General features: G+C 50.2%; 2 protein-coding genes across 7 annotated transcripts in view; both read right to left on the minus strand.

The window, feature by feature from the left end:
- Vps13d (vacuolar protein sorting 13 homolog D) overlaps positions 1 to 7,540 on the minus strand; it is a 256,944-nt gene extending 249,404 nt beyond the window's left edge. For all 6 annotated transcript variants that reach the window (XR_012907550.1, XM_075946687.1, XM_075946686.1 and 3 more), the window contains exons 1-2: positions 7,455 to 7,540; positions 2,661 to 2,830 (exon numbers count right to left, since the gene is read on the minus strand). Coding sequence is in view for 5 of the 6 variants with exons in the window: in XM_075946687.1 (XP_075802802.1) it covers positions 2,661 to 2,757 (97 nt within the window). In the remaining variant the exon portion in view is untranslated. The remainder of the gene's footprint in view (positions 1 to 2,660; positions 2,831 to 7,454) is intronic.
- Positions 7,541 to 23,896: 16,356 nt separating this feature from the next.
- Tnfrsf1b (TNF receptor superfamily member 1B) lies at positions 23,897 to 55,753 on the minus strand. The gene is made up of 10 exons (XM_075945377.1): positions 55,598 to 55,753; positions 38,659 to 38,761; positions 37,206 to 37,334; positions 35,905 to 36,057; positions 35,103 to 35,196; positions 34,562 to 34,803; positions 33,797 to 33,874; positions 33,169 to 33,203; positions 29,490 to 29,697; positions 23,897 to 25,589 (listed from the first exon to the last, which is right to left on the minus strand). Exons 1-10 carry the CDS (start codon positions 55,673 to 55,675, stop codon positions 25,276 to 25,278), a joined length of 1,434 nt encoding a protein of 477 aa, XP_075801492.1. The 5' UTR covers positions 55,676 to 55,753; the 3' UTR covers positions 23,897 to 25,275.
- Between the last annotated feature and the right edge of the window lie 6,912 nt (positions 55,754 to 62,665).

Genomic DNA, 62,665 nt, shown 5'->3' on the forward strand with positions numbered 1-62,665 from the left:
ATAACTAATGCCAGTTAAGAAAAAAAAAAACATTCCTCAAGGTTTCATCCCACAATTTTTTTTGTTTGTTTCTGTTTTTCGAGACAGGGTTTCTCTGTGTAACAGTCCTGGCTGTCCTGGTACTGGCTTTGTTGACCAGGCTGCCCTCAAACTCAGAGATCCGCCTGCCTCTGGCTCCCAAGTGATAGGATTAAAGGCATGTTTTGGGACTGAAAGCATGCCTCGCTACACCCAGCTTCTTTCCATAGATCTAAAAGCCAGAAAGAATAGTCCTTAAAGAGGATGTAAAAAAAATTACCCTAATGATGCATGCGGTTGTTACAAGATATATCCTGCTGAATGGCGACAGAGGAGGAGTGAATGGGGGTTGGTGGTAGAAGAGAGACAGAGGGAGGGAACGGAAAGAGAGGAGGAAAAGGAAACTGCAAACAGGATGTAAAATAAAAAGAAAAAATTTAATTAAAAAAAAGATATATTACATCTAAGCTGTATGTGGTGGTGCATGCCTATAATCCCAGCACTTGGGAGGCAGAGGCAGGAGGATCATCACCAGTTTGAAGCTGGCAGAGACTTCACAGTGTCAGAATGAGCCAGGGCTAGAGAGTGAAAATCATCAGGAAGCCCAGGGAGATGACTCAAAGGGTAAAGGTTCTTCCTGCCTAGTCTGAATATGATTCTCAGAACATACAGGGTGGGAAGAGAGGATCAACTCCCAAAGTCGCCCTCTAATCTACACACATGTTAAGGCATGTGTGTGCACAATGCACAAAAGATATATATGCAACTACGATTGCTTTTTTATTCATTTAAAACACATTTTATGTGTGGTGGTATTTGGACTGTGTGTATGTCTGTGAGAGAGTCAGACCCTGAACTGGAATTACAGACAATGGATGCTGGGAACTGAACTCAGGTCCTTTGGAAGAGCAGCCAGATCTCTTAACCACTGAGCCATTTCTTCAGTCCCTCTACCCCTCTACATACTCCATATGTAGAACAGGCTGTCCTGAAACTCACTATGTAGACCAGGCTGGCTTCAAACTCATAGAAATCCACCTGCCTGTATCACTCACGTACTGGGATTAAAGGTGTATACCACGTCTAGCTCAAACTATATTCTTTCTCTACATGCATTAAATAGTTCCACTTTGAGCTGAGCAAGGAGAATTTAAATTTTTAAAAAAGAAAAGGGAGAAAGATACCCTTTTCCAATTCCCACATCAAATCATAGAACTGAGTGTACCACATGCAGGCCAGCAAAGGCTACCATGCCCCGAACCTTGAGTACTTTTACTTCTAAGCACGACAATACGCTGGGGAAATAGCTCAGTGGTAGAGCACTAGTCTAGTATCCCCAGGGCTCTGTGTTCAATTCCCAGAACCGAAGCAAACCTAAAAAGGAAAAGAAAGAAAGAAAGAAAGAAAGAAAGAAAGAAAGAAAGAAAGAAAGAAAGAAAGAAAACTACTAAGTAAAAAGTTCTCAAAAAATTCCATCAAACCAGGTGGTGGTGGCACACGCCTTTAATCCCAGCACTCGAGAGGCAGAGACAGGTGGATCTCTGTCAGTTCAAGACCAGCCTGGTCTACAAGCGCTAGCTCCAGGACAGCCAGGGCTATTATAGAGAAACCCTGTCTTGAAAACAAAACAAAAAAAGATTTCATCAAAGACCTCGAGGTAAAATACTTTAAAATTTCTAGTGGATGCCTATGTTGTGTCTATGTGAAACAGTCTAGGGGTGTTCCCACGTGATCCTTACAGCAACCGTAGGAGGAATATTGCCCTCTTTTGCTAAAGAAGTTGTGACTGAGAATTTCAATATTATCAGCTAATAAGTTTGAAGCCAAAGTCAACACCACTGTCGTGACATAGCAGCTGCATCCAGAAAGCTAAAACCTAACTGGGGTAAAGCAGTCACCAGCAATATGTCTTACTGTTTTGCTTTAAAAAAAAAAAAAATTAGCTGAGCATAAACCCAGCACCCAGGAGGCAGAGGCAGGCAGATCTCTGAGTTCAAAACCAGCCTGTCTTCATGGTCAGTTCCTAGCTAGCCAGTCAGGATTATATTGTGAGACTCTGTCTCAAAAACTTAGATGGAAAGTGTCAGAGAAAGACACCCCAAGTTGACTTCTGGCCTCTGAAAATACCCATGAACTCTCTCACTTGTGCCCAAGCATGCATCATATTAGCGCACACAAACCCACAGGTAAACTAGGGTAGGTGAGGTGACTCAGTGGGTAAGGGCAGGTGCCAGGAAGGCTGCTAACCTGAGTCTGATACCTTTACCTGCCCCAGAACCTACATGGTAGGAGGAAAGAACCAGCTTGCACAAGCTGTCCTCTGACCTCCACACGGGAACCATGACACATGCATTATCTTCCCACACACAAACAAAGAAATGCAAATTCTTCATTTAATTAATTAGTTAAGGAAAGGAAGAAAGGCAGGAAGGCAGGAAGGAAGGAAGGCAGGCAGGCAGGCAGGCAGGCAGGAAGGAAGGAAGGAAGGAAGGAAGGAAGGAAGGAAGGAAGGAAGGAAGGAAAGAAGACAGGCAGGAAGACAGGCAGGAAGGAAGGAAGACAGGCAGGCAGGAAGGAAGACAGGCAGGAAGGAAGGAAGACAGGCAGGCAGGCCATACTTTACTGCAGAGACGTGTGCTTACCTTTGAGAAGCGCAACTGAAAGCTGGTCAGTGTTCAGGTTATTGACATATTTCCCCAAATAGGTATTAAGAACCCAGGCCACAAGACCTTCCAACATGACTATTTCCTCAGAAAAAGGTGATTAGAAATCATGGATCAGTCTTTATTTCTCTCTCTCATGGTCACAGAATCTAGAAAAGAGGAAAAGAGGAAATTAACAACAACAGCTTGGCTGGGTGTGGTAAGACAACGCCTTTAATTCCAGCACTTGGAAGGTGGAGGCAGGCGGATCCCTGTGAGTTCCAGACCAGCCTGGTCTAGACTTCTAAACCAGCCATGGATAAATAATGAGTTCCTGTCTCAAAAACAACAAAACAGAACTTGAATTGTATTCCTGTGTTGGCATCCTGTTTACCTGACTGCAGGTGGAAAAAGGTAAGAGGCAGGCTTACAGAGGCGCAGGAGGAATGGAAGACCAGTGTCCACACTGTTCTTCAGTCACAGGGAAGGTCACCAAGAAACCAGAAAATCACCTGCAATCGGAAGCTGGGCCTTTTAAACTAACTATTCTCTGAAATACTTCCTTTGGGGATGAGACTTGGGATCAGATTGCTCTAGTAAGGGCTTTTCACAGGGCCAATCTGGCAACATCTGAACATGCTCCTTTTAGGTGTATGTGTGTCATAGTCATGCAGAAGCCTGTAGGAGCCAAAGGAGGGATGGTCCCCGGAACTGGAGTGCAGAAGTTTGTGAGCCTCCATGTGGGTACTAGAAACCAAACCCAAATCCTCTGCAAGAGCTAGTGTTCTTAATCCCCCAACCATCTCTCCGGCTCTTTGATTACTGCTATTTCAGATGCTGCTGTGGCTATCTTGTGAGGAGGGACTGTGGAAGCTGCCAAACATCTTACAGTGCTCATGACAACCCCACAGAGTAGACTCATTCAGCCCAAATGCTAAGAAGTGGGAACCTAGATCAAAGCAAACATGTTCAGAGGCTGTGTGAATGAAATTCACACTCTACAACACTAGTTAAGGTGTCCTATTTAAGACGTGCAAATTTATGCAGTAGGCTCATTCATAAAACCATGTAAATGAGAGGGAGAGACAGTGTTTAGTCACTCATCTTGTTTGTTTTCCCCAGACCAGGGTCTCATATATCCAAGGCTGGCCTTGAGCTCACTATACAGCTGAAGATATAGGCTTGAACTTCTGATTGGAGGTGAAGAGGTGCTGAGATCACAAGTGTGCACCACCACATCTGGTTTGTGTGGTGCTGAGAACTGATCCAAGAGCTTCAAGCATGCTAGGCAAGCACCCCAGCACCTGAACTCATCCCCAGCCCTATCACTAAACATCCCGAAGATGCTGAGCTAATGAAGAGTTTTAGCCATACACCAGAAATCCTCTGGCTATGGGTTCGGTATTTAGATTCAGTACTGAACCACAATTGCTCATTACAATAAGTGGTGTGATATTGTGCTTACCAGTATTACAAAAAATATATCTATATATATAGACTATTCTTTTAAACACTTAATAAACACGCTAAAGCCTATCAAAATATTGGCAATTAAAATCAGTTTTCATTTCATCTGGTTTAGGTATAACTATGATACTTTAGCAAATATTTGTAAAAGGTTTTGCCTGGGGGGCTGGCATGATGGCTCATTGGTTCTCTTCTTCCAGAGACTAGGTTCAATTCCCAGCACCCACATTATGGCTCAAATGTGTAGCTCCAGTTCCAGGGGATTTGATGTCTTCTTTGGTTCTCCATGGGCACCAGGCACCACGTGGTACACAGACATTCATACAGACAAAACATCATAATATAAACTAAAATTTAAAAAGAAATGTTTTGCCTAAAGTTATATAAATGATTTTTACTATTATAAAAGGTTAACATGAGGGTCATCCAAATAGCTCAGAGGATAAAGGCACTTGCTGCCAACCTCAGGGCTTGCATTCCATCCCCAGGACCTACAGGAAGGAAAGAACTGGCTCTAGAAAGTTGTCCCCTGACCTCCATATGCAAGCTGTGGTATGGGCACACCCACACACAGACGCAAATGCATATACACACAATGAATAAACATGATTTTTAAAAAGGTTAACATGAGAGAGATTGAAACAGATAAACAAACAAAAAGTTTGAAGTTGGAGCCAAGAATATTAGTCCATGTCTTTAATCCGGGCATCTCAGCACTGGGAGGAGGAGGCAGAGGGATCTATGAGTTTGAGGCCAGCCTGGTCTATATAGAGAGTTCCAGGACAGCTCAAAACAAACAAACAGAAACTACAGTTCAGGCGGGTTCTCGGATCACTGGGCTAGTGGATTCCAATTAGAACTCTGAGCTGTAAATCTTGCTCTAGGCCATTTGTGTTGAACATCAGCCACCACACCAGACATTCCAGATTTCCTGTGGCGTGTGTCCCACTTGGAACCAGGCTACTTTCAGGATCCTTTCCAAGGACTTTGCCCAATGACTAGTGAGTTATCTTAGTGCCAGAAGATACACTCACCCCAAGGGAAAAGCTATCAACACAAGGAAGACCCAAAGCAAAAGCCCCCTGAAAGTCAACCCAGTCTCCAGGGAAGACTGATAGTTACTTCTCCTTCTCCGTAATATCTAACACTTCCATGCAAGATTGATTTATTATCAGAGACAGTTAAAAACCAATTAACTAGGCTGGGCTGCGGTGGCACATGCCTTTAATCCCAGCACTCAGGAGACAGAGGTAGGTGGATCTCTGTGAGTTTGAGGCCAGCCTGGTCTACAAGAGCTAGTTCCAGAACAGCTAGGGCTGTTACACAGAGAACTCCTGTCTCAAAAAATAAATAAATAGATAGAGAGAGAGGTAAATGAACAATTAACTACTCAGGGTGGTGGCACACAATTTTAATACTAGCGCAAGGGAGGCAGAAGAGCTTTGAGTTTTAAGGTCATTCTGGTCTACCTCTACATAAGCAGGTGTTCCAAGCCGGCAGGGCACATACTGAGACCCTATCTAAATAATAATATCATTTTAAAAACTTGCAGAATACTTGCCTTATTTCCTCCAAAAGGTTTTTTTGGGGTTTTTTTGTTTTTTGGTTTTGTGTTTTTTTTGTAATTGCTCCAGATATAAAACTAAGAATCTGGAAGAGACTCTTCAGTATTTGTTTAAAGAGATCACAAGAACAAATTTTTCTTGTTAATCAAAAATGCTAACCGGGTGATGGTGGCGCACACCTTTAATCCCATCCCAGCACTTGGAAGGCAAAGGCAGGCAGATCTGTGAGTTTGAGGCCAGCCTGGTCTATAGAGTGAGTTCCAGGACAGTCAGGAATACATAGAGAAACCCTGTCTGGAAAAACCAAAAACATTTCTCTATTCTCATTTTAAAAAGGTAAATCTATCAAAGCGTAGTGTCAAACTGACTAGCCTGTTTTACTATGTGAGCCTCAAATAGTCCTGGGCACCCAGCCAACGCTGGAGTACTCTTTATTTTTGTTATTGCCATTAATTTCAGCCCTAAATACCAACTCTCCCTGAAGTGCCAACTGCAGGTGTTTTCCCAATACAGAGAAACCAGTGTCAGGCCAGCAAGATGTCTCTGAGTGTAGGTAGCTGCTACCAAGACTCAAGACCTGAGTTTAATCCCCAGAACCTACACGGTGAAAAGAGAGAACACTCCTACAGGTTGTCCCCTGGCTACACACACAACCGTAAAATAATTTTACATTTTCAGGAAACTACTGTCATTTTGTACCCAAGTTCAGACCCTACTGTACTCTCTGCGTGGAAGAACACAAAGTAGACATTTACAAAGGCATGGGCGGCTAGCGCCCTAACATGTTCCTCAGTTCAGTAAATTGGGGCCCAAGCCAGAAAGCATCCATTAGCTCTGCTAAGCATGTAGACCAGGCTTGAGGCCACCTCAAGGATTCCCTGAAGGAATCCGGTTTCAGGAAGGGCCGCCAGACTGGCCAGAATCCCAGTGTTTATATGTTCGGGTCCATCAGGACTTCTAGGCAGCTGCCCGGCAATAACCCCCACCTGGCTTCCCCTATCCGCTGTGGCAGGTGACACTGAGGATCTGGACTCAGACCACAGCCTGGGCAGACAGCCGGACATGACCTTGAGCCAGGCCCCTCCCGAGGCGAGGCCAGACCCGGGAAGGGGAAGAAGCACTGGCAACTGAACCCGGGGAGTCCCTCTATGAGGCAGCTAGGACTCAGAACTGAGGGATCCCCGGAGCTCAGCCTCCAGGGGACAACTCGGAGTGGGTGTCAGGCCAGGGCTCCACAGGAATGCAAAGCTTCCCTTGCCTTCCCACGTCTCTGTCGGCTGTCAGAACCCCAAGCCTGGCAGCAGCAGGGGACAGAGCCACCAAGCCTAGGGAAGATGGCTCTCTAAGTTACTAAGGAAGCCGAAGGGTGCCCTACCTGGAGGTGGAGAGGGTAAGGGAAAACCCCAGGGACCAGGCCTGATGTCCCCACCCAGAGGTGACCCCAGAGGGGATGGAGGCACTGAGGGATGGAATGACGCCCCGCTGGGGGGTGTGCTGAAGGGACACTGGCACGTTGGGTTCAGACCTCGGGAGAAGTGACACCCACAATCCCGGGGTGTCGCCAGGCTGCAGGGACCGGTGCCCCGAGCCCGGGCCTGAGGTGCCGCCGGCGACACTCGGGCTCCGGGGTCCCCGCGAGGGCGCCCGGGCTCCGGGAGAGGCCGGCTGCCACGGACCCCGAGCCGAGCCGTCTGAGCACAGCCGGGACGACTGCGGTGGGAGCTGCTCGTCAGACCCTCAGGTCTGCCCGCCGCCTCCCTACCTGTCACTGTAGCTGTAGCTATCGCTAGCGCTGCCGCTCTAGCCCGGTTCTGCCAGGCGCTTCCTCTCCGCCACTCCTCAATGGCGCTGGCTGGGACGCTAGACCCAACCAATCGAAAGGCTATGTGCCTGCGGCTGGCCAGCCGAGCACCGAGCCGTCGATGAAACGCCCCCTAGCGTCAGCAGCCGCTCCCGCAGAGCTGCGGGCGCCTCCCGGGATGCTGGGTGGCTTAATGTGCGCCAACCCAACCAGCCCCATTTTAAAGGTGGATTAAACTGAGTCTCAGGTGAGCATAGAGATATAAATGAACCTAGTTCAAATAGTATTATGCCTTCAAAAACGTCCTGTTTAGCCGGGCGATGGTGGCGCACGCCTTTAATCCCAGCACTTGGGAGGCAGAGGCAGGCGGATCTCTGTGAGTTCGAGACCAGCCTGGTCTACAGAGCTAGTTCCAGGACAGGCTCCAAAGCCACAGAGAAACCCTGTCTCGAAAAACAAAAAAAAAAAAACAAAAACAAAAACGTCCTGTTTCCCATCCACCTTCCGTCTCATCCCACCCACACTGACCCCTTGACTATCACCTTTCCTGCTTAAACCACCCTCCCACTATTATTAAAACTCAACTCCTGGGCGGGCAAGGTGACTCTACCAGTACAGGAGCTTTCAGCCAGAACAGATCACCTGAGTCCAATTCGAAGCATCCACACGGTGGAAGGGGAGGGCACTGATTCCCACAGTCGTCTGCCTCTCTGTGACTGCCCATACACACACACGAAATAAATAAATGCAAACTTTTTAACCAAACAATATTTTTCTCCTTCTGATCTCTGGAGGATTGATAGTTGTACAAGTTGACAACTTGTACTACTTAGTGGTCGTGTGGGTGCGGGAATCCAAACTCCTCTGCAAGAGCAGCCAAGGGTTCCTAAGCACTGAACCACGTTTCCAGCTGCTTTATGTCTTCATAGACCTTGTCTGTCTGTTTGTTTGCCCAGGCTGGACTGAAACTCATCTTGAACTCCTGGCCTTCCTCCACCTCGGGAGAGCTGGAATTGCAGATGTGACCCGCCATGCTCAGCCCTGTACAGAACTTAATGCTACTCGGGATGACCTGTGTGTTTGTCTATTCCTTGGCTACCTTTCAGTTACCCTGACAGTTATTCTAAAACAGGTTCGTTATCTTTTCACAAAAATCTCCTCTACAAACACTGACAACACAGGCTTGCTATCGCAGCACACACTCGGGAGGTGGAGGCAGAGGAGGTAGGAGGAGACAGGAGTTCAAGGCCCTCCTCCACTACACAGCCAGTTTGAGACCAACCTGTACTACAGGAAACCCCATCAGGAAGGGAGGAAGAGGGAGAGATGGGGGAAAGAGGGGGGGAGGAGAAAGGGAAGAAAGGAATTCTCAAGGGTCAACCTCAATGGACTAAAGAATACCTAGGGCATTAAGGAAACAGGCCTCTGAGTGCGTCCATTCATGAGAGCTTTCCAGAGAGCACAAACTGAGGAACAAGATGAACCGGAAAGATAAGTCCATATCTCAGACTGAACAAAAAGAGAAAAGCAGCCATCGAAGATGGGCTCACTGCTACTCCTGCAGAGGATCAGGGTTGAGTTCACAGCGCCCACACCAGGTGGCGTGGCTCACAACTGCCTGTAACTCCAGTACCAGAGGATCCGTCACCTGTTCTGGTCTCTCGAGGTGCTGTTTTCACATAGTACACATACAGACAAGCCGGCACACCTACGTGCATGTAAATAAAAACTAATTTTAAAAACTTCTAAATAAAAAAGGTAAAAGAGAGATGAGCACCAATACTCCCGTTTCTCTGCTTCCTTGTTACTGCCATAGGCCAAGCTACCCCTATCATCATGCTTTCTCTACTAAGAAGGGCTGTACCCCAAAATGTGAGCCAAAATTAACCCTTCCCCCTTATGATGCTGCTTGTAGGCTATCGGGCTACAGTGATGAAAAAAGGTAACCAACACTGGATGGATGGATGGATGGATGGATGGATGGATGGATGGATGGATGGATGGATGGATGGTTGGTTATTAGAAATGGGTTAATCCAGATGTGAGAGTTAGCCAGTAAGAGGCTGAAACTAATGGGCCAGACAGTGCTTAAAAGAATACAGTTTGCTCCAAAACCACAGAGAAACCCTGTCTCGAAAAACCAAAAAATAAAATAAAATAAAATAAAAAAAAATAAAAAATAAAAAAAGAATACAGTTTCCGTGTAATTATTTTGGGTAAAGCTAGCCGGGTGACGGGACGCAGCTCCTATTACAACAGATGGGCAGATGGATAGATGGATGGATGGATGGATGGATGGATGGATGGATGGATGGGTGGATGAATGGATGTATGGGTGGATGTATGGGCGGATGGGTAAATGAATACTTCACTCTTCCATTATCCAAAAATTAGAGCAAGAGCAAGATCTAAGGCTCACACAGAAGATGCAGGATGCTGACTGGCAAGGCTGTGGCAATGTGTTCACCATATTAATTATGGAGCCTCATAACGCTGCTCATTGATGTGGATGGCTGTGAGCTGACTCACTCCTAAGGGAGGCTTGGATTCCCAGGGAAGTGAGATCAACCAATCTCAAAGCCGGGTCCCCCTCAGCAGCCAAGATGTGGTGGGGCAAACCCTGGAACTCTCCAGAAGGAATGCGGAAAGGAGGCTGTCCTCTCCTTCTGCCTCAAAGGTTAGGTGGGTCAGCACAGGTGTGGCTCTATCTGAGGAGCATTTTAAATGTGGCTGTGGGCTGGGGTGGGGCTCATTGGGCGTGCTCTCGGTTAGCAGGTGCTAATAAAAAATAAGTAAGTAAATAAATAAATAAATAAAGTGGCTGGTAGGTGGTGGAACACGCCTTTAATCCCAGGACCTCTGTGAGTCCTTGGCCAGCCTGGTCTACCAGAGCTAGTTCCAGGTCAGGTTTCAAAGCTACCTGGAAACCCTGTCTAGAGGGGTGGGAAGCAAGTAGTTTCAGCTAGTACTGTAGCTGTGTCTGTAGTCCCACCTCAGGCTGAGGCAAGAGGATACTGAAGCCCAGGAGTTTGAGGCTAGTTGGACAACATTGCAAGAGCCCATCTCAAAACAAAAGCCAGGAGCTAGAGCCAAGGTTCATCAGTTAAGAACACTTGCTGCACTTGGCAAGGAACCCTGGGTTTGGTTCTCAGTGCCTCACAACCCTTTGTAACTCCAGTCCCAGGGGACTTGATGCCCTCTTCTGACTCCCAAGGACACCAGGAATGCACGTGATGCACTTACATCCACGTAGGCAAAACACTCTACACGTAAAACATAAAAAAAAAAAAAACCTTCGCAGGGCAGTGGTGGTGCACACCTTTAATCCCAGGAAGAGGCAGGCTGGTCTCTGAATTCAAGGCCAGCCTGGTCTGCAAAGTTCCAGGACAGAGAAACTCTGTCTTTAACAAACAAACAACAAAAGTTTTTGTGTCCTCAGTTCCCAGTCCCCACCGCGGTAAGTCTGTGTGTGTGCGCGCACACACACACACTAAACAGGGTCTCTGTTATGTAGCTGTCTCTCCTCTGTAGATCAGGCTGGCCTTGAACTCACAGACCCACCTGCCTCTGCACACCAAGCTTCATGAGTGTTTTTAACCTTCTGGAACAGTGCTGTCGAAGAGACAGGAGCTCAAACAGCAGCCAAATCAGAATGAGAGAAAAGAAAAAGATGAAATTCATGTTAAAATTTATATTGAGCCCAATGTGTCCAAAACAAAATTTTAACGTGTAATCAGCACTTTAAAAAAATGACACAGGGGGCTGGAGAGATGGCTCAGTGGTTCAGAGCACTGGCTGTTCTTCCAATAGTCCTGAGTTCAATTCCCAGTCACCACGTGGTGGCTCACAACCATCTGTAATGAAATCTGGCACCCTCTTCTGGCATGCGGGCATACGTGGAGGCAGAATGTTATATACATAATAAATAAATAAATCTTTTTTTTTAAATGACACAGGCTGTAGATGTGACTGTGTAACATGTCGAAGTGCTCAGAACCGTGTCCTCCACATCCAGCATGTAGTACTGAGACTTATTTTGCAGTCTGAGGATGGACCTGCTTCTGATGCTCAGGTACATCCTGTGCCTGGCAGCTATGGTGCATAGAAACGCAGGGTCAGAGTCTGTAGTGAAAATGAAGAGAGCCCAGGGAGGGGTGTCGCTGTCACCCCAGGGACATGGAAAAAGACAAAGGGCAGCGTGTCGCCCTTGGCTCAGAGAGGAGATTCTGAGCTCTGGGAAGCAGAGGCCATCCCACGTTCTCAGGACAATTCATGGTGGCACTGGGACACAGCCACCTTTGGCTTAGAGTCCAGTGGTTCTCAACCTTTCTAATTCTACAACCCTTTAATCAGTTCCTCATGTTGTGACCCACGACCATAAAATCATTTTTGTTGCTACTTCATAACTCATTTTGCTACTGTTATGAATCACAATGTAAATATCTGATATGCGATCCTGTGGGGGTCGCGACCCACAGGTTGAGAAACTCTGGCTTTCTTATGCATGTCTAATGGTTATCAGGAGCCTCTCACAGTCAACAGCTTGCAACAAACACCCAGCCCACTCTTTAGATAAGCTCCATGCCTGACCAGCCCCACCAGTTGGGCCTCCTGGTCCTCCTCCACAAGGCAGACAATGGCTGGCTTCCTTTCTCCCAGATGAAGTTACGCAAGCCTGGTTTCCCAACTCTAAGATCAGGCCATGCTAGAACGGTTCGTTCCCACACTCCTAAGTCATCTGAAAATAAAATTCACTTCCTATACTGGGCTTCTAAGGTCACCCTCCCCAACCCTAGCTCTGTCTCCTCTATCACACCTCCTGGCTCCACTAAAGCCAATACTTCAGCCATTCCACCCACCCCCACCCAGTCCCCTAGACCCTTTGCCTCACTTCACAAGGCCTCTCACCCACCCCTACCCACCTCCACCTCTCTGTGCGCAGTTCTGACCACAGCTCTTGGGGAGACTAATCTGTCCTGTCCTCAGGTACTTTTCCAGAACCTTCACAGAAGACAGGCACAAACTGAGCTCTTGTTGTGGGCCAGACATTGTTTAAAGCATTTTACAGGTAGGCGCTCAAGACAGCCCTTCCTCTGAGGGGCCTAGCTTCTTAACCTCATTTTCCAGATAGCTGCAATAGGCCTCACTTGCCTGAGATCAATCACACAGACAGGAAGTGAGTGGAACAGCCAAGATTCACTCCATGGCAATTCAGCTTCGAGGCAGAAGGGCACGGGGTTCTGACCACTATTACTGCATCAGCATGTCCCGTAGCAAGGGTTGAGCTACCAACCACTGTTACTGCATCGGTACATCCAGTAGCAAGGGATGAGCTACAAAAACTAAGGAGCAGGCAGACACTTCCTCCCTGCCTCAGTCAGACTACTCTGTCCTGAAGAAATCAGCAGGGGCACACCTGGCCTGCTAAATGGTGACTTCAGTCAGATGGCTGCCTCAGTTGCTCCAAATTCGTACCTTCTTGTATTTAATTACCCAGTACTTCCTCTGTCTCTTCAACAGCGTGCGAGTCAGAGCTAGGTCCCTGAGGCCCATCCTTAGTAAGTGTTCAATGCCCAGTGGTGAAAGTAGCCAGAGACTGAAGAGGCAACTCCCCTCCCCTGCAGCCCTTTATCAGCCCCTGACCTAATGGATTTGCTTAGTTCACCCTCCTCCCTCTCAAGCTCGCTCTCTCTCTCTCTCTCTCTCTAAATCTGTCTCTGTCTTAGATAGCCCATGCTAGCCTCAGACTCACTGTGCAGGATCCATGCACCACCTAAGTAGAGGCCCTGCGGGTGACTTTTATGGCTTAATGACAGGTAGAAGCTACCAGAGGGTACATAAGGAGGAGCGAAAACAGGCCTGGCTTCTCTCTCCTCCTGCTAAAGTCTTTTGTGCCACCGCAAAAGGTGCAGAGGGCAGATTCCAGGACACCAGCAAGCAGAAGGAAGAACCAGATGGGGAGGGTTTAGAAGAACTGACACATCACTGGCATCTTGTTTCCACCTGTAGAGTGGGGGGGGGAGGGAGGATGCTCTTTGACACGCCCACCTTAGCGTATATTCGCGTCTCATCTGTCGTCTGAGCTGAGCAGGAGGCCTGGTCCTTCCTTCCTCCCTTTGGGCTGTGTTCCAGTTCCTTTCTGACCACTCATCCATGATGGTATCCCCATTTCTCTGTCCCTCATATCCAACACATCTTCGTCTGTCTGATCGTCTGTTTCATTTCTACCTGCTTTCCTGGGCAGGCTCCATTTTATTAGCTATCGTATCCCCGAGCCTGGAAAGCAAGATCAATGGCAAATACTCCTTCACGTGGTCCTCAGGATTTGGCAAGGACTGCTTGTAATGTTTTATTTTGTTTTGATTTCTTGAGACAGGGCATCATAAATCCAAGCTGTCCCCTGACTTTCTATGCTACCAAGGACAACCTGGAACTGCTGATGCCTGCCTCTGTTTCCTGAAGGCTGGGATTGCAGGCATGCACCGCAACTCCGGGGGAGAGGGGGGGAACTCAGGGCTTGGTGCTTTCTAGGCAAGTGATTTACTGAGAGAGCTACACCCCCGCTCCATCAACCATTTCACTGTTTACATGCAACCTCACTACTGACCATCTCCAGAACCCTTTCTACCTCATAAAACTGAAACCCTACCCCCAGGAGTGACCTGCTGCCTGCTTCCCAGCCCCCAGCAGCCAGCATCCTGCTTTCTACCTACAAATTCGACTCTGCTCCATCTTTCCTGGAGGAGCCACATGAGATTATACGACTATCTTCATTCACTTAACGCTGCCCTGAGGTTCATTCATGTTATAGCACATACCATCATTCCTTCCATTTGTTCATTTACACACACACACACACACACACATTTATGTGTATGGAACATTTTCATGTGGGTCCTTCTTTTTCACAGTTTTATTTAATGTGCATGAATGTTTTGCCTACATGTATGTCTGTGCACCACATACATGCAGTGTCTGAAGAGGGTGTTGGGTCCCTGGAACTGGAGTTACAGTTGATTGCAAGTGCTGGAAATCGAACCCAGGTCCTAACCACAGAGCCATCTTTCCAGCCCGTTTTTTGCTTAGTTTTTTTTTTTTACCTCGGGTACTGGGTATGTATGGACTTGGGTTTTCATATTTACTTAGTAAGCATTTTGCTGATTGAGCCATCTCTTCAGCTTCCATTTTTCTTTTTTTTTTAACTTTGAATTACTTTTTATTTTTATTTAAGTTGTGTGTGCATGTGCATAACGCGTGGGTGGATGGCTGTGCATCACGTGTAGACAGATGTGTGTGCATGCATGTGTGCATGTGGAAGCCAGAGTTTGACGTCAAGTGTCTTCCTTTCTCTCTCTTTCAGATTTTATTCTAACATAGACACAAGCATACATTTCTTAAAGATAAGCTCTAACTATGCTTTTGTTTGTAACCGTTTTCTGAGACAGAGCCCACCATGTAACTCTGGCTGGCCTTGAACTCACTACATAGACCAAGCTGGCCTCACACTCTCCTTACCTCTGACTCTCAAGTGCTGAGATCAAAGGCATATGTGACACCATGCCTGGCTCTGGTTTTTATTTAAGGTATGTGTATGGCATGTGCACATGAATGCAGGTACCCATGAAAATTAAAGGTGTTGGATCCCCCGGAGCTGAGATAGATAGCGGTAATAGATGGTGGTGATCCATCTGTGCAATCATAAGTGCTGGGAATTGAACTTGGGGTCTCTGTAAGAGCAGTATGTACTCTTAACTGCTGGACCATCTCTCCAGCCCTGTCCTTTTTCTTCTTAAGGAAGAATACCTCATTGCATGTGTCCTTGTCTGTCAAGGTGCTCCTCTTTTCTTTCCCCCCCCCCTTTTTTTTTTGGTGCTCCTCTTGCTTCCATCTTCTACTTCTTATGGACAATGCTGCAGTCAGGGGTGATGTTCAATCAAAGACTCATTCAGGAGTGCGTTTGCAATGCTTCTGAATAGATATCCGGTGATGTGGGATTCCCTCTGTATGTTGTGAATATGTTTTATTTCCATTTGTTAATAAAGAAGCTGTTTTGGCCTATATAGCAGGGCAGACTAGAGCTAAGCGGGAAAACTAAATGCTGGGAGAAAGAAGGTGAGTCAGGGAGATGCCATGTAGCTGCCAAAGGAGAAAGATGCTGGAACCTTACCAGTCGGCCATAGCCTCGTGGTGATATATATAGTTTAGTAGAAGTGGGTTAATTTAAGATATAAGAGCTAAGCCGGGCGGTGGTGGCACACGCCTTTAATCCAGCACTTGGGAGGCAGAGGCAGGCGGATCTCTGTGAGTTCGAGACCAGCCTGGTCTACAAGAGCTAGTTCCAGGACAGGCTCCAAAACCACAGAGAAACCCTGTCTCGAAAAACCAAAAAAAAAAAAAAAAAAAAGATATAAGAGCTAGATAGAAATAAACCTGAGCCATCAGCCAAACAGTGTTGAAATTAATACAGTTTCTGTGTCATCATTTGGGTCTGGGTGGCCGGAAAAATGAAAGAACAATCTCCATTTATAATCCAGAAGTGAAATTTCTGGATCATCTGATAGTTCTATGTTTGGTTTGTTTTCGGTACCTGAAATGGAATGTGGGGCTCATTTCATATGTTTAGCTTTCCGAGGGACTCCTACACCATCGCCAGGGTGGCTGCTCTGTTTTGCAGCCCACCCACAGAGCACAGGGTTTCACTCCCGCCTCAAGTCACCAACAACTGTTATTTTCAGCTTTTCTGGTGAGAGGTGGGACCTTGTTTTGCAAAAGGGACAAAAAGATTATTGTGTCTGTAAGCAGACAGGGAAAACCCGGAGACAGGGAGGCTGATGCTGTAGGAAAGAAGGCAAGGCAGAGTCACCGAAGTGATACATTTGGTTGAAGAGAGATGCCACAGCCTGGAGAGATAGCTCAGCAGTTAAGAGCAGTGGCTGCTCTTGCAGAGGACCCAGGTTCAATTCTCAGCCCCCTTATGGTGACTCACAACCACTTGTAACTCCAGTTTCAGGGGATACACCACCCTCTTCTGGTCTCTGAGGGCACTGTATGAACATGGTTCACATATATGCAGGCAAAGATTCATACACGTAAAATAAAAATAGATATCTGAGGGAGAAAGTAGGGTAGACCGAAAGTGTGTGGGAAAAAGACACTACTCTGGCCATGACCACAGACAAGCCAAGGACAAGGGCCTAGGTGCAGGCGCGGGGGAGAGGGACTTAGGGGCTCCAGGCATTCCCTTTTGTGTCTGTTATTTTGCCAGTGGAACAGGCAGCCTGGTAACCTACCTAAAGATGAGGGAGGGGCAAAGCCAGGGCCCAGATTGCGAGGAGATGGAGTGAAAAACTCCATCTGGACAGTGAGTGGGTGGTGGAGGACAGGACAGGACAGGCTAATGAGTGGTCCCCTCAGAAGAATCTGGGGCACCCTACGTCCGTGTTACTTTTCAGGATCCTAAAATGGGGACACTCCCTAAGACTATCAGGGTTGGTCCAGCGTAATCATAGGTGTCCCTGTGGTTGAGATATAGAGAGAAGGTGACTGTAAAAAACATTGCACCGCTGTCTACTTTAATGTTGGTTTTGGCTTGTTTGTTTTGAAACAGGTTCTGATGGAAGTGAATCTGGTCTGGGCTTTCTCGGTAGCCAAGGATGACCCTGAACTCCTGATCCTCCTTGCCTCCACCACTCAAATGCTGTGAGGACAGGTGTGCACCACCCTGCCCATCTTAAACTGCAGTCTTTGCACATGAGGGCAACCATGGGAGTCAGTTCTCTCCATCATGTGGGTCTTGGGGGCGGCACTAGGGTCATCGGGCTTAGCAACAAGCGCTCTTACCTTTGCTCGACAGCAGGACACACAGGCACAAAGGACACACAAGCACACAGGACACACAAGCACAAAGGACACACAAGCACACAGGACACACAAGCACACAGGACACACAGGCACAAAAGGACACACAAGCACACAGGACACACAGGCACAAAGGACACACAAGCACACAGGACACACAGGCACACAGGACACACAAGCACACAGGACACACAGGCACAAAAGGACACACGAGCACACAGGACACATAAGCACACAGGACACACAAGCACACAGGACACACAGGCACAAAAGGACACACGAGCACACAGGACACACAAGCACACAGGACACACAGGCACACAGGACACACGAGCACACAGGACACACAAGCACACAGGACACACAGGCACAAAAGGACACACGAGCACACAGGACACACAAGCACACAGGACACACAGGCACACAGGACACACAAGCACACAGGACACACAGGCACACAGGACACACAAGCACACAGGACACACAGGCACAAAAGGACACACGAGCACACAGGACACATAAGCACACAGGACACACAAGCACACAGGACACACAGGCACACAGGACACACAAGCACACAGGACACACAAGCACAAAGGACACACAAGCACACAGGACACACAGGCACAAAGGACACACAAGCACACAGGACACATAAGCACACAGGACACACAAGCACACAGGACACACAAGCACACAGGACACACAGGCACAAAAGGACACACGAGCACACAGGACACATAAGCACACAGGACACACAAGCACACAGGACACACAAGCACACAGGACACACAGGCACAAAAGGACACACGAGCACACAGGACACATAAGCACACAGGACACACAAGCACACAGGACACACAGGCACAAAAGGACACACGAGCACACAGGACACATAAGCACACAGGACACACAAGCACACAGGACACACAAGCACACAGGACACACAAGCACACAGGACACACAAGCACTCAGGACACACAGGCACAAAGGACACACAAGCACAAAGGACATACAAGTACACAGGACACACAAGTACACAGGACACACAAGCACACAGGACACACAGGCACAAAAGGACACACGAGCACACAGGACACACAAGCACACAGGACACACAAGCACACAGGACACACAAGCACTCAGGACACACAGGCACAAAGGACACACAAGCACACAGGACACACAAGCACACAGGACACACAGGCACAAAGGACACACAGGCACAAAGGACACACAAGCACACAGGACACACAAGCACACAGGACACACAAGCACACAGGACACACAAGCACACAGGACACACAAGCACACAGGACACACAGGCAAAAGGACACACAGGCACAAAGGACACACAAGCACACAGGACACACAAGCACACCCACACCTAGCTTCTGCTCTGAGTACACGTTCACGACAGTGGAGCATTTTATCAATAAGAGGTGACGTTAGCTCCTGGCAGTGGGCATGTCTGGTGGCAGGCATGCCTCTGGCAGGAATAGGGCATCTTTTAGGAGAAAGTCAGCCCGGGATGCTTCCAGCACTTCCACCATTGGTCTTAATTTCTTTTCTGTTGCTATGACAAAATGCCCTGACAAAATCAATTTAAGAAAGGGTCCAGCACAATGACATCACATCCTCCAGAGCTGGAGTTGCAGAAGGTTCTGAGCTACCACGCGGGTGCTCAGTGAACGCCAGTCCTCTGCAAGAACAGTCAGTGCGCCCAGTGGATGAGATACCTCCTGAGCCTCCCCCATACCACACCACCAAGTGCTGGCTTTTAAGTGGCAGCTCCCCTGTTGAGTAGGTAGCTTGCTGGGAAAGCATCAAGCATACTTTCAAGTGCCATGGGCAGGGCTCCGATGCATACTTGCGGCAGGCTATGGGCTCATGCTCCTGACTAGCTGTGTGCCCCCATGTGCTTTGACCTACTTGGGATGTGGTTCCAGAGCTAACCTGTCTAGCTTCTCTGTGATCATGAGGACGAAACTGTGTGTCTCAAAAATAACATCAATGATTGACTCATAATTTCTTTTTCCTCTCTTTCCTTTTCTGTGCTTGGGCTTGAAGGCAGAGCCTCACAGAATGTAGACAAGTGCTCTGTATTGCTACGCCCACAGCCTTGGTATTTCAATTTTCAGTGCCAGATTTTTCAACAAAGATTTTGTGAAGTTCTGGGCATGGTGATGCATGGCTTTTATCCCTGTATTTTGGAGGCTGAGACAGGTAGCTCTCTACGAGTTCAAGGTCAGTCTTAGTCTATTTAGTGAGTTCCAGACCAGCCAAGATTACATAGTGAGACCCTGTCTTAACCACACCCTTTTCCTCCACCCTCTCATTCCCTCCCAAAAAAGTTTATGAGCTTTTTTTAAAAAATGCTGAGATGCTTTAATATAGTTCTTCATGTTGTGGTGACCCCAACCATAAAATTATTTCCTTGCTACTTCATAACTGTAATTTTGCTACTGTTATGAATCATAAGAAAAAAAAACCCAAAAACCTCTTTTTTCCTTAGGGTACTTTTGTGAGGTGTTTACTCATTGTAAAGAGAAGAGTAACATATGCGATACTTAATATATTTGTGTTTCTGGCTTTGATAGTGTTATAGTTTATAAACTAAGGTTTAAGCTCTAACTAGGTCTAGTCAGAAGAATAATGCTAGATTTATCTTTTCATTTTCTCTTGGTTTAGTTTAGTTTTTCAAGACAGGTTTTCCTTCTGTCGCCCTGGCTGTCCTGGAATTTGCTCTGTAGACCAGGCTGGCCTTAAACTCACAGAGAGCTGTAGGTAGAGGCTACTTGTTTGTTTCCTGGTTGCCCAGACCTGAAATAATCACCCAGAAACTATATTAATTAAATCACTACTTGGCCAATCACTTAAGTGTATTGCTAGCTAACTCTTATATCTTAAATTAACCCATTTCTATTAATCTGTGTATTGCCACGTGGCTGGGGTTTACCGGGCAAAGATCCGGTGTCTGTCTCCTTCGGTGGCTTCATGGCCTTCTTTCCTCCTCTATCTGCTTGGAATTCCTGCCTTGCTCTATTCTGCTAAGCCACTGGCCAAAACAGCTTTATTCATTAACCAATAAAAGGCAACACACATACAAAAGGACTTCCCACACCAGCGATCCTCCTGCCTCTGCCTCCCGAGTGCTGGGACTAAAGGCGTGCACCACCACCACAGCAGCTTCTTCTTCTTTGATTCTCTTTCCTCCTCCTCTATTCTTCCTTCTCCTTTTTGAGATAAGTTCTCATGTAGCCTAGGCTGTCTTTGAACTACTTATGTAGCCACGGATGACTGAACTTCTGATTCTTCTACCTCTGCCTCCTAGTGCTGGAATTACAGGCCACCCAGTATATGCAGAGCTGGGGATTGAACCCAGGGCTTAATGAATGCAAGGCTAACACTCTATCAATGGACCTCCAGTCCTAGCCAAGGATGAAATTATGTGTATTTTATTTATTGTGTATGAGTGTGGGTGTGTCAGAGGTCAGTCAGTTCTCTCCTTCTGTTGTGTAGGTCTTGGGCCCTTTACCTAGCAAGCCAGCTCTCTGGCCTCAAGAATGGTAGAAATTTTTTTTGAGACAGAGGCTCATTATGTAGTCTTGACTGACTTGGAACTCACTGTGTAGACCAGGTTGGCCTCTAAATCATAGAGATCCACCTGCCTCTTCCTCACAAGTTCTGGGATTAAAAACGTGCACCATATCTGGCAGAATGCTAAATTTTTAAACTTAAAAAAGAAAAAAAATTCTGAGCTAGGCGGTGGTGGCGCACGCCTTTAATCCAGCACTTGGGAGGCAGAGGCAGGTGGATCTCTGTGAATTCGAGGCCAGCCTGGTCTACAAGAGCTAGTTCCAGGACAGGCTCCAAAGCCACAGAGAAACCCTGTCTCGAAAAACCAAAAAGAAAAAGAAAAAAAAATCTGTTGGGAACTGGAGAGATGACTCAGAGGTTAAGAGCACTGGTTGCTCTTCCAGAGGTCCTGAGTTTTGTTCCCAGCAACTACATGGTGCCTTACAACTGCCTATAAGGAGATCTGGAGCCCTCTTCTGGTGTGCATAAATACACACAAACAAAATACTGTATACATAATAAATAAATAAATCTTTTCTTAAAATTGACTTTAAAAAATTCTGTTGGGCCAGGCAGTGGTGATGCACACCTTTAATCCTAGTTCCTGGACAGCTAGGGCTGTTATACAGAGAAACCCTGTCTTTAAAAACAAACAAACAAAAAAAGAAAACAAAAAAATTCTTTTGGGTCTAAAGGGATGATTCATTCAATAGTTAAGGGTGCTCAATGTTCCTGCAGAAGACCCAAGTTCAGTTTCCCCTCACAACTGGTCTGTAACCCCAGTTCCAGGGGACTCAATACCCTCTTCTTACCTCCTTGAGCTACACACATGCATACATACATACACATACAGAGAGAGAGAGAGAGAGAGAGAGAGAGAGAGAGAGAGAGGCACATACATGGGCACACACACACACAAAGCAAAAATTTTTATATCTTTTTTTTTAAATGTTATTACCAACCTCCACTATCTTTGGGGACAGTGGTTCTCAACTTTCCTAACGCTGTGACCCTTTAATACAGTTCCTCATGTAGTGGTGACCTGACCCCTAATCATAAAATTATTTCATTGCTACTTCATAACTGTCATTTTGCTACTGTTATGAATCACAATGTGAATCTCTTCTAGGCAGGATATCTGACAGGTGACCCCCAAAGAGGTCACGATGCACAGGTTGAGAACCATTGTTTTGGGGGATCTTGAACTCCATCAGTATTCGTTAGTAAACAGAGCTGTGGCAAAGCCAAGGGCAGAGTTCCTAATTCTAGGCAGCAGAATGATGCTCAGGTGCCTTTGGGGACTCAACTCCATCCAGTACTGCTGTCAGCTTGGTAACAATGTTCATGATGACTCACAAGTTAAAAGTAAGGTTTGGGAAGCCAGGCGGTGGTGGCACATGCCTTTCACCCTCGCACTCCGGAGGCAGAGGCAGGTGGATCTCTGAGTTCGAGGCCAGCCTGGTCTACAGAGTAAGTTCCAGGACAGGGAGAGCTATTTAGCGAGATCCTATCTCAACAAACAAACAAAAAGTAAAGTTTGGGGCTGGGTGTGTACTCAGTTGGCTGTGTTTGCCTAGCATGCTCAAGGCCTCTGGGTTCCCTCCAGCACAACACATGCCAGGCACAGTATGAAAGCACCTGTAATACAAACACTTGGGAATAGAGGCAAGAGGATACCAAGTTCAAGGTCATCCTTAGACGAAGTTGATGCCAGGCTGGAATACACAAGACCTATATATTTAAAAAAAAAGATTAAATAAATAAATAAAATTTGATGCCAAAAAAATCCTGGCATGGTTACACATGTCTATAATCTCAGCACTCTGAGAGCTAAGGCAGGAGCATTTGCAAGTTCAAGGTTCCTGGAATGTGCAGTCAGCTTGGGAACTTAGAAAGATCCCCGTCTATAAACAGATAATAATAAAAAATGATAAAATAATAAGATCAACTTATTTAAAAAAATTTATTACATTTATTGTGTGTATGTGCATGTACACATGTGCAGAAGCACGCGTGTGGAGGGGTCAGAGGACAACTAGCAGGTGTCCCGGGGATCCAATCAAGCGTCAGGCTTGCCAGCAATCGCCCTTACCCACTGAGCCATCTTGCCAGTCCAGCATGAACTTATTAAAAAGGGAGCACCTGGAGAGACGTCTTAGTGGGCAAAGTGCTTGCTACTCAAGCATGAGGATCAGAATTCAGATCTCTCGTATCCAAGGAAACGCCGGGCAGGCAGGTACAGCAGCCTGTCCTTAATCCCTGCACTCCACAGGCAGACTCGGGGGATCCCTGAAGCAAGCTAGAGTAGCCAAATCTGCAAGCTCTGGCTTTAGATGAGAGCCCCTGCCTTAATATATTAGATGGAGAGTGAGCAAGAACACCCCAAATCAACCTCTGGCCTCCACACACAGAAACACACATACATGCAAAAATGCATACACACATCCACACTACACACACATATACGAGCCCCCCCCCACCCTACCCCACCTCTCCATCACCCCTCCCTTCAACAAACACACAAAAGAGAGAGAGGCTCTGGAAAGCTGTTCATCCCTCAGGAATGTGACAGAGGTCCCCGGACCCCGGCCTCTGCTCACAGTGCCCTGAGCTGGTCTAAGCACCCAGGGATGGGCTTGTACTACAGCCCTTGCTCAGACCTGTGGTGTGGACTTCCCAGAACACAGTGAGGAGGCCAGACTTAGGTGAGAGAGTAGGAGTCGGGGGACATACCTGAAGACCAGCTGGCTGGAAGTTCCCTCAGCAGCCGCATGCTACAAGTGGGAAACGCCCAGGTTCTGAACGAGAGCAGCTGTAAAGGTGGGGTGAGGCGGGGGCTCCAGAACCATTCGCTACATGGACCTCCTGGGCCTCACTAACATGACCCCCATCTCTCCTCACACATTGGAGGAGGGCCAGAGGGACCATAGACAAAGCCCAAACCAGCCCCCAGACATAGCCAGGGGTCCGTGTGAAAAACAACCAAAAGCATTTATAAGCAGGAATTCTGCCCAGCATACAATGCAAACGCTCCTTAGCGCATCGTGTTGGGATCCACATAAGCACTGGTGGGCGCTGAGGCAACACCCAGAAATAGTCCTTCCATCCATGCTTTTGTGGCCAGGGAAGCCCGAGGTCATTCCAGGACTGGCCACCAGGGGACAGACATGTTCCACAGCCTCTTCAGTCTGACGCCGTGCAGAGAACTAACCAGAAGGTCTTAGGAGTATGTCTTGATTCCAGAGTGCTGAGTTTTTTGAGTATCCATGGTAACGAATCTCCAATCATTTAACTACCAACTTCATATCCAGTGGAATCTGTGACCATGGAATCCAAGCACCTGAGACTGAACTTGCCTCTTAAGGAGTCTCCTGACCCCTTTCCTTCCTTGATCTGGGCAAATGGGTTAAGAGTCCTTTGGCAAAATCACTGGCTTCAGCTGCTTCCGGATGGGCTGTTCACCTGATGCCACGAGCTGTTCCACAACACAGACACGCACTCAGGGTCACAGTGGGTACAGTACCAAGCATTGGGGAGTTAGAGGGAGTGGTCCAGGCTGAGGTAGGAGGAGGCAGGTGGCTGCAGGGGCCTGGGACCTCTACAGTCCCTGAGAGTCCCTGAAAGGAAGGCATAGCCTTGGAAGGGCTCATTAGAAGGCGGCGGGGGGGGGGGGAGCTGGAGCCCTCTGTGTGCCCACTGAAGTGAAGGTCAGAGGCAGAGGATGCAAACCAGCTGCTTGCTGCACATACTTACTTTCTACCTGTAGAACTGGAGATCGAACCCAGGGCATGCCAAGAGCCCACTCTGCCACTGAGTTACAACCCCAGCACCTTGAAGCAGAGGAACCCTGTCGGGGCCTCTGTGCATCTGATTCTTGCATCAGAAGGATTGTGGTGGGTTTGGAGGAGGTACTTCCCAAGCAAGAGTCTAGCACTAACCTCAAGGGCCCCTGTGCCCTATGAGGCCACCACTTCCTCCTTCCTGCTGGGACCGCCCTGCGGTGCCAGGGTTCAGGCTGAAGAGCTGTGCTCTCCTTTCTCCAAGCCTATGGATGAGGATGTTAGCTCCTTGGGAGGGAAAGACACTGGAGCCTCTCAGAATCCAGAATCAGGCCACAGCCCAGGAGAGTCAGAGGTCACAGAAGAGCTAGGACTTGCTGGGACTGCCCCATGGAACACCAAAGCAGGAGTTTCCCACCACTCTGGCTGCCTCAATCCTCACTTGACCGGCAAGAGAGGCTGTAGAGGCTGCTAAAGGAAATGGTCCCAGAGAGAGTCATGAAGTTCTGTGGGTTGAGGGTCTAAAGGATTGGGAGTCCATTTACAGGGCGTTGCCCCTGCAGGGGTCAGGCCACTTTGTCTGTGACCTGGTCACACCATCCTTGTTGATTCGGCTTCATGCCCACATCGGGCACACCAAGGGGCCAGGGCTTCTCATGGCTCAGCGGTGTCTCTGGGGTCTCCCACTGGGACTGAGAAGGACACTCCTCCTGGGAGAAGGGAACCTGCTCATCCTTCGGGGATCCTGAGGGGTCGGCATCTGGGTCCCCCACTGTGGTGCTGGTTTGGGAAGAACACTGTGAGCTGTGGTCAGAGCTACTACAGACGTTCACGATGCAGGTGACATTGACATGGGTCCCGTGGCTGCCGTGGGAAGAATCTGTGAAGCACAAGATGGGGAGGTAATGAGTCTGAGGGTCCTGGAGTGGGGATGTCTTTGCAGTCTGCTTCTTGTCCCAGAGGTAGGTTAAGATTATGGGAGAGAGCCGGGCCGTGGTGGCACATGCCCTCAATCCCAGCACTCAGCACTCAGGAGGCAGAGGCAGGCAGATCTCTATAAGGCCAGCCTGGTCTACAAGAGCTAGTTCCAGGACAGGCTCCAAAGCTACAGAGAAACCCTGTCTTGAAAAACCTAAAAAACAAAAACAAAACAAAAACAAACAAACCTATGCTATCCGCAGGGCCATTTGTAGAATGGGCAAGTCAGATGATTCTATTCTCCAATTGGCTAAATCGGATGGAATTGTCTCAAAGAACTTTTGTTGTTGTTGTTGTTTTGGTTTTTCAAGACAAGGTTTCTCTATAGCTTTTGGATCCTGTCCTGGAAGTAATTCTTGTAGCCCAGGCTGGCCTTGAATTTACAGAGATCTGCCTGCCTCTGCCTCCCAAGTGCTGGGATTAAAGGTGTGCGCCACCACTACTTGGCTCTCAAAGAACTTTTGACCAGAAGAGATTGGGAAATATTTGTCATAAATAAAAGGAAGAAGGAGGAGGAGGTGAAGGAGAAGAGGAGGAGGGGGGAGGAGGAGGAAGAAAAGGAATAAGAAGAAGGAGAAGGAGAAGGAGAAGGAGAAGGAGAAGGAGAAGGAGAAGAAGAAGAAGAAGAAGAAGAAGAAGAAGAAGAAGAAGAAGAAGAAGAAGAAGAAGAAGAAGAAGAAGAAGAAGAAGAAATTTTATATGTATTTTTAAAGGCTGCAATAAGTAAGTGTTGGCCACTGATTTATCTCGAGGCACCATAGCTCTTGGAGACACTGAGTAAGAATAACCAGGACTCCATCCATGCATCCACCTAAGAAATCTGCATTTAGGTTGAAAACACCTTGCACTTTTTCTCCATCTCCAATCACCCTTCTGCTCAGTCAGTCCACAGTGCCACAATCCACCCTGCTCAGACCTGGAGCCTTGGGCAATGTCTATGTTGTGTTCCACAACCAGTCTACCAACTAAGTAAGCCGAGCTTCCTTGCCTGCCCTGTGCCAGCCACGCAGGCTTTCATCCACTCTTCTGAACTGCGTGACTAGCCTGTGTCCAGATCCTGGCTCCTGCCCCGTCCTCTCCAGTTTTCCAAAGCCGGCCCTTTGAAGCTGGGAGTCACCTCCTTTGTTGGTCTCTGACAGAGCCCCTGAAGCCTTACATAAATGGCACCCAGTCTCTCTACCCTCCTGACGTTCCAGCATCTCACACGGGTCTTCCAACCGCATTTAGCTCCCTGCTACTCCTTGCGTACATTAGACCTCAGGGCTTTGGCATGTGCTGTTCCCTCAGTCTGGACAGCTCCTGTTGATCACAGGCCCTCCCTCCTGCCACTCAGGTGTAGTTCAAAGTCCAGTTTCTCCGATAAGCCTATCTGTCCTCCCCGCTCTGGACACAGTTGATTCCTTCCCTGTCCATCACCCTGTGTCCCTCTCCACATCCCAGACCTGGAATCAAGGGGCATGGGGACTTTCTAACAGTTCATGTTGTGTTCCTAGTAACTTAACAGGAACAAGTACTAAACGGACCAAAATCAGTCTAAGTACATTTTGATTTTGGTGATAGTGGTTTTTTTTTGGGGGGGGGGGTTATTTTTGTTTTGTTGTTTTGATTTCCAAGACAGGGTTTCTCTGTGTATCCCTGGCTGTCCTCTAGTTCTATAGACCAGGCTGGCCTCAAACTCACAGAGACCCGTCTGCCTCTGCCTCCCAAGTGCTGGGATTAAAGGTGTGTGCCACCACCACCCGGCAATGATAATGTTTTAAGCGAACTGACCATTGACATTTAAACTTCAGGGGTTAGTATTTTGAAGCTCTAGGCTTGGAGGCAGAGTTCAGTGGGAAAGGCTTACCTACCATACACAAGGAGTTTGATCCCTGCACTGGGATAGACAGACGCAGACGCCACTGACAGAACAGATGTCAGGGTCAGTGCCCCCATTTTCCTGCCTGGCCCCTCTGAGCATCTAAGTTTCCTAAGTTGGTGAGGAATAGATGCCAGACTAGCAGGGGGTCACAAGAGGGGCTTGCCACACAACAGTTCCCCCAAATGTATGTCAGTTGCTGCTGCTACTGCTGCTGAGTCCCCACAACCTGCCAGGGCCAATAGCAGCGGCAGCTGGCTATTCAGCCTGGCTCCTGACTCCTAGAAGCTGGAGCGCAGGGAAGCTTAGGTGAGAATGGAGCCAGCCAACCACTCTGCTCAGAGAAACCTTAAATATACCAGAGAGAGAGGAAGAGCTAAAATCAAGGGACCACCAAGAAATCTCTATCCTGGGCCTCCACAGCACCCAAATGTCATGTAATGTCACCATGGCCTTTGCGTGTTATGACAAGATATTGTGGTGGTCATGTAAAGTTACCACGGCCTTTGCGGGTTATGACTTGTGGTGGTCATGTAAAGTTACCACGGCCTTTGCGGGTTATGACTTGTGGTGGTGGGTGGGCACAGCTCTGGGGTTGACGGGCTCCCATAGTAGAGAGAGGTGTCAGAGGGAGGGAGGGAGGGAGGGAGGGAGGGAAGAAGGGAGGGAGGGAGGGAGGGAGGGAGGGAGGGAGGGAGGGAGGGAGAAAGGGAGGGAGGAAGGGAGAGAGGAGAGAGCAAAGCAATGGAGAGGTCAGGGAGTCAGAGTACAGGACGTCCAGGATAAGAAAGAGGAGGGGGCAGAGATCAGAGGAGAAAGGATGGGTAGACATCCTCAGGGGCCAAGGAAGAAGCCACAGTGGCACACAATGGGAGAAGGGGAAGCCAAGAAAGATGATTTCACGTTTCTATGTAAGTACATGTATTCACTGAGCAAACATTGAGAGCCATCTGCTCCGTCCAGGGCAGGCCCAGAGAATCCTCAGATTGTACCGAGAGACCCTGACAACCTCACATGCTGCTGATGTTGCGGACTCCAGTGGTGAAAAAAAAAAGGCATGAGTGCTTCTGTGGGTAGGCAAGGGGCAGGGGTGCTGCAGGCCAGGAAGGTTACAGGGCCACAACATTTGGTGGAGCAGCAGAATGTGGGTGTCAGAGGAGGCCATGTGTGGGAGGCAGCTGTGGCCACGGGCTGTCAGTTCCCTGTCAGGTGCCAACGTGGCCACAATGCTACAGTCGCTCATCAACATGCCGAGGAGGTTCATGGCTCATCACCAGATAAGGAAACAGGATCAAGGGATTAAGGAGCCTGCTTGGATTCTCATGGTCCCAGGAAAGTTGGGCAGCTCTGGTGAACAACCAAATCCTCGTTCATGTTTACTTCTGTTGTTCTACCGGCCAGTGTTGCTGCGGGTGGGGGTAGGGGAACAAAGACCAGTAGACCTGACCTTTCCACTGCAAAACAAAGGAAGTCCCAGGGTTCTGGGGAACCCCACCAGGGACTCGCTCCAGTCACTAGAGATAGCGATGGTGTCGTGTCCTAGATTATAGGGTATGATGCAGACCATGTAAATGCAACAGGTCCCCACACTGTGCCTCTGGCCCAAAGTGACCCGCCCTCAGTGAGCTATAGTGAGTAGAACCTCCGAAGAATAGGGCTGGAGAGATGGCCCAGCAGTTAAGAGCATTTGGTCTTGCAGAGGAGTTGGGTTAGATTCCTAGCACCCAACAGGTTCACAGTCATCTGTATCTCCAGTTCCAGGGGAATGCAGTAGGATCTCCCTCCGCCCAGGGCAGGTGGCGGCTCAGAACCACAGCTACCAACCGTCACGGTTGCCAGGTGTGTTAAAGACATTTTCCTCTCGGGTTATCTTCAACGGGTAGGTGGGGGGGGGTCACTTGTCTGCACAGAGCGGAAGGGGGCCAATTGGTTCCTGCCTCTTACCTGAACTCCTGGAGCCCGCACAGGCCTCCTGAGTCCCTTGGGCCTCCTCTGTGGCCGTTGCCTGAGGCTGGCTCCTAGGTGTCGCCCTCCTGTCCCCAGCGCTGGCTGAGCTCTCCAGGGAGCTTCTGCTGGAACTTGGTGCTGTGGTTAAGAGGTGTTGCTGCTCTAGGCCAGTCGTACCCCGGGAATTCTCATCAGGCAGGTGAAGCTAGGAGGAAGAGGGAGACTATTAATCCCCCTGCTGGGGTCTAGCCCGCCTGTCACCCCCCATCACCCAGCCTGTCACCCCCAACACCCACACTCCACAGTTTACACATTTCTACCCACACTACATGTTGTCTTCACACAATCAGTCCACACGAGGAAACAGAAAAATTGACTTTCCGAAGGCTGTCCATCACGGTGGGGAGATGTCCCCAGCCTGGTAGTTAAGAGTTGAATTCTGGATCCAGACCACATGAATCTAAGTTCATAACGCTATCACTCACTGGCTGTGTGATCTTGAAAGAGTTACCTAACCTCTCTGGGCCTCCATGGTTTTTCTGTGTAAAGGAACAATTGTAGCTCATGTCCTTGGGTCGTTGTGAAAACTAAACAGTTGAGGATTTCAAGGACAGTTGTGCTGTAAACCCCCGCACAGGACAGAACTGGACAGAAACACCGGCAGTGGTGGTGCACGCCTTTAATCCCAGCACTCGGGAGGCAGAGGCAGGTGACTCTGTGAGTTCGAGACCAGCCTGGTCTACAGAGCTAGTTCCAAACAGGCTCCAAAGCTACTCAGAGAAACCCCGTTTCAATAAACCAAGAAATAAAGAAGAAAGAATTTGGCAGAAGTACCACTCACTGGGTGGCAAAGCCTGCCAGCCAGGAATGACCTTCATGCTTTTACATATTTTTAAATAGTTTCAATTAAAAAAGAAAAAAAGGATAGCAATATTTCTCTTTTTAAAAAAGTTTTAGTTGTATACATTTCTGAGTGTGAGTAGGCACACATGCGTGCATAAGTCTTTGGAGGATAGAAAGGGGCATTGGATCCCCTGGAGCTGGAGCTACCGGTGGTTGTGAGCCACCGATGTGGGTGTTGGGAACTGACCCCATGTTCTCTGCAGGAACAGAAGGGACTAGAGACTATGCACAGGGCTCCTATTCAGTCTCCAGCACCACACATGCAGGGTGGGGTGGGGTATGTCTGTAATCCCAGCACTGATGGGGAGACTGAGGCAGGGGCATCAGAAAGTCAAAGTCATCCTCAGTTAGTGTTCAAGGCCAATAGGGGCTACATGAGTCCCTGTCTAAAATAACAAAATCCCCCAAACCTAAAGTATGAGTTTTAGTGCTCATAAATAAACAAGTTTGGTGCAACCGAGCCACCTCACTGTTTCATTAGAACAGGTGGGACTAAGTAGCTGTCCCAGGGGTCGGGCTTGGCCCTCAAAGCGTAACACCTTTACCCTCTGTTCCTTCCGTCTGATGAATCAGCACAGATCAGGGAGCCCTTTCCCCCAGGCCACTCACAGGGCTCCTCACTGGCCTGTCTCAGCTCCCCCTTTCCACGGTTCACCCAGAGGATGTTCTGTGGCTTCCCTGTGGCTTCTTACAGAATGATAACGGCAAGACTGTACGTGACCTGAGTACCGAGTGCCGAGTACCTGGGTCACAGCTACCTCAGTTCCTTCAGAAGCTCAGTCTAGCCTAGCGCCACCCTGGCTCTGCAGATGCGGAAACTGGATTTCTTGCCCGAGGTCATGATTAGGATACAGTGCAGTCAGCTAAAACTCACCGTGCCTTTTCTGGGTGACTGGGTTTCAGCTCTAGAGGCTTAAGACAAAATCCCTTTTCACAGCAACCTGTGTGGAGGTCCTGGAAATACCATTCCAAGGGCACTGTCTGTCCACACCAGCTGGAAAAGCAGCCAGGCCAGGGCTGGGACCTCCCCCCGACCTTCCTTCAGAGGGAGGCACAGTGCCAGGTGTAGTCTGTACAAAAGCAATAGTTTGGCTATCCTTCCTGAGGCTGGTGCTCTCTAGTCACTGACTGACATGGTCTGGGGGCCCTGTCCACTTCTGCTATGGCTTCCTAGATGCCCATGTGTGTCCTGTAGCCTTGATTCCTGCCCAGTCCACAGCTTCTGACTCGGGACTGGAAGGATGCCGTACAAGCTGTCTCCACGAGGCCAAAAATGTCCATAGACGGTGAATCCTTCTCGGAATGGCATTGGCTGATGGGCACAGCAAGAGAACCCAGGCCAGCACGTGGGAATAATACATGCTTGCATCCTCCTGCCTCCCCTCGAGTCCTGCCAGCCAGGTACCCCGATCTGGAAGGGATGGAAGGCCTTTTGGATTCACAGTCTGACCCTGGGCCCAGCCTTACCCTGTAGCCCTGCAGAGGCATTCATAAATGTCAGTCACCAGCTCTTGAGAAGGAACTTTTCTAGCTGGCCCTCCCCATCTCTGCCTGTGGCTAGAGTCAAGCAGAAAAAAAAAAACCCAAAGGTCACAGTCACCTCCCTGCTCAGAGCCACAAGCTGCAAGCACAGACACCATCACAGTCCTGTGACTCAGGCTGGGAACCCACTGAGTGAGCAGCAAGGACCTCAGTTTACTTGACACTCCCTACATTTCTGAGCCTGAGCCTGTTATGCAGAGCTGGTACTGGCAGAGGCATGGCTGGTTCCTGTAGACTTCGGAGCTAAGGGTGTCTCTACGTGTAAGGCCATGTGGGCATGCCTGAGAGAGGCCCCGTAACTGCGTGCTAGTAATTGAGATCCATTCCTAGGTTTGTGTTCCAAGCCACGCCCATTAGCTGTGCCACCTCAGGACAGTTACTTAAGAGTGTCTGGGCCATCTGTCCCGAGACTGTAGAGTTGGGGCCAGTACTCACGCAGGCTGGGAGAGTCTGTAAGACTTCAGCACACTGCTGGCATGAGCTCAGTATGGACAATGCTAAACACGAGGCCATGGGCACAACTCGGGGCAGCGGGAATCAAGTCACACTCTGCTGTTCTAAAGAACCCTCTTTTCCCAGCCCTCGGAAGAGGGGCCGAGTCACTCACTGCTGCTCCTGCCTGATGGTCTCACACTAGCACAGATGACACCGCCACTGGGCTCCCAAGAGGGAAGGAGGCTGGGAGGGCACAGGGCTGGACAAAGGATAGCATCTAGTCTCTCCAACTCCTAGTGACCAACCTTGGAGAGCAGGCCCTGCTGGGATAGGCCTGTGTGAGACCGCTTTGGAGGTGTCTGCCAAACCCACCTGCTCAAGGGTTTGAGCCCCAGGACATACCACAGACCTAACTCTTAGCCCTTCAAGAGTGACAGCATCTCTTACATCACGTTTCCTCTGCTATAGAATGAGGAGTGGGGGTGCCCTACTCATGGGGACCAGTGAGGAGCTGGGCACAGTTCAGGGAAAGAGCCTGGCTATGACTAGCCAGGGAAGAGCTGGCCTGTTTCTTCTCAGTGGGAATGTAGCTAGACATTGGCTGGCTCTCATGGAGCATTTAAAACTCCCGATCTTCCAGCCTCTACCTGTGCCAGCTTTCGAGATTACAGGCATGCACCACCATACCCATCCATCCAATGCTGCTTGTATCATGGCCCAGCATCCTAGAAAAGGAACTGGAGGAGGAGGAGGCGGATGATGACAACAACGACAACAACCACAGAGGGATACTCACCACCTTGGCTTCTCTTTGCAGGCAGGAGGGTTTCTCTACAAAGAAGAGAGGGGGACAAGTCAGGAGTAGGGCTTCTTCAGGACGTCAATCCTAACAGACACAGCGTGGCTGGGGTGGAGCTGGTGGAGCCGGCACAGCCCAGGGAGTAGCTGCCTGCACAGCCCAGGGAGTAGCTGCCTGCACAGCCCAGGGAGTAGCTGCCTGCACAGCCCAGGGAGTAACTGCCTGCCAGGTAACGCCCACAGAGGAGCTCATCCTGTTCTTAACAACCCCCGCCCCCGCAAATGCCCCTCCTGTCCTCGGGCCCAGCCTGTGCTGTAGCCTTGCTTCAAACACACTCCACCCACAGAGATCCAGGCCAGATCACAGAATTCTAGAGACCCCAGGTTTCCTGTAAAGAAATCCTGAACTTCAATTCCCTGAGATATCCTCGACATTACCTTCTAGTGGCCAGTTAGAGGATGTACCTTCTTCCCCTGACTCTACGCTCCTAGGGAACTGCAGTCTCCTGATCCATTTGAGTCTGTGATAGTATAGAGCTCTGTAGCAGCCCCTCCCCCGTCTGGGCACCCAGGAAAGCAGTGAGGGGAGCAGGGAGTCTGGAAGCAGGAAGGAAGCAGAGCCTTACTTTTCTTCTGCACCAGGATGAAGCAGTTCACCAGCCCTAACACCAGCAGGCCCAGAGCTGTCACCCCAACGATCAGACCTAGGAAGAAGGCAGGGTACTCAGAAACAAGGGTTCTAGGTGACTGGGGCTGAGGCTGAGATCCACAAGTCCAGCCTGAGGTCTTCAAATTCAGGGGCGAACCAAAGATAAACATCCGTGAAGCACATGCAGCCAGAGGGCCATAGTCGGGGGCTTCCCTCCGGCTTGGTGCCATGCTAATCCCAGGAGGGCAGCCAGAAACACTGCCAGTCCATAGTCTTGTAAGCCAAATGGGTTCATCAGAACCAGCAACCAGAACTTAGGTTCACATTCATCCCACCCAGGGATTCCCTATGACAACATCAGGTTTTTGGAGGCCCAACTCCTCCACACCTGGATCTGCTCTGAAGGACAGAGCCCAGGCTCCCAGGTTCACCCACAGGGAACCTTCGAGAAGCAAGAAAGGAGGAGAGAAGGCAGGAGAGAAAGTGCCTCTTTTATACTTTATTTTATTTTTTGCTGGGGACCTAACCCCAAGCTAGTCAAGCACTCCCCACTGGGCCGCATCCTTGGCTCTTTATTAAAAGTATGTTTATTTTGAGACAGGGTCTGACTAAGTCATCCAGGTTGGCCCTGAACTCCTTCTGTAGCCCAGGTTGGCCTTGGACTTACAGTTCTTCTATCTCAGCCTCCCCAGTAGCTCAGACTTGCAAGCCTGGATGGGTCACTCTGGAGACAGGGACTTACCAATTGGAAGAGAGATGCCACCTGTGGTACTAGATTCACTTTTAAGGGGGGTCTCTTTTGTCTCAAAGAGAGAGACAGTGGGTGGAGTTTGGCTGTGCTCTGACTCTGGCTCCTGGGGTTGGGATCTTGTCGGCGCTGGCTGAGATATACTGATTGCCCGTGGGACGGTGCTCAGAGCTGGGGACTCAGGTGCACAGACTGCATCTGCACTTGCATTTCCAGGAATGGCAAGGATGTTACATCTGAGGAAGTAAGTATTTGGTCAGGAACTCACAGAGGACAGTGAGCCAGGTTGGAGGACAAGGATGTCAACAATCAAGTACTGAGTATGCGTCATGCCTTCTTAGCAGTACCCCCTCCCACGCCCACACACTTCCACCCAGTCACCCTATCCCGCCTTGCTTCCTCCACATCAGGCTCCTGCTCAAATCATCCATTGTTTGACCCAGAATCTAGTCCCGGAGACAACGGGTGACCAGCTGTCCTCTATCCGGGGCCCCAGCCATCCAGGGGTCACCCTCCCTGCTCTTTGAGCACTCACCTGCGGTGAGGCTTGCACACGTCTGTGGATGAAGTGGTGTCAGAGAATGTCCCCGGGGCACAGGCCCTGCACACCACGTTTTCATTTGCAGCTCCTTGGAGAGAAAATCCAGACCTTGTCACCAACATGAATACTTCATGCAACCAGGTGGGGAGTGTCCTAGCACTGGGGCCACAGCTGTGTCTGCACACACACACACATATATACATCCATGTACACACATGCCCATCCATGTACACAGACCTGTTACAGGGTTACCTTCCTACCCTGTCTGATTTCCTACCAACTTAGGGCTTAGTGTGACTCATGCCTGGATCTGTCAGACCCTAATGTCAGAAGGTGCTTAAACAGGGTGCTGGTTAGACCCTAATGTCAGCAGGTGCTTAACCAGCCAGGGTGCTGGTTAAACCCTAATGTCAGCAGGTGCTTAACCAGCGTGCTGGTTAGACCCTAATGTTAGCAGGTGCTTAACCAGGGTGCTGGTTAGACCCTAATGTCAGCAGGTGCTTAACCAGCCAGGGTGCTGGTTAAACCCTAATGTCAGCAGGTGCTTAACCAGGGTGCTGGTTAGACCCTAATGTCAGCAGGTGCTTAACCAGCGTGCTGGTTAGACCCTAATGTCAGCAGGTGCTTAACCAGGGTGCTGGTTAGACCCTAATGTCAGCAGGTGCCTAACCAGGGTGCTTAACCAGCACCTAACAGATGACCTGGCAGCCACTGGGCCGGTTCCTAGGTGAGGCTGAGGGGTTGATGCCTGTGACATCTCAGGAATGTTCATGTGAAAAAAGAAGGGGGTCCTTACTCGCACTGGCCACGCCGAAGCCGGGACCACACTTGCTCAGCCTCATGCACTGTCGACAGCTGTCAGCTTTCCCTGGCAAGGCGCAATACATGTCGGTTTTGCAGGTGCACACTAGGTTCTGCTGTTTCGTGCAGTTGCGGGTCACCACCTGGTCTGGAGGAGGGAAGGACAGCCAGGGTCATTTCTCCCTCCACTCACCTGCTCTGCCTTCCCTGACAGAGCTGGTAGGTCCCTCAGCATCGGCCCACAATGTCCCTGGGGCTATTGTCTGGACTCCCAGCTCCACCAGTATGAACACACGCCCCTGCTCTCCTCGGTTCTATACCCTCAACCTGACATAGAGATGACCCCTCCGCTCCCCCCACCACAGAGATCAAAGGAAGATTTGGTGGGCTCTCGAAGGAAAATGCCAGAACAATCAAGACTACATAGAGAAACTCTGCCTCGAAAAAAACAAAAACAAACAAAAAAATCTAAATTGAAAGCTGTGTCTGGGGACTCAGGCCTGTAAGCCCAGGAAGCCGAGGCAGGCAGTTCACAAGTTCAAAGCCAGCCTGAGCCACTGAGCAAGATCCTGTCTCAAAAGTAAAGGGCTGGGCTGGAGAGATGGCTCAGCGGTTAAGAGCATTGCCTGCTCTTCCAGAGGTCCTGAGTTCAATTCCCAGCAACCACATGGTGGCTCACAACCATCTGTAATGAGGTCTGGTGCCCTCTTCTGGCCTTCAGGCATACACACAGAAAGAATATTGTATACATAATAAATAAATATTTAAAAAAAAAAGTAAAGGGCTCTGGGAGGATGTAGCCTAGTGATGGAACACCACAGGCCCTATGCTCAATTCCCAAAACTGCAAAGAAAATGAATGTTAGGGGCTGGAAAGATGGCTCATCGACTAAGAACACTGGCTGTTCTTGGGTTCAGTTCCCGGCACCCACATGGTGTCTAACAAAGGTCTTTAACTCATTCCAGAAGATCTGATGCCCTGTTTTGGCCTTCATGGGCATTACATGCCAGCAAAAATACCCATACACATGCAGTAAAAACAAATAAATCTTTTTAAATTAAAGAAAAAAGGTCTGGGGATCGGCGTAGCTCAGTTAAAAAGTGATTGTATTACCTGCATGAAGCCCCAGGTTCCAACCCCATGAATACATACATGTGGTAAAGAGCTGTCCCCAGTCACTCAGGTCCCGGAAGATGAAAACAACTGGCCCATCCACCAGGTAACTCCATCCACCTTCCTAGGCTGGAGGGCTAGTGACCGGGGAAGATGCTGGGACCACCCGCTCAGGTCACTCACCACGGTCACAGCGAGAACCACAGCTCAGGCACTTGGGAAGACGGTTCCAGAGTTTGGTGTACGTGCCTGTCTCACAGTCGGCACACACGGTGTCTGTGGTTTGGGTGCATAAGTATTTCACATGCTGGCCTGAGAAGACAAGGATTCTAGGGTTCAGAACCCTCGCCAGGAAGTTCCTTTGTTAAAGCATCAGTGCCTCCAGGGACTCATAACTCATCTGTCTGTTGGGCCCTCACCATCTCCACCTCTGAACTCACCTTCCTCTCTGCTCTCTCTGGGGAGCTGAAACACCACCACTAGGAAAAGCTACTGCCAGTCAATAACACTCTGGGAGGAATTGCTTTGTCAACGCCTGTCTTCTTGGTAGCTGCTTAAAACTCTCTACCCTGCTGTAGGGAGTGTAGGGAAGAGGTGGCAATAACAATGTAGATGTAGTACCCGGTAGCCTGTCAGAGCCAAGGGCACGGGATCCCTGAAGGTCAGACAGACCTACCTGGACCACTCAGCTTCACCTGGAGCAAGTAACCTTGCCTGTCTCTATCAGCCTTGTGGAGCCTTCTCTCCATCAGAGCGCCCTCTGGCAGACAGCACGGCTGTCTCTTTAGGCAATGTGTCTGTCCTCCATTAGAGAGCAACACGGACTGGAGAGATGGCTCGGCAGTGAAGACCCCTGGCTGCTCTTCCGGAGGACTGGCTAGAGCCTCAGCACCCCCCTGGTGACTAAGAACCATCCGTGCTGCCAGTTCCAAGGATCTGACGCCCTCTTTTGACCTCCAAGGGCACTGTATGAATGTGGTGCACAGACATACATGCAGGCAAAACACCCATACGTGTAAAATGGAAATAAATAAATCTTACTTTAAAAAAAAAAGAAATAAAGTAGACTCCACGAGGATGAGGAGCAGGAATATCTGCCGGCATCCTGCTATAATCCCAGCAGATTGAACACACAGCAGGTGCATTACGAATACTATTCAAGTGAGGGCATAGACTTGATTGGCTACTCAGCACTGAGGGCCAGCTACTCACTGGGGCTAGGACTCAGATACACCATCTATAAAATGGGCACACATTCATTCACTTGATAATTATGTACAGACACCTCTATGGGCCAGTCATGTGCTGGGAATTCCACAGGGACCAAGCTACAGTCTGTACCCCAGAGGAGCACACAGTGGGGCTAGGAGAAGTACCAGGCCACGATGGCAGTAAGGGGCAGGCAGTAAGGGGCAAGGAGACAGGATCTAAAATGTAGGTATGTATTATCCAAGAGGAGACATGGAGAAGCGTGCTGAGCAGAAGGGACATCATATGTAAAAGCCCAGGGCGAGATGATTAACGTATGCCCCTAGAAGCAGCCCAGTGAGACCTGAAGGCCCTCTTCCCCATGCCTGGACAAGCACTCCGTCCACGGCACCACCGTCCAAACACCCGGCCTCTATCTGCCTCTCACCAGGCGGACACGCAGCACAGCACAACTGGGCGTTCTTGTTGTAGTATTCCTTTGGCTTCTGGCACAGGTCCCCAGATTCTGACGCGTAGGGTGTCAAGGTGATCTGGAAGAGAGCAAGAGAGGCGGTCGTCAGCACAGTGACTCTGGGCTCCAGGACACCTGTCACCAGGCCTCACAGATGGGTTCTTGCTTTGGGGGAGGAGGAAGGCTTGCGAGAGTAGAGCCCTGGCCTCTTCCCTTGCTGGCCTCCCTCTTCAGCAGGACACCCTGCCGTCTGCAGGTGGAGGGGCTGGGCCTTCCCTCTTGCCGGGCCAGTCCCAGTAGGGTTCGGAGACGGTGCAGTATCTGAAGACAGTGGCTTTGGTCACAGTGACAAGGTTCTCCACTCAAAGCTGTTCTCCTTCTAGGATGCCTGTCTGTCTGTCCCTCTGTCCTTCTGGTTGAGGTCTAGCTTTTCCCAGACACACCCCCTGACTACCTTGTAGGCTCTTCCTCCTCTGGACTACATAGACGTGCCCCTTCCGACATTCCTGTCACTGCTCTGACACGGCACCGTGTTGCCTTTTACTCACATCCGTGCATATGCACGCAGGTGTACCTACACATGCTCACATGCTGGCACCTATGACGCAGAGGGAAGAGACAGTGACCTTGTCACCTCTAGACCCAAGCTTCTGACACAGGCCATGGCAGAGCTGCCTCAGGAAGTTAATACAAGATGGAAAGCAACCTGTGTGCTTCCTCACACAGGTGCCGCAGTCCTGTGGGCTGGGGCGGTCTGGACCAGTGAGAGGTCCTGGCCCTCCTCAGACTCCCCCTGCCAGGCCAATGGCCTCAGCATTGACTGACAAGCTTCCAGCTAAAAGGCAATACCTTGTCCTCAAACCAGGACCAACGCCCATACCTCTTGGCTGGCAACCATGTGGCCCTGTGGCCACATCCTGCCGCCCCACCCTCTTGCCTGAGAACCTTCTCCCGTCACAAGAAGCCACACCTCAGGTTGTTTCCTGAAGAACTGAGCCCGAGATGAGTGTATCATTGCAATTCTCCAACAGCCAGCCAACACGGACTATGACCGCCGTATGGAAAGGAAATGGGATTATAAAGAGGGCTTATCACCTGCCTACGGTCCCAGAGCCAGTGACAGAGATTTGAGCCTGGCTCCTGTCTGCCTCTCTTGCCCGTGTTTTCAATGGCTGTGCCAAGTACCTCCACTGAGAAACCAGCAAAGTCAGGAATGATGGGGAGGAGGAGCTCAAGAGATGGCTCCATGGTTAAGAGCACTTGCGACTGTTGGAGAGGACCTGGATTCTGTTGCCAGCACCCATGTGGCTGCTCACAACTGCCTACAGCTCCAGTTCCGGGGGATCCGACTCTACCTCTGAGTGCTGCAGGCTCCTGTATGCGTGAGGTGCGCGCGCGCGCGCGCGCACACACACACACACACACACACACGGACATTTATATTTTTTGCTATTTTTTTAAATAAAAAATTATGAAAGGCAGACAGGTGGGGAGCAGAGGAAAGGAAAACAGCACCCATGTGGCACAGAACCAGCAGTGAGAAACACAAGGCCCTCTCTCACATCCCCAAGGGGGCTGGGAAGCATGCAGCAGCAGCAGCAGCAGCAGCAGCAGCAGCAGCAGCAGCAGTCACCACTGTGCCTGTCCCAGTACCCTGGACGCCTGCCTGAGCTCCAGTCTTCCTTCCAAAAGATGGGATGGCAATCTGAGCCTTCAGGGACAAGCATGAGCTAGCCACTTCTGCAAGCACGTGACCTCATGAGGAAACACAGGAGTGGATCTCCAAGTGCAAAGAGAGTGTGCACACACACACCCATCATCCCTGAAGCTCCTGCTGACGTCACCTGAAAATGATTAGGGAATGGTTCTAGGTCAAAGTTGAGGGCTGGTTTATACTTTTTATTGTACCAACAGGCTTCCATCACACGGTCAATAGGAGCTCAATGAACATTCATTGGACCAGTAACCGTAGCAAGTCCCCCTGCCTCCTCAGATAAAGGTGGAGTTAGAGGGGCAAGGTTTCACTTTCTTTTCTTTTTTTTATTTTCCTTTTCCCCCAACCACTGAATTGTTTTTATCTGCATGCATTGCATTCTATTTCATTTTTCACTCAGAGTGTATTTGGGAAATGTAACTTCACAACTGAACAATGCAATTGTTTAAATATCGCCTCCATTAGAAATTGCTCTTATGCAAATGGACTTGGAGCTGCACAGACGGCTCAGTGGTTAACAGTACTTGCTGCTTCTGTAGAGGACCCAGGCGCATACCCAATGCCAAGCGGCGGCTCGCAGCTATCTGTAACTCCAGCTACAGGGGTTCTGATGAATTCTTCTGCCTCCACAGGTACTTGCACCACACGTGCACATATATACACTCAAGCACACATAAAAATTAATTAAAATAAGCTGCAGATCACAGGCAAGTGTCTCCACCTCTCTGAACTTCAGTTCCTGACTCCATGGGAGCAAGGTAGATCCACAAAATGTCCACCAACTAGCCCAGCAATGGCAGCAAACAAGTCAGAGAAGGCTATAACACTGGGCTCACCGGGTCTGGATAGACTGGTCAAACGCCCAGGATCAGTGGGCTGTGGCTCTGCCCTCTGCCTTCCCTCCCCATCCCCATCCCCAGCACTGTCTGGGGAACATCACCAAGCTGCCCTGTGGCCAGTGGCATGGTCTCAGCAGCAAGTGACACGTGTGTTGTCCCCTCAGTGTTCTTCCCTGTTCATCACCAAGCTAGAAGCCACCAGGGGCCATGACTCAAGGGACTGGGGTTCCCTGATGTGGACAGTCTTCGGCTCTTCTGGTCCTGCCCCTGTGCTCTCCATGTCTCATGAGACCTCTGGCCAAAGTCCACACATCAGAGTGTGTCCCCTCTGCAGGCTACCACCCACAACCTGCCCTGGATGAACAACCCAATGCAGGCCCCTACCTTGCTTCCATGATCACCCAGTATCCCTAGATGGGGCGGGGGCTCTGAGGCTGCAGCCTGAGCTATGCTACCCAGAGCCAGACAGAAAAGAGAGATCAGAAGATGTTACCCTGAGCAGGGGAGCAATTCCAATATCATTTTCTGAAGGAGAGATCCTCACCCTGGGCACCAGGGCCAAGAAGCCTGAATGGAAATGTACCTGCCGTCTGGCCTGTCTTTGTCCCCCAATAGAGCCATCCTTTCCAGGGAGGTCATGGAGGCAGCTGGGTGGAAAAAGTCTCAGAATCAGCCATGCCGGATACCCAGTCTGAAAAAGTCACTGCAACTCCTTCTGGACAGGGGCGCACACAACCAAGTACATGCACACGTGTGCACGCACACTATCCTGACACTTCCCCTTTCCATTTCACAACAAAAGGATCCACTGGGGCTGAGTACCACTACAAGGGCGTTCCACACTGCCCGGGGCCTCACTGCCTGTGTCCAAAGCAAAGTGGTGCTGGTTAACCCCTCTACGCCTATGGGGGAGTCTCTGGGCTAGGGAGTCATACTGCTCAAAAAGAGAAAAGGAAAGATAAGAAAGAACTCTCCCCAGGCATCGAGAGTCCTCTGCTGGACTCCGTCCAGTCTGGTCATTCCATCCATGGACAAAGCAAGATAAACTAGGAGAAGGGAATGAGGAAGGCATACAGAGTGAAACTCGGGGAACCCTGAACCCCAGAAATTACAGTGCCATAGCTCTTCTTGCACCTACCATTCCACAGAATGCTGAGTTTCCCCCCACAAAACTCCCAGGCTAGCCTTCCTGGAGGAACTGTCATTAACTAAGTACCTTCTCCCTTCACCCCACCCTCTCCACTTCCTCAAACAGCAGCCTCCCTCCCCACAAACGGGCTGTCGGTGGCCTGGATCCTATCCCTGCCAGTCCTGGAGTTTATCCCCTCAAGTGTCCTGAGTGGTGGTAACCAGGGGAGCCCCTAATTCATCTGGAGCCTGAGCAGTTTCTAGTGGCCCAGAGAAAAGTTGATTGGCTAGGGGACAACTTCCTGCCAGACCTAGAGGGCCTGATGGGAAAGGGCCTTGCCTCAGCCAAATTGGACTGTGTTACTGACCCGCCCATGGCCTTCAGCTCCTGCCTTCCAGGGCCCTCCTAGTCCCCAGCTTCACTATGAATAAGATCTCTGGTGCTTTCTCCTCGGCCATGTGCGACCCCAGCCCCAGCAGCTGGCATGGGACTCAGCCCTTCCTCAATAACAACCTTGAGGCCTGTTTATTCTTTTGGACCGAGAAAAACAAAACAAAACAAAAAAACAAAAAAACAAACCACAACCTCGTCAGGGCTAAACAATGAGGAACAGAAAGCCCCTACACAACCGAGAACGAAAGGTCACGCCTGAATGGGGAGCTCCCCAGAGCTCCAAAACATAGCCCTGGGAGCTGGGCCTCAGGGCCGCTACAGCGACCATGCAAACTGGGATGGGGTGGGGGAGGTGGGCAGACAAGTCCTGAGATTCATGGGGCTGGGGAGGACTCCAATCTTCTGCTTTGAATTGGAGAAATGCAGATCTACCCCCACCCGCAGTCCGTGGGGTATCTGACACCCAGGAATGAGGAAGTGAACCCAACCGCTCTCATGCTGTCAGCATGTTTACTTGAGCCAGTTGTTCAAAAGACAAAACCCCAAACAGGGGGTGGAGAGGTGGCCTGTATCTTTAATCCCAGAACTCAAGAGGCAGAGGCAGGAAGATCTCTGTGAGTTCAAGGCTAGCCTGGTCTACATAGAAAGTTCCAGGACAGTCAGGGCTCCATAGAGAGACTCTGCCAAAAAGAAGGACGAGGAGGAGGAGGCACTCCCCCCCCAGGTCAGAACTAGGGTAAGAATTAAGCACCCACTAACAAATATGAACAGGTCTAGTGAGCCTGGTAGACAGAGACTTAAAAGAGGATAAATGGGTGGAGGTGGAGACAGAAATGGAAAAACGGATGAATTAAAAATAGAGGGAGAAGGAAATGGAGATGGAAGGAAGGAAGGAAGGAAGGAAGGACAAATGGATGGATAGAGGATGGATGGATGGATGGATGGATGGGTGGATGGATGATGGGTGGATGGATGGGTGGATGGGGGATAGATAGAAGATGGATGGATGGAAGGATGGACAGATGGGTGATACGCGATGAATGGAAGAACAGATAGATGGGTAGTGAACAGATGGATAGATACAGAGATGGGCAAATGGAGAGATAAATGGATGATAGATGGCAAGACCCCGGGCATGAATCTACCACTGAGGCAGAAAGGAAACAAGATGGAGAAGGTGACATGAAGCTACCAGCTTGTGGTAAAGAGTATGTGTCCACCAACACACCCTTTGTATAAGCTGGAAGGGCTGGGAAGGCTTAGATCCAAAAAAAAAAGGACCTACTGTAGGAGGTGCCATTCTGAGCATGCTCACATGAACTTCTCCATTTTTCTCTCTGAACCAAACGTTGAGATCAGTGCAAGCCTTTGATGGCTTGAATGAGAACTGCTCCCTATGTTCATATGTTTGAGGTTTTGTTCCTAGTTGGTAGAACTGTTTCGGGGAGGATTTGGAGGTGTGGCCTTGTTGAAGGAAGTGTGACATGGGAGGGGGCTTCAAAAGTCCATGTCAGGCAGGAAGTTCCCCCCCCCTCTCTTTCCCTACCCTGCTTGTGAATCGGATAGAAGCTCTCAACTACTGCTCTGGTGCCTGCCTGCCTGCCTGCCTGTCACACTCCCCTCTGTGATGGTCATGGACTCACCCTCTGAAATTGTAAGCCAGCCCCCAACTAAATGCCTTCGTTTATAAATTGTCTTAGTCATGGTCTCCTCACAGCAATCGAAAAGTAACTAAGACATAGCCGTTTCACAGTGCAGAAATGGAGGGTGCAGGAGACTGGGCACTCATTATAGCTACATCCACCTCCGTGGCTGTGACAACTTTATATCATTGTGATCTGTGTGTGTCTGTGTGTCTGAGGCTGCATGTCTGTTTGGGTATGTGCAGGTGCACATGCGTGTATGGGTAGACAGGGAGGGTGAACATGAATCTGCACCTCTCCATGTGTGTGCAGGTGCACATGTGTGTGGGGGTGTACATGGAGCTGTCCTATGTGTGCATATGGGAGTGCATACACAGGGGTACATGTGTGTGAGCGTGTGTGCCAGAGGGCAACCCAGGTGGTCTCTTCTCAGCGCACACTCCATCTTCATTTCAAGATAAGGTCTCCCTTTGGTCTGAGGCACACAGATCTGGCTAGGCTGGCCACTCAGTGAACCCGAGATCTGCGCATCTCCACTTCTCCAGCACTGGGGTTCCGAGCATTTGCTACCCCTGGTATTTCTTCATGGGTTCTAGAGATCAAACTCAAGACCTCCTGCTTGTGCAGCAAGTACGTCACACCCCATGGTCTTGTCTTGCTTCACAGGATAGAGAACAGTTCAACGATGCTTCCAGACAAAAGGGCCACCACATTCCAGGGTAAATGAGACAGCTGTTGGGGACAAGCAGAGACATCTGCCCTGGGACCCCCCTCCCCCCCCACACAGCTGGAAGCTGTCTTCAAGCACTAAAGAGACCACATCATTTGCATGGTAAGTGTTGGGGGGCAAGACCTCGGAGGTTTACAGGAGCCCTGCGGACTGTGAGGGTACAGTCACATCAAGCCAGGCTGTCACAGCGACACAAGGCCTAGGCAGCCAGGCCTGTCAACCATCATGGAAACAAAGAGCATTGGCGTCAGAAAGGACCAACCACATCACAGGTGGGTGGCCCAGGGGTGACACATCCCTCCTCTGTGATAAGCTTCAGAAGTGAGCTGCAGCAGACAGGAAACCCACGCTGGGATCCGGTTCTTAGGGTGCTGCATGCCAAGGTCTCTGCCCCGGGTAATAGTGGGTTGGGTGATGGAGAATGCCCCACCCTCTCCATTATCTCCTCCTTGAGGCCCTTGGGCACAGCTTTCTCCACCTCCCGCAGCTCACCAGTCTCCTCACTGTTGGTCCCCAGCAAACATCCCTTTGCCCTTTGCCGGCAGACCTACGCCACCTTCCTACTTCCAAGACTGGCCCTCCTTAAAAGTATTCAGCAATGCTGCTGCCCTCAGGCTGGAACAAAACCTCTCCGGTATCTGTTGCTGCCCTCGGCTCACCTGCCACCTGATACAGAAACAGAGCATCAGCTCCCACACTCCTCTTCCGCACCCTGACCCCTGCTGCTACCTCTGAGCACACATTCTGCAGAGGAGACCCCTTAGCTTCTTCAGAGTCACCCCCCACCGTCATCTCACTCTCATGGAAACCTCTGAACCCTAGACGGGAGCCACAGATCCCTCCAGGAGGCTCCTGTGACAACCCAGGGCTATTTCTATGTTTCCCAGGTTAGACCAGATTTAGGTGAATTCTTTCTTTTCCCTGTGTTGGCCCTGACACCCTACTGTGATCTCTCCTTGAGGCACAGCCTGGTTAAACTCCCTTTCTCTTCTCCTCCCACCTTGGTTTTGGCATCTACAAAATGAGAACAGTGCCGTGACCGCTGTACCAAGTGTTGTGATTCACCGAGCCACTGCATGTGAAGAGCCGGGTGCCGCACACGGCTGGGGCAGGTATCTAATAGAAGCAGCTCTAATCAACAAAAGCAGAAGACTTCATTTCCCATTCATTGAGCTGAGTTTGGCTCCCATGAGAACTGGACAAGAAATGGACAAGAGGGCGTCCCCAGAAACTGCAGGGTGGCATTCAGATCCAGGCCTATGGAGTGGGCCAACCAACCGCCATTACATCTGGGTGGTAGCCAAAGCATGACCCTGCATCCTGAATTATGGAAGCTCGGCTCTGGCTGGGGAGAGCAGTATGCAGGCCCATGAGCAGGCCTAGCCCTCTTACCCGCTGGCTGAGGATGGAAGGGCTCCATGCATCTGCATCCAAAGCATCAGACCCGCGCCTGGCTCTCAGCAGGCACCGCAGACACCAGCTTTAAATCCACCCCAGTCAGAGTAGGCAGCCTGGGTGACTGTGGGCATGGCCATTCCTGTGGCTGACAGTGAAAGACCCAGAAAAGGCTGGGGTGCAGCTCAGTCAGGAGAGTTTGCCTAGCACACATGAGGCCTGTTCCATGCTCAACACTGCTCTAAAAAGCCATGAACGCACATCTGTAACCCTGAAACTGGGGCCGGGAGTCAGGAGGATCAGACAGAAGTTCATCCTCCCACACACAGTGATTTCAAGGCCAGCCAATGACAATGACCAAAACGGTCATCTGGCTCAGGCTGGGCAGTAATCTTCTATGCAAGATGGAGATAATACAGGTCGGGGGGGATGCCCTGATCCCCAGCCTCCTCTCTCTCAGCCCCCCCCCCGCCCTCCCTGCTCTGCAGTTCTCTCCACCTCACCTGAGTCACCACTGCAGCCTCCCAGCCTCCAGCCTTTCCACCCTGTCTGTCCTTCACACTGTGGCCGGAATGCCAGCTCATCTACTCCCTGCCTCAGGCCACCCCTCCCTCCAAACTGTCGGTGGCTCCCACTGCCTGTCTCCTGATGCGGGGAGTGTGTGGTAGTTGGCAGCAGGCACTGGGGTAAGGAAGCTTGGCTTTGAGCTCAGACTGCGTCCCTAATTAGCAGGTGTCTTGAAGGAACTATTTTTCTGTGGGGTTTATTCTTTAATTATTAATTATTAATTTATTGTACATATGACTTCTTTCTTGCACAGTTGTTTGTATCTTTGTATATTTGTTACATCTTTAAAGGATGAGTTTATTTTTATTTTATGTAGGCTTTGCTTTGCCTACATGCTTGTCTATGTACCATGTGTGTGCCTGGTGCCTGCAGAGGTCAGAGCGAGCCTTGGATCCCCTGGAACTGGAGTTAGAGACAGCTGACTGCCATCTGGGTGCCGGAAGTAGAACCCATGTCCTCTACAAGAGCAGCAAGTAGAGGAAGACCAAATCACCTTCCCAGCCCGCTTTTTTAGTTTTTTTGTTTTTGTTTTTCAAGATAGGGTTACTCTGCATAACAGCGTTGGCTATCCTGGAACTTGCTCTTTAGACCAGGCTGGCCTCAAACTCAGAGAGATTCTCCTGCCTCTGCCTCCCAAGTGCTGGGATCAAAGGCATGAGCCACCAACATCCCACATGTTGTTTTTAATTTTATGTGTATGAGAGTTTTTCCTGCATGTATGTGTGTCTGATGCCCCAGGAAATCAGTTCTCCTGCAGCTAGAATTACAGATGGTTGTGAGCCACTATGTGGTTGCTGGGAATCAAATCCTGGTCCTTGGAAAAGCAGCCAGTGCCCTCAACTGCAGAGCCATCTCCCCAGCCCCAGACCCAACCTGTTCGTTGTATTTCCAAACAAACAAAGGTCTTTCTCTCTGTAGAATGAACCTGACAACATATTTCCTGGGTTTGATATAAAGACATTAAATAATATACAATATAACTTTTGCAAAGTTATGGTTTTTTTGGGGGGGTTGGGTGTGGGTTTTCGAGACAGGGTTTCTCTGCAGCTTTGGTGCCTGTCCTGGAACTCGCTCTGTAGACCAGGCTGGCCTCAAACTCACAGAGATCTGCTTGCCTCTGCCTCCTGCACGGTGCTGGGATTAAAAGTGTGCACCACCACTGCCTGGCTTTTTTTTTTCTTAAGACAATACTGGGCTGGAACTCTCCATCTTCCTGCTTCCACCTCCCAAGGGATTACATATGCAACCCACCACGCCCGGCCCAGCAATTGTTCAATGTAACTGGCATTCTTTCACAAACTGCCCATAGACGCACAGCCTCAAGTGGCACAGCCTCAAGTGTCGCTGTTGACTCTAGCAAACTTCCTGCCCCACACGTCCCTGGTCGCTCCAGCCTCCACCTGGTGTCCACTCATCTCCAGTCTGCTACATTCTGGGACTCAAGGCTGGGAAAGCTCTCCCAGAGTCCTAGCACAAGGACAGAATGTGGGGAGAATCAAGAGGGTAACAAGAGAAGGTGGGAGTGTGACCACATGACGAAGCCATGGGGAGGCAAGGACACAGGGGCCTGATGGGCAAAGAGTGGAGATGACTGGACTCCTGCAGGAGAGACCAGGAAGGAGCAGGACCCAGGCTCATGGCCAGAGACCCAGGGAATCTGACAGGGAACAGCTGGAGACAGCCTCATTAGGAACCTTGGCTCTGAGTTGTAGGCAGAAGCCAGGGCTATAGGTCAGCTGGGGAGGCCACGCTCTGGGGCTAGCTAGGGCACTGGCAGGGGTTCTGCTAACTGAGCCCTTCCATTAATTCACTGTCCAGTCCAGAGCTATACTCCACCCTCTGCTCAAACTACTGAGCCCCACCCTCCCCGCCCCCTCCTCACAGCTGCGGGCCTGGATTCCAATGCTGGATTTGAGAGGTCCTTGCTGACCTAGTCAGGACTGGGGCAATGAAGATTCTGAACAGAGAAGAGAACTAGAGACCCAACTCCTGCCCACAGTGGAAGCCACACCAGGCCTGGGCCCCAGGCTCCAAACTCAGGATCCACAACTCTGCCCTGTCCTGAGAGGACAGACAATGTCTTTGTGGATGGCCTGTAAAACCTACCTCCGTGTCACTTCCTACTCAGTTCTCAACACCACCAACTCAGTTCCCTGAACCCCACCAGGTCATTATGGTCCTAAGGTTAAGGTCAGATGAAACCCACTCTGACTACCCTGACAAACAGCATACCCAGTAGTGGGGGTTTCCCCATGTCTTGACAGAGGGGCTGGGTTAACCCAGTGCCACGGATCCCAAAGAGAACACAGCATTGGTTCCCTAGGCCTCTCAAGGACCCAGCACCCATGAGCAGGTCATTGGACGCTGTTTCAACAGTAGAGCGTACTCACTGGGGCTGCGTGCCCTCTTGCAGCCTCCCACACTGAACGTGCGGGCTGGGAGGAGGCCCTTCTTAAATGAGGAACAGTACAGCATCCACAGACCTAACCCCTACAAAGAAGAAACGAAACCTGGTATGGATGGGAGCGCTAACCTTTAATTCCTGCACTTGGAAAGCAGAGACCTGGGGAACTCTATGAGTTTGAGGCCAGCCTGGTTGGTCTTCAAAACAAGTTCCAGGCCAGCCGAAGCTACAAAGTGAGATTCTGTTTCAAAAAGCAAGAAGGAAACAGGGTGTGCGGGGAAGACCTTAGAGAGGTCGGGCAGTCTGCCTCATCTTACCCAAGCTGGCAAGAGTCAGACAGAGCTACAGGTGGGCGCACACTAGGTACCTTTTCACCAGAGCCCTAGCACGGCTCACACTCGGGGTACAAGGAACTCTCTCCCCCTCAACCTCCCGCTGGTGACTTAAGAAGACTTCCTCTTCCCTGGCTCACAGCCAAGCAGCCCAAACCACATGGTGTCACTGCCAGTTATGACATCACAGGGTATCCAGGTAGAAACAAGATGTGGGTCCCAGAGGGGTGGGTCCTGGAGCTGCAGAGCGCCTGTCCCACAGGAGGGGTGGGTCCCAAACCTAAAACCCCTACCCTGCATCCCAGGACAGGGAGACACACTGTCAGGCCAGAATCGGCATCAAAGTGTGCCCTTCACGGGTGAGGAAGAGCTTCTTCGAGGAAACATTCTCCTCACTAGGGCTTCCTTGAACCTGCAGGCTCCCAGACAGTCTGCTGCTCACTGCTAGGAAACTCTGACTTCCTCAGCGCCTGGGGACATGCCTTCCCGCTGACGCACGAAAGGTGTTAAGTTCACAACTCCCAGGCCTGTCTGGGGCATCTGCATCCCAGCTTTCTGCAAGCTGACTGACGGCAGTCATGAAGTCTTGATGTCAATGGGGCCCAAGACAAGGATATAATTCCAGCCCAAACAAAAGAGACTAAAGTGGAGCGAGAAGGGCTGGAGAGATGGCTCAGCAGACAAACACTTGCCTACTTATAAGGCTAAAGACCAGAGTTAGGCTTCTCAGGGCCCACATGAATGTGGCAGCTAACTATAAACCCAGCACAGGGAAGGTAGCCACAGAGACCCCAGAACAAGTCAGATAGCTAGACTAACTCCATCAGTGAGCTCCAGGTTCAGCAAGAGACCCCATCTCAATTAAAGTCGAGATGGATGGAGGAAGACAATTTGGACACCCGTACACACAGACATGCACCTTCACATGTGCAGACAACAATCTACATATGTACATGCAAAAAATGAGGGAAAAAATGAGAGGAACAGATATCATCCCGTTTCTCTGCTGAGTCACATAGCTACCATCTCCCACCCCAGTCTTACGAGACATTGAGACTGGTGCTGCTGGAAGGTCTAGGCTCAGAGAGGTTAAATATTCTGCACAAGGACACACAGCAAGCCAGTAGATGGCTCTGCTAACACCCAGGCCATGCTCCTTCTTCAAGGCTGTGCTGTCTTAGAAGTCACTTGGGCATTGGGGACCGGGCAGCATCCATTCAGAAGAGGGCTTCCCCATCTTGGGTCACAAGTAAACAGAATCTCAGGAATATGCGCGTGCGCGCACACATACACGCACACATGCAGATGGAAGAGAGCTTAGAGAAAGCCTGGGATCTACTGACATGTATTATATGCAGTGGTTCTCAACCTTCCTCATGCTACGACCCTTTGATACAGTCCCTCGTGCTGTGGTGACCCCAACCATAAACTATTTCATTGCTACTTCATAACCGTGATTTTCCTCCTGCTATGAATCATAATGTAAATATCTGATATGCAGGATGGTCTCAGGCAACTCCCACAAAGGGATCGTGACCCACAGGTTGAGAACCACTGCACTATCCCTTCTCAGCCTTTTGGCTGAGATCAAATGTGGAGAACCACTGCACTAGGGCCTTCTGGACTCCTTCATCAAACATACTCCTCATCACCCACAAATGACAGTTAGCACCTGCCGCTGAAGGGGTGGGGCAGAGACTTCCTGACCACATAGCTGCTACATGGGGTCCTAGACCCCAGGCTGGCAGGCAAGTGAACTGAGGGGCCCAACTAGGGGGCATGGGGCAGGAAGTAGAGCAGGAAAAAGTGACAGGAAGGAAGTTGGTCTTGGAGTGCTAGGCAGCCAAGCCATTGAGGCAGGAACTTGGGGCAACTGAATATCTGACACCTAAGCTTTGGGGTCCTATGGCTCCCAGAGAGGGAGTCTAAGCACACTGTGGCTCCCCGCCTAGCTATGAGCACTGCCTATAAACAAGTCAGGACAGGCTACCTGTGGTTCAAACAGCCACCAGTGGCTTGGGAACATCTTAGTCCAGGCCACCAGCAGGGGAGTGTTTCCACTGTACTGGGGGGCGGGGGCTCAGACCACACACCCACTGGACAGCGGAGTAAGGCTGTGAGCTCTGAGACACTTTGAAAGAGGAAGGTCGCCAGAACCTGGATCAACCCACCAACCTGTCACATTTAGCTGTAAAATGGGGTCACGAGTCACTACAAAGGTCAGACAAATATCTTTGACATTTAGTCTAATGTTTTGGTAGCTTTTCATTTCTTTTTCTTTTTTGTTTTCTTTTTTTGACAGTTTCATGAAGTCCTGGGTTGTCTCAGACTCCATATGTATCCAAGGATGGCCTTGAACTGATGATTCAGCCTTGAGTTCCAGGATTAAGTTGCCAGCAAGAGCAACAAGAAATGTAACATGTAACACATAAACCAGCCCTGGTCACAAACCTCTCTTTCCCTTCCCGACAAAGCCACCCTGGCTACTCCTCTAGTATTGGGTAGCAAGGACCATAAAGTGTCAAAGTGTCACCCAGCCCTGGGGATGGAAAAATGCTTCAGGGAGCCAATGGGCCAGGCACCAGGACAATAGTCCAGGCCATTCTTCAACCCAAAACTGCCAGGCAAGTACCTGGTATATAGCTCAGCTGGTAGAGTGCCTGCCTAGCACACACCTATATAAGTCAGGTGTTGATGGCACACAGCTGCAATCCCAGCCCTGGAGCTGTGGAAAGAAGGATCAGGAGTTCAAGGTCATCCTCACCAACTAAGGAACTAGGAAGGAAGGATGGATGGATGATGGAGAATCTTTGTCAGCCAATTACTTTAAAAGGTGGGACCAAATTAGGGCGTGGCTTTCTGGGTATCCAGAGAAAAACGCCAGTGAGGCTCATGTGCGGTCTCTCTCTGTGGTTCCCACTCTACACAGCTGAGCTTGGACTTCTCGTTCCTGTTTTGTGAGTTTGCCCCTTATAATAAAGAAAAATATAATTTCTCTATCTTTTAGCTAGCCTGGTTATTTCTCAACCTGAGATAATTCAACAGAAGGAAAGAAGGAAGAAAGAGAAAGGCCAAGCAAATTCTCTCTCCATGAACAGGGAGGTAAACAAAAGACTTGGCCAAGGTCACAAGCACCATTCTGAGCAAAACCTGCAACTCGAAAGTATGTAACCTTCTGGCAGTGTGACTCTTAGGGTTCTGGAGGTGGCTTCCCAGAGCTAGGAAGTAGGTAGTGTGTGAAGCAGGTATCCATGAACACTGGGAGAATTGATGGATGGATGGCACTGTATTAGGGGGCCTGGCCACCAGCCCACTGCCATCTGAAGGTTCCAATCACCAGGCTACATCCTCAGTCACAATACAGATGCCCCAGAAGGATGCCAGCCAGTGAACAAAAGACAATGACATGAGAAAGGGAGGAAAGAGCCCTCAGACTCAGCAGTGCTGCGGGTACCAAACTCCACTCCAGTGCCAGCATGAGATGCTGCAGACCGTGGCCCAACCAGCAAACAGTGGCCCTCAGCCCCGAGACTCCCAGGGGTAGGGATGCCCTATCTCTGCCCAGAATCAGTGCCCACCTATCCTGTCTTCACATGCATTTATTTGCCAACTAATGAATAGGTGAATTGGGGGGTCCCCATCAAAGAGGACAAGAGCCCCAAGGATAAAGTGAATGCTGGCCCTAGGACCTGCTCCAATGTACTCAGGACTACAGTCAAGCTACACACAACGACTCTGAGTCCCACAACAGGGTTAGGAGTGGGAAGTATGGGGCAATAACGCTGGGAGTGAGGCCAACTTGCCTTCAAATCCCACATCATCACCTGCCCGTTCTGCAGTCCTGGGAAATGCCACAGCTTGTCACACTTTCAATGGAACGGTGGAACCCACCTTGTAGCAACAGCTGGAAGGGAAGTTTCAGTGCCAATCCGTGACAAAGCACCCAACAGTGTCTGGCTCTTCAGTGTCCCAAACCAAGAGCTACTGTGGAATTAATCATGAGAAGGAGGAGTACACGGTTCTTAGCACCAGGTCCCTCTCATCTTTAAGGCAGGTAAGACATACAGAGAATAAAGGGTAGCATGGAATCCGTGTTCCAATGAGCAGGTCATGTCTAAGTTGGGGGACACGGACAGACCTTTCTGGAGAATTGGTATTTACAAAAGGCTCGGAAGAGGCAAGGCTGTAGAGGGGACAAAACGTGTACAGGGCACATACATGCACACTGGCAGTCACCTAGTCATCAGCTTCACAGGGCAATCATAGCATGTGAGCAGCCAGCACAGAAACCTCCCTCTGGCCTGGGAGATATGGAAGGTAAGGTCCAGCCCTCACTACTGGGAGCCACAGAGGCTTCCCGGACAGGCAGAGAGAAACATCTGGGCGTGAGCAAGGTCTCTCTGTCAGAGAAGGATTTGTGGAGTGGGAACAGGAGAACCAGCTAAGAGTCCATGGCAATAGTCGCAGAAGATAGGAATCTAAGTTGACCTGGGACTGGTCATGTAGGGGAGTGTGAAGGAAGTCCCTCCAGTCACTCCAGCACTCCACCTGAGTCCCACAGGGCCTTGCGCTGCCCTTCCCTGGTCCCAGGGACAGGCCTAAGCTCAGTACCCAAAGATCTATCCTTCCTTGGAGTTCAGACAGAGCACAATCCCCAGTCGGGCTGGTGACCACAGCCATGCACATTCAAACCCAGCTCTCAGAACTGGGACCATCCTGATCTGGAGTCCATCCCTGATACCTCCGAGGATCAGCATCCTTTGCGGATGGGTCCATTCCTTTCAGCCCCGAGAACAGCCAACGGTCTTGAGCCATTGAATCACTTCATGACACCGCAGAAGCCACCTCCCACTTTCCTCTCCCGCAGACAGGTAAATACCCTCTATCCATCAGGGTGGGCTCCGTAGGCAGAAAGCTTGCCCAACAGCCCAGCTGGGGAGCGAAGCAAAGACATATCCTGTGCTGCGAGCTTCCTCCATTTCTCCGGGTCTCGCTTCCCATACCCCAAATCTGTGTTTCCTTTACCCTGTCTTACCCACCACGGAGACAGGAAGGGGGAAAAATTTAAGAGACCACTCTGTAGACTTGACCTCGTTCCTGTGTAAGTAATGAGAATACTGGCTACTAGGGTCTTTCATCTCTCCATTTTCCTGGGGCTCCTTGGGTAGCTGCCCTCGCCTCCACTGTCCCCAGCACACACAGAACATTCTGAAATGGCCCCTGAACAAACAGGCGGATCCTTGGAAGGGTTCTCTTAAGTGGCAGAGAAGTGACTCACTGCCCAACTGTCTATTAGGCGCCTACTTAGACTCCTGGCCCGGATGACAACTAGCAGCCCCAGTAATTCTAAGAAAGAGATTAACCATGGCCCAGAGAAGGAAGTCTTCAGAATAGGCAACGCTCTCGGACAGTGGGGCAGTGACCCCGGGAGGGTCCTTCCCGCCTCAAGCGTGCAGGACAGAAGGGACTTCGCAGCGTCACAGAAATGAACGGTACTCCCGAGCCTAGCTGGGTGTTACCCAAGAACTGGCCGCGCTCGTGGAGAGAACCACAGTGCATTTCTGGAACCTAAGGCTGCCGGGACCCGAATTCCACCCCAGGCTCCCAATGTGCCGGGCTTCTGGTCCCTGGTTGCTCCCCAGGGGCGCGTGGCGCGTGTCGGCTGGGGATGGGACAGCGCGAGCTGTCCCGGAATTGTGGTGTTGCCACAATGGGCACTGCGTAATGCGCTGCTTTCCCCCACCCCCCGTGACCCTGAGAGTCACCCACCTGGGCGGGCACAGTGTGCCCGACGGCCCACAGCAGCAGTTCGATGACCAGAGCGACCCAGAGGGTGGAGGACGCCATAGGGGCGGCAGTGGCTCCCGCCCTTGAGGTTGGAGCTCTACTGGCTCCTCTGCGCTCTAGCTGGTGACTGAAAGCGAAAGCCCCAGGCCGGGAGCTAGGGCAGACCATGGGGGTAGGGAAGTGGAGGCGGGAAGGGGCGGGGCCACGGGTCTGAAGACACGCCCCCTCGCAGAGTCCTCTGCTGGCCCTGGGCACCTCCACCTGGACTCCCCTAGGGGTTCAGGGGCTCTTTTCCTCCAGCATCTCTTCCAGCCCCGAGTGACTCAGTCTCTCTCCATCGACCCTTTCCCTTCGAGTCACCTTTCCAGTGAAGAGCAAGACTGGCTCTGGAGATAGATGCCCACTGGCTTTGCGACTGGCTGCCCAGGGTGGGCCTCCCCTCAGCTGATCTGCCTCTGGTTACTCGGTTCAAATCTCATCGACTCCCTACTCTCAGCCGTAGGACCCTGGGGAAAACAGTCCCAAAGTTGACACCCACTCTGGGGAACCAAAGGATCTTAGATCATGCACTCACTTAGACCCTGGACCAGTGGTTCTCAACCCTAATGTTGCCACCCTTTAATACATTTCTTCATGTCGTGGTGACCCCCCCCAACCATAAAATGATTTTTGTTGCTACTTCATAACTGTAATTTTGCTAGTGTTATGAATCATGATGTAAACATCTGACAGGCAGGATGTCTGATACGCGAACCGCAGGTTGAGAACCACTGCTCCAGAGCCAGACTATGTGACTATTTGCATCTTTTCAGAGCTTATTAATATAAGCTACATGCTATGGCCCCGTAACATACGGCATATGCCTGCTTCCTCGGAGTGGGCTGTCACAATGTTCAGCATTGCATAGGTACAGCTCTTTTTAAAACATTTCGTTTGTTCAAGTTCCCCCTGAACATGCGTGGAGCCTTCGGCGAGATCGGACCCTCATCAGAGTGCTCACACTAGCTACCACCTGAGTACCAGCCCCAAAGTCAGCATGTGTTCCTCCAGCCCCGCACAAGGTGAGGGGGGATGGGCAGCAAGACAGATGCCCCCCTCCTTATGCACACCCTTCCACTGTAGGCTGACAGGAGCAAGCCCTGCAGCCACCGGCCCTTGGGAGAGCAACCCGAAGGACGGTACTTCTAGGTGCTGGGGAAGAAACTGGGAAGTGACCTTCTTGGGATGGAAAATCCCACCTGATGGTCAGGAGCCTGGGAAATCACCTGGTGACCGCGTGTTTCTGAGACACAGGACACAGTCCACAACCTTAACCCTGAAGAGGGGCAGCCACTAAGCCTCCTAAGGAAGACATCTCAGGGGCGCTCTGGTATATCTGAGAAATCTGAAAGTCAGGGATGGGTATCAGGAGCAAGAGTCAGTGGTCTGCCCTGGATCCTGCCTGCTGGGTCCAACTGATCCATCCTCTCCAGTTAGGGAACAATGCTATGAGGAGCCACACACGGGAGGCCACAGGCTAGTTCCTATCTTAGTCTGTATTCTGTGGCTAAAAACTCAGCACTGCACATTGGGTACATTATAGAGAGGAGATAATTTGGGCTCATGGTTCTGGTCCAAGATCAAGGGGTCACAGTCGATGATGATGGCCTTGCTGGCAAAATCCACAAAGCAAGAGGCAAGGGAGTACACATAAATTGTGTGTTTGTGTGTGTGTGCTTCTCTTCTCTCAAAGCCACCAAGACCAATCATGGGGGCTGCACCCTGACTTTAATGCTAGTCACGGCTATTTCTAGCATCAGCTGTTATTCTGTGAAAACACCCCACCCTCCACCGGCCCCGTCAGCTCGCCTGGCACCTGTGCAGATGCCTTGCAAGTGTTCACCAGGGATCACTCATGGTTCACACTAATAACGATTAGTAATTGTGAAACTAGCTGTTGCTGGAGGGCCACTCTCGGTCACCAACCTACGGCTGCTGATACCCACCCATGCTCCTGCAGTTTTGTAGGACCTTAGTTGCCTTTGCAGCCAAGGAGCTCCTACCCAGCACAGTGGCTGCTCACACTGCTGCATTGTACAGTCCTCTACAGCACAGGTACACCAGCCTGTCCTGGCCATCCCTTTGGTACCCAGGAAACACACACATCGTAGGGCTCGATAGAGAGGAAATGAGTAGAACTTCTAAGTATACACAGGAGGTGATAAAGAGATGAAAACCAGCCAGGCATGGTGGTGCACGGCTTTAGTGGCAGCCCTAGGGAGGCAGAGGCAGGTATATTTCGGTGAGTTCAAGGCCAGCCTGGTCTATACAGTGAAGACAAGGACAGCCAGGGCTACGCAGAGAATCCCTGTCTCAAAACACCAAGTGGAGGGGGGCATGAAGGAATGAGTACATGCCAGAGTTAGAATCCAGTCTAATCCAGTCAGTCCTTGGCTCTAACCACCCTACCATGGATCTCTTAGCCCATAAACCCTATAGTGCAGAAAGGCCCCATTGTTCTTATATTGAATTAGCGGAGATAGGATGGCGGCCTGCTCAGGGCCTGCAGACATAACATATGAACCTGGCCATGGGGTTCCTGAGCCTCTCCCCACTTCCCAGGGCAGCCCCCACCCTCAGAGAGCGAGCCCCTGTCATTTCACACCCCAAAAGCTGGCAGCTCTGCCAACAGAAGACTCACCTTTGAAAGGCAAGGGGTGCAGGATTACCCAGGCTGCTAACTGAGCACTTACTGTATCTGGTTGGCAAGCCTTTGGGAGGAAGCACTCCAGCTCTAGTCGGTATAGAGAAATGGAGCCAGAAATTGTGCCCCAAAGGCCCCAGTGCCAGGATCCCATGACCTTTTTGTTTGTTCGTTTGTTTGTGTGTGTGATGTGCCTGTGTTGGCCTACCCCCTCCTTGTATGATTCTACGAGGGTTCACCCCGGGAAACCGATGAGTTCATTGGACTTCCTTACAGAGCACGGGTAACCCCAGGGCATCCACACTGGCAAGACTTCACCCAGCATGGATAATAACTCCCACATAGCTGCACACTCTTGCTCTTCCACTGTTTTCTAGAAAGAATGGTTTCTGCAGCAGCATGCATGTGTGGTGGTGGTGATGTGTGTGTGTATGCGCATGCACTCAGGGGCACATACATGTGTGCGTGAGCATCAAGACCAGAAATTAATGTCAAGTGTCTTCCTCAATCCCCTATATGTAGAGGTAGAGCTCTCACTTGAGCCCAGCACTCCCCTGGTTGGTCTAGTTAGCTTGTTCTTTGGATCGTGTCTCTACCTCTCCAGCCCCTTGATGGTCTGATTGCTTTTTTTTTTTTTTATGAGCCCATACACATACCTGGAACTGAGAGAAACTATCAGGGGCTAAGGTGCAGCACACTGTGGCTCAAGGTATGCTGGGTGAGGCAAGAATCTCTGATATTCTTGTCAACGTGAACGCCTAGAAACTGCCACAAAGCAAGTTCCTTCCAATGTGGCCTCTAGAGGTCCAGGGACTTTCGTCGTATAGGGATGCTTCAGGGCAAAGAGAGCCCTTGTACTTCCCGCTCAGTGGTCCCAGCCAGGACCTTTTTTTGACTGACTCTTGCCTGTGCTTATCACCAAACCCTGAGTGTGCTGGGCCAGCCCCTTGGTGAGTCACAGTCTTAAGTCATGAACAGGAAGCCTGGTGTTAGCCACAGACTCACAACTGTCTCCCCTAGCTGTCTTCCCATCTGTAACCTCCAGACACACACGCATGAGTGCACACGAACACACAAGCCCGCGCTTGCAACTGCCTATCTTGGGCTAAGCTAGTCATTCATGCTGGGAAGTGGGGTACTGACCCCAAAATTCTGTCTCCTGTCCCCATCTCCCCCTGAACCAAGGGAAGGCTTGGGGACACACATCTTCCACCTCCAGGCCTCCAAGAGGGCCCAGGTAATTGGGGAAGGTTGCTAAGAAGCAAGCAAAATCTCTCATCCTGAGTTTTCTTATCCCAGGCGCTCTAAAAACAGCTGCCAAATTCTTGACCAGAATTTATTGCTAAATCATTACCTAAGAGAGGTGGGTCCTAGACCTGACCCCTCCCGAAGGACAGATTACTTTGTATATAGGTGTACATTGTATACAGGTATACATCGTATATAGTTGTGATATAGGGGTGTTTCTTTTTAACGTATGATCAATAAATGCCATTTTGAAAGAGAAATAAATAAGGAGACGGAGAGATGGTTCAGCGGATAAAGCATTCATCTTGCAAGCCTGAAGACTAGAATCCAGATCCTCAGTACCCACAAAATGTTGTATAGGTGTGGTAGGCAATCTGGAATCCCAGCATGTGAGAAATGAAGACCACAGACCCCCGAGGCAAGCTAGCTAGCCAGACTAGCCAAATCTAGCGAAGAATGGTGGAGGGAAACACATCCTATATCCACCTCAGGCCTCTACACCCCACACACATTTTCAAATGTCCACGTGTGCACAGACACATACACGATGCACACGACACAAAAGAATAAGTAAGAATTAAATACGTAGATGGGGTGGAAAGATGGCTCAGAGGCCAAGAGTGCTTACTACTCTCACAGAGGACCCAATTTAAGATTTATTTTTATTGATGTGTAGGAGTGGGGTGTAGAGCCTGTGGGAGCCCTCAGAGGCCAGAAGAGGCTATCAGATCCCCTAGAGCTGATGTCACAGGTGGTTCTGAGCAGCCTGCCATGGGGGCTGGGAACTGAAAGAGCGGCAAGCACTCCTAACTGCCAAGCCATCTCTCCAGCCCCTTCTTTCCAACTCGTTCACTTGATCATTAAACTAACGGTCTTTGACTCTGAGCTCCGGTTCTCACTCCCGCAATCTCTTCCCGAGGACAGCTTGGTGAGTTCACTGTTTCTCTAGTCTATTTTGGGGCTTCCTATGAAAACAAACAGCACAGAAGACTCCAGTGAACACTCAGATCTGTAAGCTCCACATCCTGGGAGCTACCCAACCAGGGATCAGGCATGTTCTAGAAACTAAACAAGCAAAACCTATGTGCATACTGAACACATACAGAGCTTTTCCCTTGACATTATTATTCGCTAAACTCATATAGGTGTACTATAGAAAGATAATTTATAAAGCTATAAAGGTACTGTATAAAGATGACTTGGAATCTATAGGAAAATGTGTGTGTTATCCGTGAGCACCATGCTCTTTTACATGTGTGGTATGGATATACTGAAAAACAGGGATCCTGAATGTAAGCATCCATGGGTTTGGGTTTCCTGGAAGTCATCCCAGGAGATGCTGAAGGGTAAACTGTCTTCCATATGCATGCATATTCAGCTGTACAAACCCAAACGGCAGGAGCATGGTCCTGCCTGCAGACAGCACTGTCTCGAAAGTGAGAGCATCCCCACGTTGCTGAGTTCAGTTCTGGCTTACTTCTCTCCCCCCGCTGTGTGGAGTTGGGCTGTGTACTTGCCCCCAAGATCCTCCCGGTGTCTCACTGTTGTCCAGCTGTGGACTTTGGGGATGAACAGCGCTCCATCTGGTGTATTGCCAAACACAGTCTTGTTGGTGGCACAGGAGAGAATTGCCCCGGGTGGTAAACCTAGAAAGCAGGGTTTCTGGAAGGAGGTGGCGCACATTCTCACTTTCACTGGGTCCTGCCCTGTGACCTCCCTACTCCCAGGACCCACATCTGCGTGTCATCTCACCTCCATGCGTGGTCCCTCTCACAGCTATCTTTTCTCCTCTCGTCCTTCTCTCTCAAACTTTTTAAGATTTCTTTGTGAGGCAGGGTCTCATGCAGCCCAGGCTGGCCTCAGACTTACTCTGTAGCTAAGGATGACCCTGAACTCCCAATTCTCCTGCCTCCACCTCCCTAGGGCTAGGATTACCAGGGTGTTCACCAGGAAGTCTGTTCATGCCATGCTAGGAATGGGACCCAGGGTTGATGAGTGCCCCCCTTTTATTCTCTCTCTCTCTCTCTCTCTCTCTCTCTCTCTGGTGTTTGGACTAGAACCCAAGAGCTCTGTAAACTCTACCTGAGTTACACCTCCAGCCCTGCCCCCTTTATCTTCAAAGTGCTTTCAATTCTGCCTCCCTTCAGCCCCACCATGGCCTGACCCCTCTCACCTGATGTCTGACAGCCCTTCCCCTATCCCTCAGCCCTCCGACTCCACACCCTCTTCTCCTTTTCTCCATGTTCTCTGTCTCTCTCCAACCACCTACTCCCACTGCCCCTCCACATCTCACTGCCTCTCTCCCTCTGTCTCTAAGGGACATAGGGAGATGCTGGTCCCCTCTGTGGACAAGCAATGGCTGCCCTCGCCCTTGCCTCAGTTTCTCTGCTTCCCTCTGTAAATGGCCTCTCTGCCCTCTATTGTATTTTCTTGTATTTCCTAGGTGTTTCGTAATTCCGTGGTTGGTCTGAGCGTAATTTGTTTTTAATATAACTCCTCTTGATCACTTGCTTATTGGATTTTGGATCTAAAGGGTAGAGCAAACGTTATTCACATCCTGCCATACAAGGCTCGTGGTGTGTGTGTATGGTGTGTGTGTGTGGTGTGTGTCTGTGTGTGGTGTATTGTGTGGTGTGTATGTGTATGGTGTATTTTGTGGTGTGCGTGTGTGGTGTGTGTGTGTGTGTGGTGTGTGTGTGTGTATGGTGTGTGTGTGTGTGGTGTATTGTGTGGTGTGTGTATGGTGTGTGTGTGTGTGTGTGGTGTGTGTATGTGTGTAGTGTGTGTGTGGTGTGTGTATGTGTGTAGTGTGTGTGTGTGGTGTGTGTGGTGTGTGTATGTGTGTGGTGTATTGTGTGGTGTGTGTGTGGTGTATTGTGTGGTGTGTGGTGTATTGTGTGGTGTGTGTGTGTGTGGTGTATTTTGTGGTGTGTGAGTGTGGTATGTATGTGTGTGGTGTATTTTGTGGTGTGTGTGTGTGGTGTGTGTGTGTGGTGTGTGTATGTGTGTGGTGTACTGTGTGGTGTGTGTGTGTGTGTGTGTGGTGTGTGTATGTGTGTGGTGTATTGTGTGGTGTGTGTATGTGTGTAGTGTGTGTGTGTGGTGTGTATGTGTGTGGT

The sequence above is a fragment of the Microtus pennsylvanicus genome, chromosome 13 (assembly GCF_037038515.1).
Source record: "Microtus pennsylvanicus isolate mMicPen1 chromosome 13, mMicPen1.hap1, whole genome shotgun sequence".
Taxonomy (NCBI): domain Eukaryota; kingdom Metazoa; phylum Chordata; class Mammalia; order Rodentia; family Cricetidae; genus Microtus; species Microtus pennsylvanicus.

Coding starts and splice junctions, on each gene's coding strand:
- Tnfrsf1b (XM_075945377.1), bottom strand. CDS start 55,675: ATGGCGTCCTCCACCCTCTGGGTCGCTCTGGTCATCGAACTGCTGCTG. Junction 38,762..55,597: donor GGCACACTGTGCCCGCCCAG/GTGGGTGACTCT, acceptor GCTCTCTTCCAG/ATCACCTTGACACCCTACGC. Junction 34,804..35,102: donor GTGTGCAAGCCTCACCGCAG/GTGAGTGCTCAA, acceptor TTACTTCCTCAG/ATGTAACATCCTTGCCATTC.